Source organism: Dendrobates tinctorius, unplaced genomic scaffold (assembly GCF_039654945.1).
Source record: "Dendrobates tinctorius isolate UK_male_01 unplaced genomic scaffold, ASM3965494v1 ptg000092l, whole genome shotgun sequence".
NCBI classification, from domain to species: domain Eukaryota; kingdom Metazoa; phylum Chordata; class Amphibia; order Anura; family Dendrobatidae; genus Dendrobates; species Dendrobates tinctorius.
In genome coordinates this window covers 2,863,337-2,935,425 of record NW_027361760.1, presented here as the reverse complement: position 1 = coordinate 2,935,425, position 72,089 = coordinate 2,863,337, and the positions used below count along the sequence as shown (strand labels likewise).

The 72,089-nt window shown below is 44.5% G+C and overlaps 1 long non-coding RNA gene across 4 annotated transcripts; it reads right to left on the bottom strand.

Moving 5' to 3' along the window:
• Positions 1-19,434: 19,434 nt before the first annotated feature.
• Positions 19,435-60,807, bottom strand: LOC141098459 (uncharacterized). 4 transcript variants are annotated; one of them, XR_012234241.1, is made up of 5 exons: positions 59,866-60,807; positions 58,990-59,249; positions 27,333-27,476; positions 25,748-25,863; positions 19,435-19,814 (listed from the first exon to the last, which is right to left on the bottom strand). It is a non-coding gene; the product is annotated as an uncharacterized lncRNA (long non-coding RNA). The 4 variants fall into 4 exon arrangements; XR_012234242.1 differs by lacking the exon at positions 27,333-27,476 and having other exon boundaries at positions 58,990-59,070; positions 59,155-59,249; positions 59,866-60,792; XR_012234240.1 differs by lacking the exon at positions 27,333-27,476 and having other exon boundaries at positions 59,866-60,795.
• Between the last annotated feature and the right edge of the window lie 11,282 nt (positions 60,808-72,089).

The window sequence follows — 72,089 nt, the reverse complement described above, 5'->3', positions numbered from 1 at the left end:
CCTGGTGGTGGTAAGGCTGGTAGTTTTGCAACCCCTGCTGATGTACGCATGGCCGGTGGTGCAAATGGCCTTTTTGGGGTTATCGGCCGAGTCTTTAAAAACAACAAGACTGCTAGGTGGACATTCACTGTCTCCCTCTCACACAACACCTCCTCACCTCGACACCTGTCCTTCGGTGTTCCCCTAGGCTCAGTTCTATGACCCCTACTCTTTTCCATCTACACCTTCGGCCTGGAACAGCTGGCTGATGTAATGGCACGGTTTGCAATATCATCACTACGCCGATGACACGCAGATAATAATAATAATAATTTTTATTTATATAGCGCCAACATATTCCGCAGCACTTTACAATTAAGCGGGGACATGTACAGACAATAAATTCAGTACAAGTTAAGACAATTCAAACAGTGACATTAGGAGTGAGGTCCCTGCTCGCAAGCTTACAATCTACAAGGAAATGGGGGGACACAGTAGGTGAGAAAAGCTTGTTAATTCAGGTCTGGCAATTATAATAGGGATTTTCATATAAAGCTGCATGATCCGGTCATCAGCCCGTGTGTTTAAGTGCAATAGACAAGTATCAAGTGCAGTTATCATGTGCATGAAGGGTGTGGAGACAGATGAATAGTAGGGTGCAGATTCAGAATAATATTTGGAAGGAGGGAACAGGGCAAAGTTAGCTTGCTGAGTAGTTGATGTGGTAGGCTTGTTTGAAGAGATGGGTTTTCAAAGCGCGCTTGAATAGGTCAGGGCTAGGTATCAGTCTGATCGTCTGGGGAAGTGCATTCCAGAGAGCTGGAGAGGCACGAGAAAAGTCTTGGAGACGGAGGTGCGAGGTTCGGATTACGGGGGATGTTAGTCTTATGTCATTTGTAGAACGGAGGGCACGTGTAGGGTGATAGACAGAGATGAGAGAGGAGATATAAGGCGGTGCAGAACAGTGGAGAGCTTTGTGGGTGAGAGAGATGAGTTTATACTGGACCCTGTAGCGAATAGGTAGCCAGTGTAATGACTGGCACAAGATGGAGGCATCGGTGAAGCGGCTGGACAGAAATATGACCCTGGCTGCCGCATTCAAGATGGATTGGAGAGGAGAAAGTTTGGTAAGAGGGAGACCGATCAGAAGAGAGTTGCAGTAGTCCAGACGAGAATGAATAAGAGCGACAGTAAGAGTCTTAGCAGTTTCAAAGGTGAGAAAAGGTCGGATTCTGGAGATGTTTTTAAGATGCAGGTGACAAGAGCGACTGAGTGATCGGATGTACGGAGTAAAGGAAAGTTCAGTGTCGAATATGACCCCAAGACAGCGGGCATGCTGCTTGGGAGTTATGGTTGAACCCTCCAGGGTTATTTCGATGTTAGGTAGAGTGAGGTTAGTAGAGGGGAGAAACACAAGAAGTTCAGTTTTAGAGAGATTTAGTTTCAGATAGAGGGAGGACATGATGCTAGAGACAGCAGACAGACAATCCTTCGTATTTTGAATTAGGGTAGGGGTGACGTCAGGGGAAGAAGTGTATAATTTGGGTTCCAGTATCATCTCTATGCTGATGACACCCAATCTGCTGATTGTTTGTCCAATAGGGGCAGTGTATAAAGAGAAGAGGAGGGGGCCTAGGACTGAGCCCTGCGGGACCCCGATAGTAAGGGGACGAGAAGAGGAAGAGGAGCCGGAAAAAGATACAGTGAAGGAGCGGTCAGAGAGGTAGGAGGAGAACCAGGAGAGGGCTGTGTCCTTGAGGCCTATAGAGTGGAGCATAGTGAGGAGGAGCTGGTGATCCACAGTGTCAAATGCGGCAGAGAGATCCAGTAGAATCAGCAGGGAGCAATGACCTTTTGATTTCGCTGTTATTAAATCATTAGAGACTTTAGTGAGGGCAGTTTCAGTAGAGTGTAAAGAGCGGAAACCAGATTGTAAGGGGTCGAGAAGAGAGTTATCCGAGAGATAGCGGATTAGACGGGAGTGGACCAGGCGTTCCAGGAGTTTAGAGATGAAGGGAAGGTTAGAGACAGGTCTGTAGTTAGCAGTGCAGTTCTGGTCCAGGGATGGCTTTTTAAGTAAAGGGGTTATGATGGCATGTTTAAATGAGGAGGGAAATATACCTGAAGAAAGAGAGAGGTTAAATATTTTAGTCAGGTGAGTGGTGACCACTGGTGAGAGAGACTGCAGGAGCTGTGAAGGAATAGGGTCACTGTTGCAGGTTGTAGGCCGAGCAGAAGCGAGGAGCTTGGAAACTTCTTCTTCTGAAACAGGCTCAAAGATGTCTAGTGAGCTTGAGGTGCGGCAGGGAAGGGGATCCAGGCACTGAGGAGATAGGGCTGAGATATCCTGATGTATGTGGTTGATTTTTTCTAGGAAATAAGTGGCCAGATCCTCACCGCTGAGGTTGGTGATGGGGGCCTGTACTTTAGGTTTCAGGAGGGAGTTTAAGGTTTCAAAAGGTTGTCTTGGGTTGTTGGATAGTGAGGTGATGAGGGTGGTGAAGTAGGATTGTTTGGCCAGATGAAGGGCAGAGTTATAGGTTTTGAGCATGAACTTATAGTGGATGAAGTCTTCTGCTAAGAGAGATTTTCTCCACTGCCGCTCTGCACACCTCGAGCAGCGCTGAAGAAAGCGTGTTTGCGTTGTGTGCCAGGGCTGCCGTTGTCTGTGTCGGGTCTTTCTGCATATAGAAGGTGCTGCTTCATCTAGGGCATTCTTCAGTGTATTATTGAAGTGTGACAATGCTATGTCTGGACAGGAGAGGGTGGAGATGGGGGCTAAAGATATGTGGAGATTGTCCCTAAGATCTACCTATCTGTACCTGACATCACCTCCTTACAGACGAAACACACATCTTCCCGCTATATAATCCTTCTTTTCTGCTTGCTTTCAAAAAGTGGACATTGATAAATCACAATACATCATCTTTCAATCATCTCACGCTGAGTAGACATGAGAGCTGTGTATGCATCATTCGGTACCACTTTAGTAAGAGGGAAAGTTTGCCCAAGAGAAAATGATATTTCAGAAATTCACTACTTTTTTGCTCATTTTTTGCAGCTGTGATCTTCATCTTCTTGGTGTGGATGTGTAAATTTCAAAGTTGGCATCAGTACCATAATCCTCCATATCTTGTAAAGAGGAAATCTGGTGTTTTCAAGGGTCGTGGTTATGTACGTTTAGTGGTATTCCTTTAACAGTGTTCGTTACAGTAGGACAAATAATTATCGACTGGGACATTTGGATATTATTGGGAATATGTATGGGTGAAGTTGAAGAAGCTTGTGCCACGGGTGTGTTTATAGTAACGTACAGTGCACTCCTCTTTCAACTTAGCTTTTCATGAGCATCCATCAGTTTGTTTGTTTTTTTTCCTCCAACACGAATCTGCTTTCTCTAATTCAGCATCTCACGAACATGTTGCACTTTGCCCTTTATACAGACACGTGCGTCTTTGGCAACATATTTTGGATGGGCATTTCTTAGGCAGAGTCTCACACGCGCATCTGTTACAACGATCTTCTGATGGGCATCAAACCCATTCTGGTAATTGATGGTGGCAAAATGACAAATCATTGTAGTCTGTATCCTGGATCTCATACCTCCCATAGCCACAGCTGTTATTAATCATGTCCGTTCCCATTCCTGTCATCACCATGCCCCTTTTCCTACACAGTTACTTCTGGGAAGGTGCAGGTTTTTATTAAGAATATGGAGGACGAATCATTGCATGAAGTGATCAGGAAACCACTTTACAGTTTTGCAAGGTGTCTATGATGCCCCTAAAAAAAATGTACACACTATGATGATATGTACCCCCAGAGGGAAATGTTTGCCAGCCCATACACTTAGTGTATGGGCATTCCAAGTTTAGGAGACCAGTTCCTTTAAATTGGGCATAGTTTTAAATCAGGCATTTCTCCACATCTCATCATCCACCCCCACTAGATCAACAGGGTTAACGTGTTCCTTGCTGCTACAGCCAGTGTTGAATTCTGAACTGTTACGCCGCTCTCACCAGCTGGTGCACGCCGCCCGACTTCTTAACTTCCGGTCTCTTGTCTGGGGCTGAGGTCCCGTAGGGTGCGCGCGCGTGCCATGCGCTATTAACTCTGCGGCTGTGCGCCTGCTACCAGTTCCTATCCTGCGAGCTTGCACACAGCCCACAGCTCTGACTGCGCCCGCACTGACTCTGACGTCTCTATGGTTCTGGAGGGCCTGACCCAGAAGTCCCGGCATGCATTCCTTAATCAGGCACTACCTACAGGAAGAGGCATCCTGATATATCACTTTTGCTTCCTAGCTAGGCCTTCTTGGTGCCTGCTTGGTGGCTCTCTGTACTCAGGTACTCTGGCGTGCTTCCCAGCACACGCTCTGCTCTGAGGTAGTGAACCTGTCTTGTACCCAGATGTGCTTCCCAGTAAACGTCCTGCACCATCGTGTACCCTGCGTGCCGCCGTGTACATGCTGTATGCCCTTCTGTACCTAGCGTACCACGAATACACTCTTTACATATGCCTGCACCCTGCGTGCCCCCGTCTTCATCCTGCTAAACACAGTCTTTCATGCCTCCTTCGAGCCGCCCACCTGGTTCCAGCATTTCATAGAATCATAGAATCGTAGAGTTGGAAAGGACCTTGTGATGAAGGAGCAGCCGCCATCTTAGATATGGGGCCACATGTCTGAGCTTGGCATCCATTTTGGTCTAAGTTCAGGAATTACAGGCAGCTAACGGCTTCTATACCCCCAGGTGCTGTGTACTTAGTAAATACAAGCAGGATTTAGTGTTCCAATGCTAAATAGCCAGGGCCATTGGTGTGATAATGAGGATAGGCCCAAAACAGAGCTTCAAAGCTCAGGTACAGAGCCGTGCCAGCAGGGGGCCGGAAAAAAGCCTAGGGCTTCAATTAGAATGTACCTGCTAGCAGACGCAGGAATATAAGCCCTTTGTGTGTCCCAGACGCTTTGGCTCCATCCTAGGAGCATGGATTATTAGCCCACCCTCTGACACAGGGGGAGGAACCTAGCATGTTTAAGGGCTAGCAGCCCCTGGCAGATAGTCATCGTCTGGATCTTCTGTGTGAGAGAAGAATATCTAAGAAGGACCTGGGGACAGACCTGCCGAGGGGAGCAACGGCCCATGCTTTGGGAGTCTGTCCGGCAACTAAGATTCTTGTACCTGTGGACTGCAGAGCTCCCCAGCACCCACATGACCCTACAATCTGGTAAATTGACCTCCAGCTTAATATCTTAAGTCTTGTACCCTTATTGTTATATCTTTTCTCTGACAACAAATTTACTGTATATTTCTGTAATTAATTGCCTTAAGGGCGCACTAGATAAGCTATAAACTTAATCTTGGGCTGATGCTTTTACTCTGATCATGAATCTTAGAACCCCCAGTGGGTAACAGGACCTCCTCCCCGGCGACCATTTGCTCTAGGTGCAGTTCCCTTACTGACCTGAGAGACAAAGGGGGCGCCGGAGAGCTGTGCCTGTGTAGTTACGTCACGGTGGTGACGTGGGAGGAACGGGTCTGTGTGCGTTCTTCCACAGACCTCCTGGGCCATCTGGTCCAACCCCCTGCTCAAAGCAGGATTCGCTAAATCATCCCAGTCAGATGTCTGTCCAGCCTCTGTTTGAAGACTTCCATTGAAGGAGAACTCACCACTTCTCGTGGCAGTCTGTTCCACTCATTGATCACTCTAGATATTAGAAAAAACTTTTTGACAATTAATCTGTGTCTCCTCCCATTCTGTTTCATCCCATTATTCTCATTTGCACAAGGAAAGACTAGAAGCAAAGATGATCCTTCTACAATGTGACAGCCCTTTAGATATTTGTAGACAGCTATTAAGTCTCCTCTCAGTCTTCTCTTTTGCAAACTAAACATTCCCAAATCCTGCAACCTTTCCTCATAAGACAGGGTTTGCAGACCGGTCACCATTCTGGTCGCTCTTTTCTGAACTTGCTCCAGTTTGGTGATGTCTTTTTTAAAATGTGGTGCCCAAAACTGGACACAATATTCCAGGTGAGGTCTGACCAAAGAGGAGTAGAGGGAAATAATGAACTCACGTGATCTAGCCTGTATGCTTCTGTTAATACATCCTAGAATTGCATTTGCCTTTTTTGCTGCTGTATCACACTGAATATGAGTCAACAGTCTGTGATCTATTAGTATACCCAAGTCTTTTTCACATGTGCTGTTGCTTAGCCCTATTCCTCCCATTCTGTATATGCTTTTTTCATTTTTATTGCCCAGATGTAGTACTTTGCATTTCTCCCTGTTAAAAACCATTCTGTTAGTTGCTGCCCACTTCTCCAGTTTATTTAAATCTTTTTGAATCCTCTCTCTCTCTTCTCTAGTATTAGCTATCCCTCCTAGCTTTGTGTCATCAGCAAATTTAATCAGTTTACCCTCAATTCCTTCATCTAAATCGTTGATAAAGATGTTGAACAATACAGGGCCCAGGACAGAGCCCTGTGGTACCCCACTTGAGACATTCTTCCAACTGGATGTGCAGCCATTTACGACCACTCTTTGGGTCCGATCACTAAGTCAGTTATGAATCCACCTAACAGTTGCCTTGTCCATTCCATACTTTAGTCATTTTTTCAATAAGGATTGTATGAGATACTGTGTCAAATGCTTTGCTGAAGTCAAGATATACTATATCTACAGCATTTCCCTGATCCACCCAATCAGTGATTCTGTCGTAGAAGGAAATTAAGTTAGTCTGACATGACTTATTAGTTACAAACCCATGCTGACTCTGTTTAATCACTTCATTCTTATCCAGGTACTGACATACATGTTGTTTAATAATGTGTTCAAAGATCTTTCCTGGTATAGAAGTCAGACTCACCGGCCTATAGTTGCCTGGGTCCACCTTCTTCCCCTTTTTGAAGATAGGAACAACATTTGCTCTTCTCCAGTCTTCTGGCACTTCTTTGAAAATTCTTGGAGAACAGGAGATTATGGAGAGGGGTTGTGGTACTTTATTCCCCTGGGCCTGCCCCTGATGCTCCCTGTATAGGGGGTGGTCCTCACTAGGTCAGCTTGCCCAGGGTGGGTTGGTATCTCGGCCCAGAAGGTCCACTGCAGGAGTTGTCACATGAACAAGGGTGGGTGGTTTTGCGGGGCGTAAAATACTGTATTTTTTGGACTATAAGACACACCAGACCATAAGATATACCTCAAATTTTCAGAAGGAAAATAGAGAAAAAAATAATAATGTGTCAAATGGGGGTCCGTCTTACAGTCCGAATTCAGCTTACCAGGGAAGGGATCCGGCAGAGGTGGAGGAGTGGTCTCAGGGGTCATTCGGTGTTCCAGGCTGGTGCGGTGACCTCTAGGAAATCCCATCCCAAGCTGGTGCGGTGGTGGCTCTGTGCTGGGGCAGGGGTGCTAAGCTGGGGTGCTGGGGAAGGGGGGCTGTGCTGTGCTGGGGGCACTATGCTGTGCTGGGAAGGGGGGCTGTGCTGTGGGCACCGTACTGTACTGGGGGCACTGTGCTGGGGCGCTGTGCTGTGGGCACCGTGCTGTACTGGGGGCACTGTGCTGGGGCGCTGTGCTGGGAAGGGGGGCTGTGGGGTGCCGTGCTGTGCAGGGGGCTCTGTGCTGTACTGGGAGCACTGTGCTGGGAAGGGGGGCTGTGGGGTGCCGTGCTGTGCTGGAGGCTCTGTACTGTACTGGGGGCATTGTGCTGGGGCTCTGTGCTGTACTGGGGGCTGTGAGGCGCCATGCTGTGCTGGGAAGGGGGGCTGTGGGGTGCCGTGCTGTGCTGGGGGCTCTGTGCTGTACTGTGGGCTGTGGGGCGCCGTGCTGTGCTGGGGGCTCTGTGCTGTGCTGGGGGCTGTGCTGGGGCTTGCGGTGCTGTGCTCACGGGCGCTGTACTCTGGTGCAGGGGCAGCAGCTCCGGTGCAGGGGCGGAGGTTCCACCGGCATTTTCTCACAGCCCGGAGACCCCTGCACATCCATAGCTGCCATGTTGCGGTGGCCTCCGGGAACATGGACGGTGGGAAGATGGCCGCCAGTCCGGGTACTGTGCATGCTCAGGTACAGATCTCGTTGCCGAGATTTGAATCTCGTCTACTGAGATCTCGGGACGAGATCTGTACCTGAGCATGCGCAGTACTAGGACCGGCGGCCATTTTCTCGGCGCCTATGTTCCCGGAGGCCACCGCAACATGGCAGCTACGGATGTGCGGGGACCTCCGGGCTGCGAGAACAGAGAGCCGCTGCCCCTGCACCGGAGCACAGCCCACCGCCGCCACCACCACACCACAGAGCCACTCCGCACCCTCACCAGTGTGAGTATATTGCTACCATAAGACGCACCCCCCACTTTCCACAAATATTTTTGGGGAAAAAAGTGTGTCTTATGGTCCGAAAAATACGGTGCTTGTTATGGAAAAGGTTGAGGTGTACCTCACAGGGGAACATGTTTGCCAGCCAACACAGTTAGTGTATGAGCATTACAAGTCTAGGAAACACACTCCTTTTTAATGGGACATTTTTTATTAAGAGGCCCTCCTCCATGTTTCTTCCAAGTGGAGATTGGGGTTATTGGGGTGCATATGACTTGTCCATGATGGCTTCCATGAAAAATCGTAGCAATGCAGGACTTGAAGTCAATGCAACATCTTGAGAAAGGGGTATTAGGGTGCGTTGTAATTCTTGGCAGCCTATCCACTCACTGCAAAGGCTATAACAGTTTAGGAGACCCACTGTTTGCTTAAAGGGCCATTATTAGATTAATGCTGCCTGATGCCCCTATAAAAATAGGCTCTGTGACTTTAAGAGTCCCTCGTTAATAAATAAGCAGACATATCTTGTTTCATGTGTCACACACCACATGGCCAGCTAGGGTTGTTAAATGTTACAATGACATTTGCCAGTGCATTTGCTTTGGTTGAAAGCAATGTTTTTCAACTTTGAATAACGCTTCAAAAACGAGGTGTATGAACATAACCCCAGACCAAAATGTTCCTCCCCCACTTGGGCTAATTATTTTGCCTTATATACAAGTCATTAACCTGGAAAGGATGTACCTTAACATATTTCCCAGCAAAATCCATTTTGGAATGTTTTTTTGGTGCACCGGTAAAAATGGCATGAAACTCAGAAAATATTGATTAAAGCTGTGAACTAGGAATCAGGAATGCTTCCATGGGCGATCCCCATGATGTCCCCGTGTCATTTGAGCAGTGTTCCCATCATTTTCTGATGTTTTTAGACCTTAAAAGGACCCCTGGGGGATCGTGGTAAAAAAGCTCGGGTCTCTTATAGACTTACAATGGGCTTGTTGTTCTGTCCGAGTACCTGAGTATTCCAATTTGCTTGACCTGAACATCGAGCACCCGAGCATTTTAGTGCTCACTCATCACTAGTCTGCTCCTGTTAGTTTCTCACTCAGTTCGTCTGACCATTCTCTCATTACCTGTGACACCTGTACGATGGCTCAGTGTTGCTACGCTTAGTGTATATCATCTCTTCCGTCACCAGCTCCCCCTAAAGGAGGTTTCTCCCAAGAAGCTGTAGTGAGAGTAAATCTCTCACTATCCCGTAAATGAAAAGGTCCAGGAGAATGGGGAGAAAGATCCATTTCTTCTATTTGTTTAAAGGGATCTTTTTTGGCTCTTGTGGGGTTATCTTGTTTATTATTATTATTTAGTGGGATTGATAGAGCAGTTTTATTATAATCTTGTTTGTTTCCTCCATTGTGGGGAGATCTTGATTTTAGTGGGCTTAGTGTTGATATCGTAATCCATCAAAAGTTCTTAGCGTCTTCAATCTTTTTGAGGTCTCTGTTGATAGATTTGCTTTTTGCATTACCGTGACTCATGTTTTATTTAGGTTGAGAATTAGTTATTGTTAAACCTAAAAGGTTTGGTTCAAAGTTTATTTAAGTAGATTACACCAATTGACGTGTTCACACCCAGTAAATAACCCGATATGAATCAGAATTGAGTAGGCAGAGAACAAATCTGAATCCAAAGTTTGAAAAATTCTGGATTGCTTATACAGGTTAATTACAAATCAGGAATTTATAATGGATACCAAATTCCCACTTAATGTAATTTCTAATTTGAGCCTTATAACTCTTTGTTTTTGGCTCACTGATAACTTTAGAACTATAATCTGTGCTTTTGTGTTCTAGGACCAAATTGAACAAAGAAAAACAACACCCAATCCAACAGATTGAGTTTAAATTTCACCAATAGATATTGTCACGCCGCCTGTCATGCTGCTCTCACCTTGGGGCGGGACCCTGCGCATCTCTAACGCTTAGTTCCATGGCTGCACAACATTGCTAGTGCACATGTGCACTCTTCTCGGTTCTAGCTGCATTCTTGCCCTCTCTATGGTCCTGGAGGACCGGACCCATAAGTCCTAGCATTCATGCCATCTCTTCCTATGGGAGGTGCCTGATTATTGTTGTGCTTCCTGGCTTGGTCTGCTTGGTCCTGCCTGGCTGTGCGCTGTATTCGGGTCCTCTACAGGAACGGAGCACAAGGCACTCTTCCTTGCCATGCTTCCCAGCACATGCTCCGTGCATACACTCTGCTCTGTGTTCTATCTTGCTTCATTGCACATGCTCTGCCTCTGCTCTGTCATACTCCTTTACACACGCTCTGTTCTGTGCCCTGTTGTGCTCCTTAGCACATATTCTGCCTAACCTTGCACTCAGATGGAGCATGCGCAGAGAACACGCCTAACTCTATACTTAGGCATGCTCCTTTGCATGCACCCTGCTTTGCTTGCACCCGGGCGTGCTTGTCTGTGCACGCCATGCATGCTCTCGTGTACCCTCCTTGCATTATCCTGTATCTAGCGCACTCCCGTGTACACACCTTGTATTGTCCCTTACTCTCCGTGCTTCCATACACTCGCCCTGTATTGTCTTATATCCTGTGTAAAGCATGGACACAGGGACACACACTCTTGTACTCTGCACATTCGCTGTTGCAAGACACACTCACTCGTGTCTCCTGTGAGCCGGCCACCTGGTGCCAGCAGTCGTGGTACCTCACCCCCTTGGGCTTCCCCTGACACTCACAGTATAGGAGTTGGTGCCACGACCCAGAGGGTCCACTCCAGGAGTTGTCACAGATATATTATTCGTGGTTTAAATCAAATTAGAATATATATCCTTCGAGTATGATGTAAGATCACAATTCTGCATCCAAATAAATTAATTTACTAAGGGACTAGCGTAAATTCCAAAGGCTTATGACATATGTTAACCACTAAATGTGGTCCTGAGTCTTATGCAGAGATTAAATAATCTACTTATTCTATGATAAATTGCGCTTAATCAAGCCAATTTCTTAACAAAATGTACTAGTATAAATAATACGCAAAATGAAACTTATATTCTGACAAATTCCTTTATCAATACAACCAATGGTGGTTATGAGAACCAGTAGGTAAATCTGTTAGTGAGGTTAAAATCCTCAGTTGTTTTCCATATATCAACCAAACTGGTGAGAGCAAGAATCAACCAGATTGAAATATCTGATAAATTCAATGCACTATGTAGCACACAAATTATAGTTACCGCCTAGTTATAGGCTGGGTTCACATTGCTTTGTGGGCAATGCGCTGACAGCATCTGTTACATAATGCATCCGTTACATAGCATTAGTGCCACTAACGCACCCATTGCCCGCAATAACAGTAGCGCATCTTAACGCATGCCAAAATCGGCATGCGTTAGCGATGATACGTTACTTCATGACGCACCCTCGACCGCGGTTTGCAGCGTTTGAGGGTGCATCGGGTCTAGCACACAGCGAACGAACGCAATCGCTGTGCATAGACCTGTATGGGCTAACGCATGGTAGCAAACTGTTACCATGCATTAGCGCATACATTAGCGCTATGGTCACAAATAGATGTCATTTTTTACATCGTGTTAGGGGCATCCTTTTAACGGATGCGTTAAAAGGATGCCCCTAATGCAATGTGAACCTAGCCTTAGAGATTGTTTAGCATATTATTTGATCTGTATCTCCCTCACCTCATTGTAGATTGTAAGCTCTCACGAGCAGGGTTGTCTTATTTTGCTTTAATTATTGTATTGTTAACGTTGTCACTTATGACTTGTGTTTTGAAACTGTTAATAATAATAATAAACTGTAAAGCGCTGCGGAATATGTTTGCGCTATATAAATAAAGATTATCTATTCTACCTTGCTATATACCTAGAGATTATAGCTAGGGCCCCAATTAAATAATTTGGTCCAGAAAAATAAAGACTGTATAATACAGTATATAGTGATGACCAAAAATAGTTGGGGGGTTATGTGCTAGCAGTAGCCAAAAAGTATGTGCTATTTAATTATTTATACCAAGATTTAAGGGAAATTATTAGCCTTCTTACATTTGGCAGTCGAGGCTATTAGACCCTGTGGGTGTCAGTGATGTCAGAGGGAATGTTTCCTTGTGATGGCTGACACTAGGTACCTGAGTCTTCCAGAGTCCTTATAGCAGCACTGTCCAGAGATCTAAAGTTAAGATCTACAAAACTGTTGACGAGCTGGTATCTAGACCACTCTCTATTATCAGCTGGTGACGAGGGTCAGAATGTTGCTTGAATCCAGGGCAGGACAAAGTTGGATCCTGAAAAAAAAATTTGGACCTCGGTGCAGATGATTTCCTCCTCTTGACTCTGTGAATCCTTGGAGTACACTTCTGATGCGCATGGCATAGAAAGTGTGAACAGCTCTGCGCACTCACCCATCTGTGGTCCCCTACAGTCAGTTAGGCACAGGGCCATATTTGGCTTACGAGTGCCTAGGGCAGCATGAAAGTTGTGTCACTCCCTACTGATAAGTCAGACTAAAAGTACCCATACCCTTTAGATAGTTAGAGTTCCACATGCACACCAGACTACTAATGAGTGATTGCGTGCCCTCTGGGCACGCGCTGGGATTACGAACCATGCAATGGGGTGTAACCACACATCAGACTGACCTCTAATGGGGTGTAACCACGCACCAGACTGGTGTATGTGCAGACTAACAGCAAACATAAATACCTGGTGAACTTCTCCTACCTAGTGTATGAAAAAGCTCTGTCATTAATACTGTTCATGGATAGCACTATCGAACAGCTATACCCGAAGAAGTGCACGGGTAGAGCTATCCCATAGCTTATGCTCAGGAACATTGAGGGATAGCGCTATAAGATAGCTCTATTCCTAAAGGAAATGAACAGGTAGCGCTATTTCACATGGTTGAGCGCACTTGGCATTGTTGTAGTCAATTATAATTGAAAGAGAGGATTGCTGAACTAGAAAATCGCAATCCACTCGAAATAACAATGTCAAATTCCCTCATCATTGTGAAGGCTCTTGCGAGTGGGTTAATTGCTTTCATCTTCTCTCCAAGAGATGACAGCAGTGCTGGGAGGCACTTTTTATTTGCTTGACTTAATGCTTCTTCACTGTCCAAGAAGTACAAAATATAAATCTGGGCAAACTTGGGAGTACTACCCACAGCGGGATGCAATGGGGCAGCTATGTGGTAAATTTGTCCATGAATTCGAAAACAGTATGGACCATGCCCAGGAGGTGGCGCTGCTTGTGCTCCTAATTATGTCAAAGCAAGAGAGCTATTTATGGCTAATATAAGGCAATGCAAGTTATTGGAGTGCCGATGCTCTACTTTCATCAAGTTGACTAACTGATTATCCATACGATTGGGATGTAATTGGATGCAGTAAAAAACGAGAGAAGCCAGCGCTGCTTGTGGTCAGAATGCAATAGTGATTCAGAAATGCTTCAGGTATAGTGTGCATTTAATATGGTCTTGCTTTTATTACATTTAGGAGGCCGAAATGGCACAGCGAATTTAAAAAACAGAGTAGAACTGCCCCATATGAGATTGCCTTGACGTGGCGGGGTGGCTCAAATGATTGATCAATTTTTTGCTAAATGTCTCATTTTGAAATACAGTTAGAAATTAATATGTGCATATTCACTTTATGTATTGCGTTCTGACCACAAGCAGCGCTGGCTTCTCTCCTTTTTTACATGTAATTGGATGCACCATCTCTTGCAGCAGGAAGGGAATGTTTTGTCCTGCACCATTTCGTCTTTGAAATTTTTATAGGCAGAGCTGACATTGAAATGTCAGTTCACCAGCACAGTGCTCTTCAATACGTGTCTTATCAATTTGATTAAGAAGCCCTCTAGCGGCAAATGTGTCCCAAATGCAAGGGCCACTCGACAATGGCAAGTTACGTCTTCTATCTTGTTCTCGTCTTTGTGAAATTTGTGTATCACTTTGTGCATTGCGTGTTGCTCGTTGTCATGCAGCATTAGATGTTCTACGTGATTCAGTTACTTCATTCGATTCTCTTGCTCTGGCCGCCCTCTTTCGGGCTGCATCAGCAGTTCTTCGACAATTTCGTTATGCGATTCGCTTCTCTACATGCAGCAGCGCAAAGGATGAGTAATGAGTAACCTGCATCTTAATTAAACAGAAGACAATCAATTTGATCCATCTTTGCAATGTTGCCTCACACTGTTGCCTGAGTGTTGCCTCAGTGTTGCCTCACAGGCTAACATTCAAAAAAGGCTTAAGCCTTAACTCATCACCAGGGAGAGCTCCTCCTTATTAGATATATCACTTAACTCCTATACAGGGCCTTACAGTATTTACCTGCTAGTGGTAGTAACTATGGATACCTAACTGACTAGGTATCCATGGTTATGCCCACGCTTATAAATTGCTGTCGAGCTGTGGATGATTCATTGCGCACAGACAGTTCATCTGTGGATGACTCATTGCGCACAGACACATGGACACATCCAAATTAGGTATATGGATGTTCAAACTCACTGGTATTACCTAGTATGGTTGACAGTCTAAGAGCGCCTGCAGATGACCGTATGAGAAATGAGTTTCATCCACAAGACTCGGGCGATTGTTTTCTAGTTTTCATCGGATTTTAATCCTTGTGCCATTCATGTATCCATTTTTATGTCTGTGTGTGACCTGTTGTTATACAAATTTATCTGTAAAAATTTGATACTACACGGAATATCCAAGTGGCATCTGATTTTTTTCTCTCACTCATAGACTTCATTGTGTGAGTCTCATCCAAGACTCAGTAGAAAGTAGTACATGCTGGGATTTGTTTTTCATGGTTTGTCAAACCGAGGAAAAAAATCATTCATCTGAACCTCACGGTTGAATAACATTGATCAGTGCTATGTTTGTCTGCGATCTGATAAAAAAAATCAAACAGCACATGGCCGATTTAAACTCTCACTTGCATAAACCCTAAGGTCAGGATCACACATGCGAGGAATATGGCCGAGTCTCGCATGTTAATACCCGGCACTGCCGCCGACACTCAGGCGCAGAGCGTGCGGCTCCATGTATTGCTATGCTGCTGCATGCTCCGATCCGAGTGCCGGCGGCAATGCCAGGTATTAACATGCGAGTCTTGGCCGTATTCCTCGCATGTGTGAATGTGGCCTTAGGCTGGGATCAGATATCCGTGTGAGTGTTAAAATCCAAGAGAAACAGACAATTTTTTGCTCTGGTGTAATTGTGGTTGTTTCATAATTGCTTTTTTGTGTAGAAGGGTCCAAGCCAATAAAAAAAGCTTTATTGATAAACTTGAGTAAAAACTTGATCTTTCAATCAATGCAACTAATCCATGAGGCAAAATGGAAGCAAATGTGAAGCCTCAGATCTGCATCCATGCCTCACGGATCCCCATTGACTTGAATGACCAAGTCTGATCCGCACATAGGATCAGATTGACACCTACGGGCAGTCACAGGAATCTGATTATCAAATCTGCAATTTTAATGATGATAATACATCCATTCTACTTTGTTCTATAAAGTGCTGTCTGAGGAAAAAAATAACTGGACAGCACTCGGACATGAGAAAGACTAATAGAGCAGTCAGATGGCCGAATAACACAAATGATACTCGCATTGCAGTGCACGGTCTGGCCGGCAGCTCTGACCCGAGCCTGACAGCTGTATAGAACTACACACTTTGTTTTGGAAACTTCATGCTTTTCTAAAACTTCATTGATAAAAAAGCTTATATTGAGTTTCCACTGTGGAATAGCCCAAAGTGCATGTAACCCACACATAATTTTATCTGTGGATCTTCCTCATCATCACATTCAAGTCCATGGGTAAAATCTGCATGTAAAACGCATATTTACTGGAAGAGAAATTCACATGTTGCAGATTTCAAAATCTCACCACATTTAACCCCTTATCGACATCGCCTGTAATAGTACGCCAATGTCTGTATCCCCCACTTTGATGTCTCACTGCCAAAGCCCACAATATCTTTTCTGGAACATGTCAGCTGTTTTGAACAGCTGACATGTGCCCGCAATAGCTGCAGGTGGAATCGCGATCCGTCAATGGCTATTAACTAGTTAAAGGCCATTGTCAAACGTTGACAGCAGCATTTAAATGGCATTTCCGGCAATCTGCTGGAAATGCGCACATCAGTGACCTGCGTCACAAGATCGCAGGTCACTGGTGTGTCGGCATGACAACCAGAGGTCTCCTTGCGACCTCTATGGTTGTCAGTGTTGGACTGCTATGAGCGTCACCCAGTGGTCGGCGCTCATAGCAAGTCTGCAATTCTACTACATAGAGGCGATCTGAGCATCGCCTCTATGTAGCAGAGGCGATCGTGCTATGGCACCTTCTAGTCTCCCATAGAGGCTATTGAAGCATGCCAAAAGTAAAAAGAAAATGTTTTTAAAAATATGAAAAAAATTAAAGAAATATAAAAGTTCAAATCACCCCTCTTTAGCCCCATTCAAAATAATAAAACATTTTTTTGGTTGCCGCGACATTGAATTAAAAAGCAATAATGGGCGATCAAAAGATCATATCTGCACCAAAATGGTATCACTTACCCCTTTACCTCCAAGGGTGGTTTGCACGTTCATTACCAGGCCAATTTTTACAATTCTGACCACTGTCCCTTTATGAGGTAATAACTCTGCAACACATCCATGGATCCCGGTGATTCTGACATTGTTTTCTTGTGACATATTGTAGTTCATGTTAGTGGTAAAATTTAATTCATATAACTTGCATTTATTTGTGAAAATAAACAGAAATTTGGCAAAATTTTTGAAAATTTTGCAATTTTCCAACTTTGAAATTTTATGCCCTTAAATCACAGAGATATGGCACACAAAAAACTTAACATGTAGGAAATGTTACTTATTTACTTTACATCAGCACAATTTGGGTACCAAAATTTTTTTTCTGTTAGGACGTTATAAGGGTTAAAAGTTGACAAGCGATTTCTCATTTTTACAACACCATTTTATTTGTAGGGACCACATCACATTTGAAGTCACTGAGGGGTCTATATGATGGGTAACCCAAAAAAGTGACACCATTCTAAAAACTGCACTCCTCAAGGTGCTCAAAACCACACTCAAGAAGTTTATTAACCCTTCACATGTTTCACAGGAATTTTTTGAATGTTTGAAAAAAGTTAAATGTTCATTTTTGTTTAATTAAAATTGGACCTGAAGTAATTTTTTTGTATTTTACCAAAGGTAATAGAAGAAAATGAACTGCAAAAGTTATTGTGCAATTTGTCCGGAGTATGCTGATACCTGATATGTAGGGGGAACCACTGTTTCTGAGCATGGCAGAGCTCAGAAGGGAAGGAGCGCCGTTTGACTTTTTCAACACAAAATTGGCTGGAATTCAGATCAGGGGCTTTCCAAATGTGACATGGCGTCCGATGTGCCTAAACAGTGGAAACCCCTCACAAAAGACATTGGGGGATCTAGTTTCCAAAAAGAACTTATCTGGATTTGTGTTGAGCACTTTGAACCCCCAAGTGCTTCTCAGAAGTTTATAATGTAGAGCCATAAAAATAAAAAAAAACATTTTTTTCCACAAAAATAATATTTTTGCCCCCAATTTTTTATTTTCCCAAGGGCAACAGGAGAAATTAGCACAAATGGACCCCAAAAGTTGTTGTGCAGAGTAGGCTGATACCCCATATGTGGGGGTAAACCACTGTTTGGACGCATGGCAGAGCTTGGAAGGGAAGAAGCACTGTTTTTTCAGAATTGGAGGGTTTCCACTGTTTGGAGATGCAACATGGCGTCTGATCTCAATTCCAGCCAATTCTAACTCCAACCCTAACCCCAACACACCCCTAACCCTAATCTCAGCCCTAACCCTAGCCCTAACCCTAACGGGAAAATGGAAATACATTTTTCTTTATCTATTATTTATTTTTCCCTAATTTTAGTAAATCAACCCCCCTTTAAGCTTGGCAGCTGTCATACTCGCAAAAACTATTTTTAAAATAAAAAGCGTCTTTTAATCACCACATTTTGAGAGCTATAATTTTTCCATATTTTGACACACAGAGTCATGTGAGGTCTTATTTTTTGCGGGACGAGTTGACATTTTTATTGGTACCATTTTCGGCCACGTGACTTTTTTATCACTTTTTATTCCGATTTTTGTGACGCAGAATGAGCAAAAACCAGCATTTCATGAAATTCTTTAGGGGGTGCGTTTACACCGTTCCGTATGTGGTAAAATTTATAAAACGGTTTTATTCTTCGGGTCAGTGCGATTAAAAAATGACAAATGAGGTATCGCTGTAATGTTTTGGCACTTTTATGCAATGAAAACAATTTTATATAAAAAATAATTATTTTTTCATCCCTTTATTCTGCAAGCTATAACTTTTTTATTTTTTCACTGATAATGCTGTATGGTGGCTCGTTTTTTGCAGGACAAGATGATGTTTTCAGCGATACCATGGTTATTTATATCTGTCTTTTTGATCGCGCGTTATTGCACTTTTTGATCAGCGGTGTGATGATAAAGCATTGTTTCTTATTTTTATTTTTTAAGGAGTTCACTAGAGGGGTTAACTAGTGGGACAGTTTTATATGGCGGGTTGTTACGGACCCGGCGATACTAAATATGTGTACTTTTATTGTTCTGTTAAATTCATTTTTTGTAAATAAAATAATTAGGGAATTTTTTTGTTAAATTTATTTAGGGATTTTTTTTTAGAAATTACAGTAATTTCCCTCCCGGGACAATAAAATAAAAAGTTGTGTAAAAATAATGTGTCAGATCACTGATCTGACAGGAAGGAGACCCTCGGAGCAGTGCAGGATATCGTGCTGCTCCGGGGGTCTCAGGGAAGCACCAGGGAGCCCCCTCCCTGCCGATGCTTCCCTAATCCCTCGGTACACTGCTATCATGTTTGATCGCAGTGTGTGAGGGTTAATGTGCAGGGGGCTTATCACAGCTGACACCCGGCCACGATCAGCGGTGCCCCCCCCCAGGAGTATCACAGACATTCAAGAAAAGATGCAAGCATGACAAAACGTTAATCAAAACATATAGTACAATTAACTTAGTTCTAGTAATTTTTACAAAAGCAACTATTCTGGGTTCCTGAATGATATACTGTACTTTTTTATTAAATCCTGAAATCCTAGCAGATGTAACAAGGTATATGCATCTACAGTATAACACAATAAGTTGAATAAATGTTCATTTATTCACATAGCAGATTTATGCAGTATGGCTTTTGTAAAAAGATTCTCATTTAAACATTAACATGTCTGCATCTGATTTCTCTGCTACCAAATTTATTTCAACAGATCAGGTAAAAAAAAACAAACAAAAAAAAAACAACCCAAAAAATGACTTTTGAATCTTCATCAGTTAGGGAATCTTTATCCAAAACATACTCTATTTTTTATCAATGCAACAATATTGATAACTGTCCAGCTTCGGAATACTCGAATTTAATCCTCTGTGCTCAAATGCTGTGAAAGGACAAGAATATGAGTTGGGACACATAAAGCATGAAGATACATGACAATAATAATCCATAACAAGAAATCTTAATGTGTTTGCAAATACAAGTATACAGTTGTGGCCAAAAGTATTGACACCCCTGCAATTCTGTCAGATAATAATAACAAAGAATTTGTGTTTGCAATCAGTTTCTTCCTGAAAATGAGTATTATCTTCATTTGATTTGTCTTAAATGAAAAAACACAAAAAGAATTGTCCTAAAGCCAAATTGGATATAATTCCACACCAAACAAAAGTGGACAAAAGTATTGGCACTGTTCGAAAAATCATGTGATGCTTCTCTAATTTTTGTAATTAACAGGTGCCACAGGTAAGTTACAGGTGCTAACAGGTGTTGGCAATAACTAAATCACACTTGCAGCCAGTTGACATGGATTAAAGTTGACTCAACCTCTGTCCTGTGTCCTTGCGTGTACCACATTGGTCTTCTTTCTTTTCTCCATGCTCAAAGAACTGTCTGAGGACTTGAGGAACCAAATTGTGAGGAAGCATGAGCAATCTCAAGGCTACAAGTCCATCTCCAAAGACCTGAATGTTCCTGTGTCTACGGTGCGCAGTGTCATCAAGAAGTTTAAAGCCCATGGCACTGTGGCTAACCTCCCTAGATGTGGACGGAAAAGAAAAATTGACAAGAGATTTCAACGCAAGATTGTGCGGATGTTGGATAAAAAACCTCGACTAACATCCAAACAAGTTCAAGCTGCCCTGCGGTCCGAGGGTACAGCAGTGTCAACCCGTACTATCCGTCGGCATCTGAATGAAAAGGGACTGTATGGTAGGAGACCCAGGAAGACCCCACTTCTTACCCCGAGACATAAAAAAGCCAGGCTGGAGTTTGCCAAAACTTACCTGAAAAAGCCTAAAACGTTTTGGAAGAATGTTCTCTGGTCAGATGAGACAAAAGTAGAGCTTTTTGGGCAAAGGCATCAACACAGAGTTTACAGGAGTAAAAAAGAGGCATTCAAAGAAAAGAACACGGTCCCTACAGTCAAACATGGTGGAGGTTCCCTGATGTTTTGGGGTTGCTTTGCTGCCTCTGGCACTGGACTGCTTGACCGTGTGCATGGCATTATGAAGTCTGAAGACTACCAACAAATTTTGTAGCATAATGTAGGGCCCAGTGTGAGAAAGCTGGGTCTCCCTCAGAGGTCATGGGTCTTCCAGCAGGACAATGACCTAAAACACACTTCAAAAAGCACTAGAAAATGGTTTGAGAGAAAGCACTGGAGACTTCTAAGGTGGCCAGCAATGAGTCCCGACCTGAATCCCATAGAACACCTGTGGAGAGATCTAAAAATGGCAGTTGGCAAACTGCTCCAGGTCCCTGATATTTGAAGGGTGCCTTCTCCAAAGAAGAATGGTCTAAAATTCCAGCAGAGCATTGTAAGAAACGCATTGATGGTTACCGGAAGTGGTTGGTCGCAGTTATTTTGGCTAAAGGTTGTGCAACCAAGTATTAGGCTGAGGGTGCCAATACTTTTGTCTGGCCCATTTTTGGAGTTTTGTGTGAAATGATCAATGGTTTGCTTTTTGCTTCATTCTCTTTTGTGTTTTTTCATTTAAGACAAATTAAATGAAGATAATAATACCAAAGAATTTGTGTTTGCAATCATTTTCAGGAAGAAACTGAATATTATCTGACAGAATTGCAGGGGTGTCAATACTTTTGGCCACAACTGTATGTATCTATGTATCTATCTATGTATGTAATATATATGTGTGTGTCACTGACATCTAAGATAGATACATTGGTAGAAGAAAAGCCGGCAATTCATTTTCCATCTAAGTACAGTAATATCACACAGTGACAGATTAGAATAGAATAGATAGAATAGGTATATACACATATAGAATACATAGATATAGGTTTTGTCTATATAAGAAATGGCCTAGATTAATAGATCACTCCTTTGTTATTTTAACTGTGTGCTTAAGGTCATTGTCTTGTTGGAAAGTGAACCATCGGCCAAGTCAGAGGTCCAGGGGTTTTCTTCCAGGATATCTCTGCACTTGGCCGCATTCATGTTTCCTTCAATTACAACCAGTCACCCTGTCCCTGCAGCTAAAAAACATCCCCATAGCATGATGGTGGTGGCATCATGTTACACTGTTGGGATTGTATTGGGCAGGTGATGAGCAGTGCCTGGTTTTCTCCACACATACTGCTTATAACTTTTTGGTGATAATTCTATCTTTGTCCAACTGGTGGAGGGCTGCAGAGTTAGTTGACTTTGTGGAACTTTCGCCCATCTTCCTACTGCATCTGTGGAGCTCAGGTTCTTCTTTACCTCTCTCACCAAGGCTCTTCTCCCACGAATGCTTGGTTTGTCTGGATGGCCAGGTCTAGGAAGACTTCTGGTGGTCCCAAACTTCTTCCATTTAAGGATTATAGAGGCCACTGTGCTCTTAGGAACCTTGAGTACTGCAGAAATTCTTTTGTAACCTTGGCCAGATCTGTGCCTTGCCACAATTCTGTCTCTGAGCTCCTTGGCTAGTTCCTTTGACTTCATGATTCTCATTTGGTCTCACATGCACTGTGAGCTAGTAAAATACACTGCTCAAAAAATAAAGGGAACACTCAAATAACACATCCTAGATCTGAATGTTTTAAAGAACAAGGTATTCAATGAGAATATTTCAAAGCAGAATATGCTGACAAGAAAATCACGCAAAAATCATCAATGGAAATCACATTTATTAACCAATGGAGGCCTGGATTTGGAGTCACACACAAAATTAAAGTGGAATGTAATGTCCTTACACTATGGAGCATCATTTTGACTTGGTTTGTGTGGCCTCCACGTGCCTGTATGACCTCCCTGTGCTTGTATGAGTATGACCTCCCTACAATGCCTGGGCATTGTAGGGAGGTCATACTCATACAAGCACAGGCATGCTGCTGATGAGGCAGCGGATGGTCTCCTGAGGGATCTCCTCCCAGACCTAGACTAAAGCATCCCCAACTCCTGGACAGTCTGTGGCATTGAGCACATCTGGGACATCACGTCTCGCTCCATCCACCAATTTAATTCAGGTCTGGGGAACGGGCAGGCCAGTCCCTAGCAGTTCCTGTAAGATGAAGGCATTGAAGCTGACACACTCCAGCCACATGAGGTCCGGCATTAGGAGGAACCCAGGGCCGACCATACCAGCATATGGTCTCACAAGGGGTCTGAGGATATCATTTCGTAGCCTGACTGCCATTAGGTATCATCTGGCGAGCACATGGAGGGCTGTGCAGCCTTCCAAAAAAATGCTACCCTACACCATTACTGACCCACTGCCAAACCGGTCATGCTGAAGGATGTTGCAGACAACAAATCACTCTCCACGGCGTCTCCAGACTCTGTCATGACTGTCATATGTGATCAGTGTGAACCTGCTTTCATCTGTGAAGAGCACAGTGCGCCAGTGGCAAATTTGCCAATCCTGGTGTTCTGGGGCAAATGCCAAGCATTGTGCATAGTGTTGGGGGTTGTGCTCACAGCCCACCTGTGGACGTCGGGCCCTCAGACCATCCTCATGGAGTCAGTTTGTAACCATTTGTGTAGACACATGCACATTTGTGGCCTGCTGGAGGTCATTTTGCAGGGCTCTATCAGTGCTCTTCCTGTTCCTCCTTGCACAAAGGTGGAGGTAGCAGTCCTACTGCTGGGTTGTTGCCCTCCTATGGCCCCCTCCACGTCTCCTGGCATACTGGCCTGTCTCCTGGTAGTGCCACCAGCTTCTGGCATTACGCTGACAGACACAGCAAACCTTCTTGCCACAGCTTGAATTGATATGCCATCCTGGATGAGCTGCACTACCTGAGCCACTTGGGTTGTAGAGTCTGTCTCACACTCTTTGTAGCATGAAAGCACAACCAACATTCAAAAGTGACCAAAACATCAGCCAGAAAGCAATGTTACTGGGATGTGGTCTGTGGTCCTCACCTGTAGAACCACTCCTTTTTTGAGGGTGTCTTGATAATTGCTAATAATTTCCATCTGTTGTCTATTCCATTTGCACAACAGCATGTGAAATTGATTGTTCACTTAGGAAGCAACACTGATTAACAGTTTGATTTCACAGAAGTTTGATTTACTTGGAGTTATATTCTGTTGTTTAAGTGTTCCCTTTATTTTTTTGAGCAGTGTATATATGTGTGTATGTTTTTACGAATATTTCCTTTGATGTGTAAATGGCATAGAGAATTGCTCTATGTAAATGCTCATGTTAAAGTCGCATTGCAATTGGATAGCAATCACACTGCATTTGGATGTAATAGGATGCTAGGTGTGAAAAATCGGATTGTACTCGCATGACACTCGCATTACACTCATGCGACTCTCGGCAGGGAGACTCAGACCGATTTTTCATTCGTTCAGTGTGACTCCAGCCTAATAAATAAGAAGGGCAGCCTCAGAGTGATGATACTGCAGAAATGTTTGCATTTAAACATTTCCTATTATTTTGCACAATAAGTGACTTTCTGTTCTGCTGTTGGCAGCAGATTATTCAGGATACTCTTTAAGCATGTGACAAAAGAGCTTCTTTATTCAAGAACAAACAGGAACAATATACGATAAGCTTAATAGCGACACACATGATTTATTCCTGATCTATCTGTGTAGCATCTACAGCAGGCTGCTTCTCTCATACACAGACACAGAAAATACAACAAAAAACTCTCAGAGGCTCATACAGGGAGAACATGTGACTGTAACTTCAGCATGCAAATCTAGCAACTATTCATAGACATTCATATACGGAATATGTTAGGAATGGAGTTGTTGCACCAAACATCTGCAGTATTAGATCAGTTAGGTAGAATTATAAATTATAGCAGCAGCGGACACAGGAAGAAGAGGGCCCCTGAACAAAAATAATATACGGACTCTTTACAGTCCAATAGCTCATCATAGGGCCCACTATCGCAGTTCGAATTGTGCATTATCGTAACTATCAACCTATTCCAACTATCACCTGTTTCCTAGTCAGCCTTTGTGCGGCCGCACAGGTTGCACCAATAGTGTGTCCGCCCCTGCATTAGAGTATCTAAAATACAGGCACGCATGGCATTCTTGCCCTTCTGTACTGGCTCTGCCATTTAAAAAAAACCTTACACACTTTTTTAACATATGGCCAACTCCAACAAATTTACTATAAAGTACTCAATAAATTTTGAGGAAATCATTTCAGAACAACTCCTACCTGGGGTAAATTTTAGACAGACAGTGCAAAAAATGCTATAAATTTATTAAAGTTTTTTTTTTATAAAGAAAAAAAACTTGTTAAAAGGGAATTTGGGGGAATTTATGAAAACTTGCATTTCATAACTTGGTCTTGAGTAAGATGCACCAAATTTAGAAAAGGGAAAGTGTCACATCTGAAAACTGTTTAAATCATGTGTGGCTGCCTTACTGAAGCAGCAGAGAAAATTAACTTATATATCCACCATCGATTCACTTGCGTCCAGTCACCGATGTGGTGCAAGGAGGTTATTGTCATCGCACACTACACAGTGACCACACTGTCTGTCAAAATGTAAATGGAGTGATGACAATCTGCTCTCTTCACATACGCTGCGTACTATGTAGTGAGCAGTGACTGTACTGGCTCCCTGCACCACCCTGATGACTGGAAGTGAGCAACTGCAAGGAGATTTTATTTCACTGACCTAGTAAGCCAGCCAAACATGATTTCAAAGCTATTTACTATACCTACTGGTAAATAGCATTTTTTTAAGTGACAGGATCCCTTTACCAAATTTGATATCTTACTCACGGGGTCTTTCAATCCAACAATGGTTTACGAAATGAAAGCTTAGATAATCAGAAAAACTTTACGTAAAGGTGTTTATCAAACATTTTGTTTATCATTTAATACAAAACAAGTTTACCTGGAAAGACGGCAATTGCGATTTAATACATAGCTTCCTGTGTAGGTTAGCTCACATCGCACTGCATTATTGGAAAAATCTGACTCCAGGACTTGGAAATTCGGGTTCACAATGACCTGAAACATAGAATTTGATATTGTTGTGTATCTCTAAACCATTGTAAATTAAAAAGTATTCAACTACATAAGGGCACAACAAGTTTTCATTTTTGCCTTTTGGTTTTTCCACCAATTCTTCAAAGAGCCATAACATTTCTTATTTTTCATGCTCATATTCATATAAATGCTCACTTTTTTGCAGGATGAGTTGTAGTTTTCATTGATACCATTTATTGTACCATAAAATATATTGGAAGATGGGGAAAAAAATTCTGTCATCATGTTTTAGTTTAATTTTTACTGCACAATTAAAAACAAATCTAGCAACATGATTATCCAGGTCAGTACGATAATGGAAATACTAAATGTGCATAATACGTTTTCTATTTGAGAAGCTTAAAAAAAATTCTGGGCTTTGTGAAAAAAAAAAATGGTTTGTATCACAATTTGCACAATAGAACTTACTGCCTTTGCCTACTTAAACCACTGTCAGCAAAATCTATGATCCTTGTAATACCAAGCACTAGATTTTATTGCTACCATTTGGGGTACATACTAGGTTTTAACCTCTTTTTATTCCATATTTTATGGGTGGTGTGGTGACCAAATAATAGCTATTTTGACATTTTTTTTCTGTACAATTTTCGATTTTCATAGATTACACTTTTATGGATGTAGCAATACCAATAAGCTTATTTAAAAAAAATTACCAAAAATTAAAAAATGTGAACAAAAACATAAAAAAGTAAAAATAAAAAAAAAAGTAATAAAAAAGAGTAATTAAAAAAAAGTATTTTTTAAGTCCTTGTAGGTGACTTGAACCTGCGATCATTCTATTACTTGTGCTATATACTGCAATACTTGAGTATTGCAATATATACACACTTCAACACTGAAACTGCAACACCAAAAAGGAAACGTCGTGGAATTATTGAATCAATAGACATGTTGCGGATATGTAAATGATGCAAAAATGAAAATAAATTTGTCAAATATCTTGCTTTATTCAGTAATGAGCACCACTCGCAGAAATACATGCACTTAGACAACCATTAATAACCTCAATGATAGCAACGAAGTTGTGTGAGGAATATTCTGCCACACTGAAGGCACTTGTGTGTGCAAATTATCTAGCTCCACTGCTGGCAGCTCCCCTTGCAAGTGCTGACCAGTGATTTCCCAGATGTGCCCTATAGGAGGCAAGTCCAGAGATGCTGCAGGATGTGGTAGCACATTTAGACCATGCAGGTTGCTCATTGAAAGCACCAGGCCACATGTTGCTCGTGCTACTAAGTGTCCCATAAGATATTGTTCAACATGAAACAGTGGTTTTATCAATGACCAAATTAATTTAACATTGAACTATTAGTAAACCTGAAAGACTAAAGGGGTTTGGCTTCAGTACATTATGCCACCCCACACCATAACCCTGGGAGTAGGACCAGTGTAACTTTCCCTTGTGATGGCTTCTTAATGGCAATACTCACATTGTATGCAGACCAATCTCTGGCTATTATTGTATCCAAGACAAAAGCGGGATTCATCACCGAAAATGATAGACGTCCATTCCAGCCTTCAGTGCCATATTGCCTCATACCCATGATACCCTTGATGCACATTGGGCTACGAGTCTGAAATACAGCTACAGATGTTCTATTAACCACACCCCAATGTCGTGCAAACATTTTCTAATGGTTTGTGGAGACATTGTTTACTGTCCAGTCTCAATTGCATTACAAAATGGAACAATCATCGAACCAGTAATATGACTATGTCTCCAAAATCCCAGGAACTGTTTTTCAATACGACACTGCCAAGCCAGATGCTGGACATGCTTACATGAGCAGCCTGCATGCTCAAATGCATGATCTATAGTGATGAGTGAGCGTGCTAGTCACTGCTCATTTCTAGCTTGAGCATCTGTGTGCTCGAGATGCTCATTACTCGGCAAATATTTTTGAATGCTCATGCGCACACTCAAGTCCCCGCCCCACATGTTTGGCAGGCAATCCCCGCATGTTTATTGGCTGCTTAACAAGTCACTGTAATTCCATAGCCATGTTGGTAATGGCATTACTGTGATTGGCTTACCGCATAGCGTCATTGGGTCTATATAAGACCAAGGACGCTCTAATCAGTGCAGTGTACTAACGGAAACAGGCAGAGCAGAGAGAGGTCCGGTGCAGCTGAACTGGGGACAGAGTTTTAGCTGCATATAGGCAGGGATTAGACACCATGTATATTTCTTTCCACTACAACAACAGCCCTTATTAGGGCTAACTATATTAAATATTAATTCTGCTGTCAGCAGCACTTAGGGAGATATTGTGCTGAAGGGATAGCGTAGGACAGGATAGGGTTAATTGAATGTCCTTTCAGCTACAACTCAAACCAAAAGCTCTTCTCAGGGATAAAACTATTCTTTTTGCTCTTTATCCTGAAAATTGTTCTGAGCTGGGAAATATTATACACCATTTATACTTTGGCTGTATGTTTTTGATGCATAACTGACAAACTTAGCTGGTTGCAGTAGTATCGCTACAAAGCGCAAGCAGTGAAACAAGTACATCTGAAGTAGGCAAATTTTCTTGTGACACTAATCCTGAAAAGTTTTTTCAGCAGGGAAATAAACGCCATTTATACTGTGCCAGTTGTGTGTCAAAAGCACACACTCAGAGTTGGATGGAAAGCAATAGCATTGCTTTATTCAGGGCCAGCGTCAGCATTCGGCGCACCCGGGCAAGTCCCAGGGCCCTGAGCAAGCAGGGGGCCCACTCACTGTTGCAGACACTGGGCCCCCCTAGGACGCCACTGTCCCCAAGTGCCCCCCCGCTTTTTCAGGGTCCCAGTACTTATGATAATGTGGCACCCCAAAGTGGGATCACCATAGAGTTACTGACACAAGACACAAACAAGAATAGGGACACTGGAGCTCCCCCTTCTGGCCGGAGGTGGTAATGCAGAGACTCCCCTATATCAATTCTGACCTGAGGAAAAGGAGGGAGTTATTCCCAGGAGTTCAGATCTGGAGGGTCAGAGTGTGAGGAGCAGTATCAGGCTCCTGAAGGACTGACTGATAATTTCAGGGCCAACCGAACACCGGTCTGAGGAAAAAGGGACAGAGAAAGAGGACATTTTAAGAACCGGGTAGCGCTAATTACTACCCAGAACAAGTGCAGAGACGGATACCGGATCCGTGGCTGCATTCACTATATATAATACAGCAACCGGAAAACGTGAGGTGATACCAGCCTCACTAGGGTCAGACGCAGCAACAGGTGTAGAGTTCAGCGGTACTCCCGGAGGGGGTAAGAAAAGGAAAGGACTCGAGTTGCCCGTTGAATCAAGACCCGGAGAGGACAGATTGGGCCGGCAGCCAGTTCACACACAGCAGCAGGGCCACACAGAAACAGCGCAAAATAGGAGGTAAAAGCCCCGGCAGGGCTAGAGTAACCCAAGAGTTCCCATACAGACTCCGGTGACGGGACTGATTGGAAACGGTTAACCAGTTTACTTCAACAAATAGGGGGTTACAGTGACTCAGACTTTCATTTGGACAGTAGCCATCTAACCAAGATCGGGAGCATTACCACTGAGAGAATCCGCTGCTGAACAAGTGCCCGTGCTCTTCAAGTCCCCTCATAATACCCCCTTTTGCAATGTGCATCGCCTGAGGTCACAGCACCGGGTCAAGCCACCTGTGACATTTCCTAGAGGTGAAGCAAGGACACCACCGATCCGGTGCTGGGTATTCCATGGTCTCCCGGGTGTCACAATACTCACCTCTCCCTGTTCCACCGCTGCAGCATCTTCCGCGCCCTCTGACTGAGAGGTTTAGTAGTCCAGAGCAGAGCAGCAGCCAACATGGATAAGTGAGTATTTCTTTTTTTTATATTTGGACTCATGAGGCCAATTATATATGGAGCATCTTATGGGTCCAATTACATATTGAGCATCTTATATTGCTCCATATATAATGACACAATATTGGGCCCATTATATATGGAGCATCATATGGGGCCCCTCATTAGCGTAGCTACTGGGGGGCAGAGGGGGCCATCACCCCGGGCCCCGTCACATGAAGGGGCCCACCGAGAGTCACTGTCACTTCATTCAGTGATGAATTCAGAGAAAATCACTGCACACGTACAATACAAAAAAATAATGCTTCAGGTGAGTATTTATTTGATGCTGGTTGGCCGAAACGTCTAAATCGTTGCTTCACCTATTAATGGCCTTTATCATATAGTCGCCCTTTCAGAAAAGCATCATGGGAAAACCAGGTAAGTAGTGTCACCGCAATGAAGTATGACATAGAGCCTATTAGGTCTCCATGGTGCACCGCAGGGACACAGAAGTGTCGGCATCTTCCACTGCACTACCAATGAATCAAGCACATACTCCCTGGACACCGGCTCCTCAAGAACCTATTGCATACACTGGGCATTAACTCTAAACGGGACCTTATAGGCTCTATGTCATATTTCATTGCAGTGACACTACTTACCTGGTTTTCCCATGATGCTTTCCTGAAAGGGCGACTATATGATAAAGGCCATTAATTGGCCGAAACGTCTAAATTGTTGCTTCTCCTATAAGCATCAAATAAATACTCACCTGAAGCATTATTTTTCTTGGAGTGAAGAAAACCACTGCACACGTACATCTATGCTAGCACAAATTGGCTCAGGGCAGGTACGCTGGGTCGTAGTAACCCAATAGCATTTCACTCAGTTACTTCCTGGTCCTGCTGAAAACTTCATCGGTAAGTGGGGATGGAATTTATTTGATTGCTTAACCCCTTAACAACCGCCGATTCACCGTTTAACGGCGGTAGTTAAGGGTACTTAATTAAAGGATCTGTGGTTTAACGGCGCTGTGGAAAAAGTGTATAGCGCCCCCAGAGTCGGATTTTCTCCAGAGTCTCGTCTGCCGGGGCTAGCTGAGACCCGAGAGAACATGATTCGAGTCAGTTTTTACCGACCCTGGTTTTGCGATCACCGTTATTAACCATATAACAGCGACTGCAAAAAAAAAAAAGGCCGATGTGCCATTTAACTTCTCTCTCCTCTGATGTGATCGCACATCAGAGAAGAGAGATATAGGGTCCCCGATCCCACATCGGTACCTCCCGATGCTTCTCGGCGCTCCTGCTTCCCCCCATGGATGCTGCCTTCTTCTTCCGGGAAGAAATTGGCAGGCGCATGCGCAGTGCGCCCACTGAGATTGATGTCAAATCAACGCGTTTCGACTTTGCAGTCTTCGCAAAGATCTTGACCGTGATCTTTGCGAAGACTGCAAAGTCGAAACGCGTTGATCTGACAACAATATGTTTTTTGCCTCACAACTTTGTGCAGTCCATGTTTTAAAATAATGGATTAAAAGTTATTTTTTAGACTCGCTGGATCCTTCCCTCCAGTTACTCACATCAAAAACGGATTACATACGGATCACTGTTCATGACACATTGTTGCGATTCTCGGCTGTAAAAAACGGACCGATTTTTATACGTTATGTGTGACTCCAGCCTTATAAGTTCCCAACAATAAATAACATTTCACACGTCTACTTTAAAAAAAATTTTGTTTCCAAAATTGTGCTGATGTAAAAGTATTTTGTGTGATATATCTCTCTGATTTAAGGGCATAAAAATTAAAAGTTTGAAAATTGCAAAATTTTAAAAATTTTCACCATATTTGTTTTTTCATAAATAAACCCAAGTCATATCGAATAAATTTTACCACTAACATGAAGTACAATATGTCACGAAAAAAACAGACTCAGCGGGATCCGTTAAAGCATTCCAGAGTTATAACCTCATAAATTGACAGCGGTCAGAATTGTAAAAATTGGCCTGGTCATTAAGCTGCATATTAAGAGTCAGTGATAAGCGGTTATAAAGGAGCGCTTAGGAAGCAACCCAGGGGCAGACAAGGATGTCAGGTCTCCACCACAGCTCCAGCCAAAAATGGAGGATAGGAGCAATAAGAAAATGGAAAACGGTCTTTGAATCTCTTTCCTGCGCTCCTGACAAGAGAAGGGTTTAAACCACAACGTGTTTTGACAGAGGATCCTCCGTCGAAGCACGTTGTGGTTTAAACCCATCTCTTGTCTGAGTCTCTTTCCTGCGCTCCTAAGACCGTTTTCCATTTTCTCATTAAGCTGCATATTGGTTCCTTCACAAAGGGGTCAAATGAAGGCATGTCATGGTCACTGGGGGGTGAATATAGGAGGATGGGGGTATTGTGGGGGCTGGCATGGGTGAACAGGACACTGGGGGGTGAATGTGAGAGGATGGGGAACTGTGGGGGCTGAGGTGGGGGAGGGGTGTCAGGGCACTGGGGGCTGATTATTATACTGTTTTGTTAGATGCAAAATAGGAATTTAAAAGTTCGGCAGAGTGAATATAATCTCCTATTTTCTCTCAGAAAGGAAATGTAACATCAACTGTTCTTCACTGTCCTATTAAGGGAATAGAAGAATCCAGGATATCTATAAACAGAAAGATAGTGAGGAAACACTTAGCTAACCTATATGAATTCAAGTCTCCAGGTCCAGATGAATTACACCCCAGAGTACTGCAGGAGATAGCAGAAGAAATTTTTGAACCCCTCTCCATAATCTTTGAAAATTCTTGGAGAACAGGAGAAGTCCCAGAAGACTGGAGAAGAGCAAATGTTGCTCCTATCTTCAAAAAGGGGAAGAAGGTGGACCCAGGCAACTATAGGCCGGTGAGTCTGACTTCTATACCAGGAAAGATCTTTGAACACATTATTAAACAACATGTATGTCAGTACCTGGATAAGAATGAAGTGATTAAACAGAGTCAGCATGGGTTTGTAACTAATAAGTCATGTCAGACTAACTTAATTTCCTTCTACGACAGAATCACTGATTGGGTGGATCAGGGAAATGCTGTAGATATAGTATATCAAGACTTCAGCAAAGCATTTGACACAGTATCTCACACAATCCTTATTGAAAAAATGGCTAAGTATGGAATGGACAACATAGTAACATAATTTTGAAGGCTGAAGGAAGACCTTACTGTATGTCCATCTAGTTCAGCCTATTCTTAGTGCAGCCATTCTGCATTGTTGATCCCGGGGAAGGCAAAAAATCCACAGAGTAGAAGCCAATTTTCTCCATAGGGAAAAAAATTCCTTCCCCTAAGCTGGGTCAACCATCTACCTATAATATTACAAGGCAACAGTTAGGTGGATTTATAACTGGCTTAGTGATCAGACCCAAAGAGTGGTCGTAAATGGCTGCACATCCAGTTGGAAAAATGTCTCCAGTGGGTACCACAGGGCTCTGTCCTGGGCTCTGCATTGTTCAACATCTTTACCCTCAATTCCTTCATCTAAATCGTTGATAAACTGATTAAATTTGCTGATGACACAAAGCTAGGAGGGATAGCTAATACTAGAGAAGAGAGAGAGAGAGGATTCAAAAAGATATAAATAAACTGGAGCAGTGGGCAACAGAATGCATTTTTCCCTGTTAAAAACCAAAGTACTACATCTGGGCAATAAAAATGAAAAAAGCATATACAGAATGGGAGGAATAGGGCTAAGCAACAGCACATGTGAAAAAGACTTGGGTATACTAATAGATCACAGACTGTTGACTCATATTCAGTGTGATACAGCAGCAAAAAAGGCAAATGCAATTCTAGGATGTATTAACAGAAGCATACAGTCTAGATCACGTGAAGTCATTATTGCCCTCTACTCCTCTTTGGTCAGACCTCATCTGGAATACTGTGTCCAGTTTTGGGTGCCACATTTTAAAAAAGACATCAACAAACTGGAGCAAGTTCAGAAAAGAGTGACCAGAATGGTGACCGGTCTGCAAAACCCTGTCTTATGAGGAAAGGTTGAAGGATTTGGGAATGTTTAGCTTGCAGAAGAGAGGACTGAGAGGAGACTTAATAGCCCTTTGATATTTGTAGACAGCTGTCACACTGTAGAAGGATCATCTTTATTCTCATTTGCACAAGGAAAGACTAGAAGCAATGGGATGAAACTGAATGGGAGGAGACACAGATTAGATATTAGAAAAAACTTTTTGACAGAGAGATCAATGAGTGGAACAGGCTGCCACGAAAGGTGGTGAGTTTTCTTCCAACAGAAGTCTTCAAACAGAGGCTGGACAGACATCTGTCTGGGATGATTTAGCGAATCCTGCTTTGAGCAGGGGTTTGGACCAGATGGCCAAGGAGGTCCCTTCCAACTCTACGATTCTATGATTCTATGCCTAGGGCCCCACTTTGCCTAAATCCGGCCCTGAATAAAGTTTAAAATGGGGCCCCAAATGCTTACATATGGCACATCACACAGAAGCATTTCGATTGTATTTACATGCGCTGAGTTCAGGCTGCTAAATGAGTGTGATCAACAATATTTAAGTTGTTTAACACTTGTTTCCCGACCTTTTTCCACCATCTGAGAAAGAATGATGGGGACAGAACAATTATTAATGGATCACTAATAGTGATGAGCGAACGAGCTCGCCACTACTCGTTACTTGCTCGAGTATCACTGTACTTGGAGTACTCGGCGAGCATTTCCGGGATTGCTCGGCGGGAACTCTGTTCTCCACCCAGCAATTTTGGCAGACTTTAGAGACCCAGTCATGGAGCAGGGATTGTCTGCCATGCCATGAAATGCCGCAGCCATCTTTGTTGTGATCGTGCAGTGATTGGCTGGCCGCACAGCATATTCAGGGGTATAAGGGACCGGACGCCGTCCTGCTCGGCACATTCAGCTCCAGATTGAGATATTGTAGGGACAGCTGCTGCCTTGATAGTGTGGAGTCTCCCATCCTAAATACTCACATCCAGCTACACCAACAGTCCTAAGAAATGCCCAATTCTGACCCTAAGAAATGTCCACACTAAGAACTAATTCCGAAGTATATAGGTTTCAGTGTTAGGCAGGCAGGGGAATGTATGTCGCTGTATACACGTCAGTGCAAGGCCTGCAGGCACTGTATGTGTGTATATAGAGCATTGCATATATCATATCTGTGCGTGCTGAAAGTTTGGCCATTTTACAGCTTTTTTCTTTTTTGGCCTGGCTGTGAGTTTGGTTGACATAAAGCCTTATTTTTGCCCCCCAAAAAAGAAAAAAAAAATTTTTTGGGTGCAGTATCTTCGTGCTAGGTTTTATTTATGCGTGGTGAAACTTTGGCCAGTTTACGGCTTTTTTCTGTGTTTTCCTTGGCTGCTGTTTGCTTAAATAAAGCAGTATTTAGTGCCCCTCAAAAAACAAAACAAGGAACCCATTTTTTGGTGGGGTATATTTGTGCTAGCTGTCATCTGTGCATGGTGAAATTGTTGCCAGATTACAGCTTTTTTCTTTTTTTGGCCTGGCTGTCACAGTAATTATATCCAGCAGTCTTTGCTATACCAAAATTTTTTTAATTATATCTCTGTTATCTCAGGCTGAGGCCTGGTGTATCTGTGGTGAAAAATTATTTGTTTTCCAGGCATACTTATCACATCCACTTGCCTTGGCCATTTTGAATGGCCTACTGGAAAATTAGAAGTCCACTTCCACCGGGAAGTGGACGTGATGCTGATGGTGCATGTAGAGGATGAGGCCATGGTCAAGCAGAAAGTGTGCCACCGCAAAGACCCACATCTTCGCGCTCGATCTTCCTGTCCCAGTTTCTAGGGTACCACACCACACCACTATTGAATCCAGAGCAGTGTGAAATGGTTGTTGGTTGTTTAGCGGATAATGCTTCCAGTCACTAAGCCACCACCACCATGTCTTCCACACGGTCAAGTCTGAGTAGCCGTGAGTCTGGACCGGATATTATTCACCCTGATCCTCCTTCCTCCCACCATGCCGAGTGCCCTGAGACAACTGATCCCACACTTGGAGTACTGAACATCTCTTCAGAGTGTCCATTTGTAGTTTTGGGCCTCTCGCCGGCTCCATTTGAAGCGGGGAAAGATAATATTCCATGTAGTGATGCAGAAATCTTTGAGCAGCCACAGTCACCTGAGGTGGATGATGATAAGACACAATTGCCGTAAAGTCAGGATGATGAGCAGGGTGCGAATTTGGAAGATGAGGTGGTGGATGACATAGTGACTGCATATCCTCCTGCCAGGTTGGGTCAGAGCGAGGAAAGAAGCACACATGGGGAAGGAGGCATAGCACCCCAACAGGCAGGAAGAAGCAGTGTGGTGGCCGCAGACAGAAGGTGTGCATCCGTTCTCCGTAACACCAACAGGCCGGAAGTTGACATTCCTGTTGTTAAATCTTCCCGAGTCTGTTTTTTTTTCTTAAAGAACTCTGCAGATAACTCCAAACAGGCCATTTGCAGCACTTGCCATGCCTGCATCAGCAGGGGTACCAAAACTTGACCTGACCACCACCAGCATAATTAGGCACATGGCAGCAAAGCACTCGACTTTGTTCCTGGAGCCTGGGTTTTGGCACACACTGTCTGCAGGTGACAACACTGCTTCTTCAACTGTTTTGCGTACAAGACAATTACCAGTTCACTGTGCAATGAAGATGCCTCGGGCCCTGCACCTGTTGTTGCCCACAGTCAACCAGCACCATCATCAAGCCTGTCCACATCCTTGTCCCAGCCAGTGTCGGACTGGAGCACCTTGGGCCCACCAGAGAAAATCATTCTTGGGGCCCACTATGTAGCTACATAGAAATAAATACAAGACCACCCATATGGGCATGGAGAAGTGTGAATATTCATTTCGCTTAAGTTCCTGTCCCCGCTGCTAATCTCCCGCTGCTGCTAGCTGGCACAGGGCGGGCCCCCTTGACTCAGGGGCTCCATACCCACTGACTTGGGGGCCCCTCAAGCAGCGGGGGCCCTTGGAGCAATGGGGGCCCTAGGCACTTGCTAGCCAGTATGTCAGCAGGTGTCAGTGCCTGGGCCCACCGGAGAATCCTCCGGTTCTCCGGTGGGCCAGTCCGAGCCTGGTCCCAGCCCAGCCTTCAGTTGTCTATACCCCAGTCATTGGAACGCAAGTGGAAATACTCAGCCAATGCACCACAGGCCAAAGTACTTAATTTGCACATTTCTCTTCTGCTTGCGCTCGAAATGATGTGTCTATTTGGCGTTATCCTCCTCTTTATTCTATTCTCATCATCATCATCCACAACCAGTAGAACACCAGGGTCAATGTATTCCATGCTGCAAAAGTCACTCTTTTTTATATCCCTGTCTCTGACCTGTTGCTAGGGACAAACATATCTCGTTGGACACATTCTTGGTTCATATCTATGAACCTGTGTTCGCCCCTCACTTTTGTTATCTTCTTTAATAGGTGGATTCCAATTTTTTATTTGTTTGATTTCAGCATGATTTCTCATTAGGTCTCCTCATTATTCACCACTACATCAACAGGTTTAACGTGTTCTGTGCTGCTACAGGCAGTCCAATTTTTGGCAAGGGTGTCTATGATGCCCATAGTATATTTTTTTAAAATGTACCCCCATGGGTAAAGGTTTCTCATCCCATGCACTGAATGTATGGGCATTACAAGTCTAGGAGACACGCTCCTTTATAATGGGAAATTTTTTTGGGGAGGCCCTCCTCCTTGCTTCGTACAAGGGGAGATTGGGGTGCGAGAAAATTTGGCTCAAGGCGTTCCTTATACATTCAATGCATAAGAAATATGTATGGCAGGACCAACTGAATACTGTGAAGTGAGTTTTCATGTTGTCTATCAATTGATCCACCATGAGTTTTACTCTATGACAGAGATCCGAGACCGCTGAACAAGTACACAAGATGTGTTTCATGTCCCCTGCTAGACCAAAGCCTTGCAAACATATAGTTGATATATTTGGATATATACTATGAAGTTTAGTTGGAACAAGGTTGGTTCTGTGGAGAACCTTCAATGAGGTCTCCACAAGGGACGATTGTTGGCTTCTCTTGGACAATGTATAACAACAAGATCTCACATAGTCCAGTGGCAAATCAAATCCCATCCTCCCACTGTATCATAAATTTCAATTTTTCCTCATCATGAGGTGGGTTAACAATTGAGTATATTAACCCCTTCCCGACCTGTGACTCAGCGTATGCGTCATGAAAGTCGGTGCCAATCCGACCTATGACGCATACCCTGTGTCATGAATTCAAAGTCCCCCTGCGGGTCGGGTGACCGGGGTCAATGAAAGGTCACCTGACCCGCAGATACAGGGGGCTTTGTAATTCACCACAGGGGGCGTGGCTTCGCCCCCACGTGGCTACGATCGCTCTGATTGGCTGTTTCACTTTTAACAGCCAATCAGAGCGATAGTAATATTTCATCAATGAAAATTGATGAAATATTACAATCCAGCCATGGCCGATGCTGTAGTAGCATCGGACATGGCTGGAGACACCGATTTGACCCCCCCCACCGGCGATCGCCCCCCTGCCACTGAATGACAGCGGCGATCTGCCGCCGCTGTCATTATCTGCCCCCCCTCCCATTCCCTTCGCTCCCCGCCAGCTTCCGATCCCCCCCTCACCCACTCTCACCGCCCCCGGCACCTTCCAAGTCCCCCCGTCGCTCCCGGTGTCCGGCGGGTCCGGTTCATGGGCGCCGCCATCTTAGAAAATGGCGGGCGCATGCGCAGTGCACCCGCCCGAATCTGCCGGCTGCAGATTCCATTATTTCATTTTGATCACTCTCAGAGTGATCAAAATGAAATAATCGGGGGGTTCATTTACTTTTTATCACCCCCATAGGTAGGCAGAACTAATAAAATAAAGAAAATATTTTTAATTTTATTTTTCCATCAGGGTTAGGGTTGGAAAGAGGGTTAGGGTTGGAAAGAGGGTTAGGGTTAGGGTTGGAAAGAGGGTTAGGGTTGAAAAGAGGGTTAGGGTTGAAAAGAGGGTTAGGGTTGAAAAGAGGGTTAGGGTTGAAAAGAAGGATAGGGTTGAAAAGAGGGTTAGGGTTAGAATTAGGGTTAGGCTTGTGGTTAGTGTTATGGTTAGCGTTGGGGTTAGGGGTGTGTTGGGGTTAGGGTTAGGGTTGGGATTAGGGTTAGGGATGTGTTGGGGTTAGGGTTGTGGTTAGGGGTGTGTTGGGGTTAGGGTTGGAGTTAGAATTGAGGGGTTTCCACTGTTTAGCCACATCAGGGGGTCTCCAAACGCGACATGGTGCAACCTTTGATTCCAGCCAATTTTGCGTTCAAAAAGTCAAATGGTGCTCACTCCCTTCCAAGCCCCGACGTGTGCCCAAACAGTGGTTTACCCCCACATATGGGGTATCAGCGTACTCAGACCCCAAAAGTTGTTGTGCAATTTTGCCTGAGTACGCTGATACCCCATATGTGTGGGGGAACCATTGTTTGGGCAGACGTCAGGGCTCGGAATGGAAGTAGTGACGTTTTGAAATGCAGACTTTGATGGAATAGTCTGCAGTCGTCATTACGTTTGCAGAGCCCCTGATGTGCCTAAACAGTGGAAACCCCCCACAAGTGACCCCATTTTGGAAACTAGACCTTCCATAGGAACTTATGTAGATGTATGGTGAGCACTTTCAACCCCCAAGTGCTTCACAGAAGTTTATAATGCAGAGACATGAAAATGAAAAAAACATTTTTTTTCCACAAAAATAATTTTCTAGCCCCCAATTTTTTATTTTCCCAAGGGTAACAGGAGAAATTAGACCCCAAAAGTTGTTAGGAGAAATTAGACCCCAAAAGTTGTTGTGCAATTTTGCCTAATTTCTCCTGTTACCCTTGGGAAAATAAAAAATTGGGGGCTAGAAAATTATTTTTGTGGAAAAAAAATGTTTTTTTCATTTTCATTTTTTTTCCACAAAAATAATTTTCTAGCCCCCAATTTTTTATTTTCCCAAGGGTAACAGGAGAAATTAGGAGAAATTAGGCAAAATTGCACAACAACTTTTGGGGTCTAACAACTTTTGGGGTCTAATTTCTCCTGTTACCCTTGGGAAAATAAAAAATTGGGGGCTAGAAAATTATTTTTGTGGAAAAAAAATGTTTTTTTCATTTTCATGTCTCTGCATTATAAACTTCTCTGAAGCACTTGGGGGTTGAAAGTGCTCACCATACATCTACATAAGTTCCTATGGAAGGTCTAGTTTCCAAAATGGGGTCACTTGTGGGGGGTTTCCACTGTTTAGGCACATCAGGGGCTCTGCAAACGTAATGACGACTGCAGACTATTCCATCAAAGTCTGCATTTCAAAACGTCACTACTTCCATTCCGAGCCCTGACGTCTGCCCAAACAATGGTTCCCCCACACATATGGGGTATCAGCGTACTCAGGACAAACTGGACAACAACTTTTGGGGTCCAATTTATCCTGTTACCCTTGTGAAAAAAAAAATTGCGGGCTAAAAATCATTTTTTTTGAGGGAAAAAAATGATTTTTTATTTTCACGGCTCTGCGTTATAAACTTCTGTGAAGCACTTGGGGGTTCAAGGTGCTCACCACACATCTAGATAAGTTCCCTGGGGGTCTAGTTTCCAAAATGGGGTCACATGTGGGAGGTTGCTACTGTTTAGGCACACAGGGGCTCAGCAAATGTAACATGACGCCCGCAGACAATTCCATCAAAGTCAGCATTTCAAAATGTCACTACTTCCCTGCTGAGACCCAACGTGTGCCCAAACAGTGGTTTCCCCCCACATATGGGGTACCAGCGTACTCAGGACAAACAGGAGAAATTGGACCCCAAAAGTTGTTGTCCAGTTACCCTTGTGAAAATAAAAAATAGCGTGCTAAAAAATCATTTTTGAGGAAAAAAAAAATGATTTTTTATTTTCACTGCTCTATGTTATAAACTTTTGTGAGGCACTTGGGGGTTCAAAGTGCTCACTACACATCTAGATAAGTTCCTTAAGGGGTCTAGTTACCAAAATGGTGTCACTTGTGGGGGAGCTCCAATGTTTAGGCACACAGGGGCTCTCCAAACGCGACATGGTGTCCGATAACGATTGGAGCTAATTTTCCATTCAAAAAGTCAAATGGCGCTCCTTCCCTTCCGGGCCCTGCCCTGCACCCAAACAGTGGTTTATGACCACATATGAGGTATTGGTGTGCTCAGGAGAAATTGCCCAACAAATTTTAGGATCCATTTTATCCTGTTGCCCATGTGAAAATGAAAAAACTGAGGCTAAAAGATCATTTTTGTGAAAAAAAAGTACTTTTTTTTTTTACAGATCAATTTGAGAAGCACCTTGGGGTTCAAAGTGATCACTATGCATCTAGATTAGACCCCCCAAGGAACTTGTTTCCAAAATGGGGTCACTTGTGGGGGAGCTCCAGTGTTTAGGCACACAGCGACTCTCCAAACGCGACATGGCAACCGCTAAATATTCCAGCATATTTTCCATTCAAAAAGTCAAATGGTGCTCCTTCCCTTCTGAGCCCTGCCGTACGGCCAAACAGTGGTTTATGACCACATATGAGGTATCGGTGTACTCAGGGGAAATTGCCCAACAAATTTTAGGATCCATTTTATCCTGTTGCCCATGTGAAAATGAAAAAATTGATGCTGAAATTTGTGTTGGAAAAATTAAAATGTCCATTTTTTCCTTCCACATTGCCTTAGCTGTTGTGAAACACCTGAAGGGTTAATAATCTTCTTGAATGTGGTTTTGAGTAGCTTGAGGGGTGCAGTTTTTAGAATGGTGTCACTTTTGGGTATTTTCTGCCATATAGACCCCTCAAAGTGACTTCAAATGTGAGGTGGTCCCTAAAAAAAAATGGTTTTGTAAATTTTGTTGTAAAAATGAGAAATCGCTGGTCAACTTTTAACCCTTATAACTTCCTAACAAAAAAATATTTTGCTTCCAAAATTGTGCTGATGTAAAGTAGACATGTGGGAAATGTTATTTAGTAACTATTTTGTGTCACATAACTCTCTAGTTTAACAGAATACAAATTCAAAATTTGAAAATTGCGAAATTTTCAAAATTTTTGCCAAAATTCTGATTTTTTCACAAATAAACGCAAAAATTATCAACCTAAATTTACCACTAACATAAAGCCCAATATGTCACGAAAAAACATTCTCAGAATCGCTAAGATGCGTTGAAGCGTTCCAGAGTTATTACCTCATAAAGGGACACTGGTCAGAATTGCAAAAAATGGCCAGGTCATTAAGGTCAAAATAGGCTGGGTCATGAAGGGGTTAAAGATATTGTTCCTCTTCCCATTGGATCACTGATGCATTTTGGCTCCAAACTAGACACACGTAGGAGTTTTTTTTTTGGGAGAAGACTACTGGCAAAGTGGAAGACATGGTTTATACGCATGATCTCTCTAACCGGAGGCTCCTCTTTCATAAAAAAAATTGCAGGCTATCGTATAAAATAATCAATGATCATAATTAATATCCTATGCGTAGCGCCCCAGGTTGATTAAGCAGCAAATATTCAGACAATACCACCCGATTTGTCTGATACAGCAATAAAACTGAGAATTATAAATATATATTTGCGCTAGAAGTATCAATATCCTAAAGAATTAGTATAAACTTGAAATGCTGAGAAACGCACTTATAGCCTAGGTGTAAAGAAAAGGGAGAGAATACACCACAATGTTCACACCTAGACAAAGATATCTGATAAAACACACAATGGAGTGCCTTAGGGCCCCGTCACACACAGCGACGCACCAGTGATCCCGACAACGATATTACCTTGTCAGGATCGCTGGTGTGTCACTACATAATCGCTGGTGAGCTGCCAAACAGGCAACTTACCCACGTGTCGCTGGTGCTGATCGCTGGTAAACAAGCGACGCACGTCGCTTAGTTACCCACTGTGTACCTTGGTTACCAGCTCCCTGCACCAGCGCGCTGGTAACTAAGGTACACATCGGGTTTCTAAACGCTGAGTGCTGCTTAGAAACCCAATGTTTACCTTAGTTACCAGTGGCAGCTCACTGATTGCTGGTCTCCCGCCTGTCACACGCAGCGATGCGTGCTGGCCAGTGGGAGACCAGCGATCAAAAAAAATGTCCTGGCCATTCCAGGACGATCAGCGATATCTGGCAGGGGGGCCAGTCACTAAGAAGTGTCACACAGAGCGATCTCGCTGGTGAGATCGCTGTTGCGTCACAAAACTTGTGACTCAGCAGCGATCTCGCTAGCGAGATCGCTATGCGTGACGGGGGCTTTAGTGTTACCTTAGTAAATAAATGATGGTATTGTTCCTCCAAGAATTCCTGTGTGCAGCAAAGTCCTGGTTTAAACAAAGGAACTATTCCACATCCAAGGGAGGCTAGCGATTCTCAATTGTTCCCAGGTATAAGTGCAATACAGTGTCAGGTATCGGACGCTGTCCCGGCCGGTGACAAATGTCCTGCTTACAGGGTGCTTACCGCCAATGCAGTGTGGTGAAGGAGCCATGTAGTAGCTGCTGCACCTTGCTGGCTTAAGCTACTACACGGTGCCTTCACCGTACTGCATTGGCGGTAAGCATCCTGTAAGCAGGACGTTTGTCACCGGCCATTGCTGCACACAGGAATTCTTGGAAGAGCAATACCATCATTTATTCACCAAGGTAACACTAAGGCACTCCATTGTGCGTTTTATCAGATATCGCTATCTAGGTGTGAACATTGTGGTGTACTCTCTCCCTTTTCTTTACACCTAGGCTATAAGTGCGTTTCTCAGCATTTCAAGTTACCTATACTAATTCTTTAGGATATTACTTCTAGCGCAAATATATATATTTATTATCCTATAAATTATTACATGTAGAGCACAAGTGTATTAATGTAGTAATGCCCCATAGGATCCTGGCCACTATATTTTTTTCTCTCATTGAAAGCCATAACTTTGGCTGCATCACATGGTAAGTGTTCAATACCAAAAAGTGACAGCTTAATGCTTGTAGATGCTGAGGAGAGACTTGCAAGTTCCTTCTTTCTGGGATTCTACACAGGAAAATTAAGAAATGCTCTTATCTCAAAAGTAATTATTTGCAAGGCTGTCTGATCATCTATTGTGTCTCCAATATCTATCTCTATTGTGTCTCCACAGCTGAAAGGAACAGTAAGGGCAAAGTTAGCATGGTCACAGTTATGTTTTAGCACATATTGACATTCTGAAATACAAGACAAAATTGCAAGAATTACATAGCTGCTACTATGTAATTCTGATACTATTTGTTTCATTAAGTGCCTGTAGATACTGGGAAAGTTGATGGTAATGATTCTCCAGAGTACTCAATGTGTTAAGCTTCAGTTTTTCTTGAAAGGCTGAATAAAAATATGATTGCTGTTGATAGCCAGATTCTCCTGAAAATAATTCTGCATAGAGGGTCCCATCCTACCATAAAAAACCTACAAAATGTAGGTCATCCTTCAATATAGTGCATCCGGCTCTCAACAAATTGTCGGGGTTCCATAACCATTTGCAATTCAAAAAAGCCTTCAACAGCTTGAAGTTTCAGGATACACTTTCAAGATGTTTTTAATTTGTTGTTAAAAGTCTCCTGTCCACAATCACGTCATTCGGACTGCATTGTTGTTTCTTCTCCTAAGCTTTAATGAAAGCAGACATCATTTTCTGGCCCATTAGTTTATAGTATTGTAAGGATTTTAAGGAATCTGTATCACTCTGTTTTTGCCTAATTTTTGATATTTGTTTCAGCAACAATTCTGAAGTGTTAGCAACTTTTGTTGGAACAGATGCAGATTCTTGGCTTCTTTTTCCTTTCAAGAAGTTCTCCTTAACTCTGTGATTTTCTATGTGATTTCTTATTTGAACATTGATTTCTTCCCCTACACAATTCATTTCTCACTTTTCTGACATTAGAAAATAATCTTTTTGAAGCATGCCTTCTTTTACGTCGACCATCTTGCAATGTACGATCTTTGCCTTCAGTTTCACAGTTCAATGATTTCAGGGAAGGAAAAGAAAAGCATTCGTCTTCTGATGGCACAGTATTTTCTTTATCTGATACAATAACACTGGAAAAACTAGAATGATCTTCCAGGGTTTCTGGGGAGAAAACCAACACTAAATATGTAGGTGTATCTGATATTTTGGTTAGGGAACTGCCATTCACTTTGATATGTTGGGAATCTTGCCCTGAAGCCCGATTAATCCTCACTTGGGTAGAATGACTGACATTTTCTGCGTATTGGTGGAGACTTCTGGATGTCATCAGCTTCCATTTTTGGAGAAGAATCTTGGGTCTGTAAGATCTGACAGCTTGTAGGTTCAAGTCAACCTGTTTTCCATTTACTTCTTTCTGATTGACAATGGGCTAAATCTTCCAGTGTACAGAAAATTCACAATTTTGTCTCAACAGCTTTTGACAGAAGCTGCATAAACTTTTTAACTGTTTTATGTGTTTTTCTGAAATGCAATATAGCTTGGTCTATAATTTATTGGATATGCGATTGTTTTTACATTGAGGGAATTCATCAGAGAGCATACCTAAAACAACTGTAATATTTTCTTCTGACTGAGAGAACTTGCAAATCCTTGTAGATTTTTTAAACAAGTACTGACAGTTTTATTTTCTTCATATTCAGTCTTTTCTTCACTGTCGAGTTCTTCGATTTGGGCAAGATTTTACCTTTATTTACATTAGTAACCAATGCTTTTGATGGAATGGGGCTACTGGTGACAGCTTTCGTGCTCGAGTGAACAATCTTAACAACTTTGAACCCACAATGGGTCCAGGAAAATCCAGCAAAGACGTACTTGAGTGCATATTACTTGGCAGCAGGGCAGGCCTTGCTGTCAATGCTGAAAGAAAGTGTACAGGAGTACAACATGAATAATGTGAATTGTTTTTTCCTGGGCCTATACAGTATGAGGGTTCAAAGGCACATTGGGGTGCATAACACTATGCATTGACAGGTCTGACCTTTTGCCAAAAGAAAGAGTACGGGAGTACAAAATGCATAATGTGAGGTGGATTTTCCTGGGCCCATCCAGTACTGTATAAACTTGTGTATATGCGGACCCCAGAATAAGCCGACCCGAGTATAAGCCGACCCCCTTAATTTTGCCTCGAAATACTGGGATAACTTATTGACTCGTGTATAAGCCTAGGGTGGAAAATGCAGCAGCTACTGGTAAATTTCAAAAATAATTAATTTTACTTTTATTGGTATCTATTTTTGAGACATCAGTAGGTTAAATGTTTTTGAACATCCATATTGAATTATGAGCCCCATATATTGATCCATACAGTTCATGATGGCACCATAAGATGCTCCATAGAATAATATGCCCCATATGCTGCTCCATAAAGGTTATGGCCCCATAAGATGCTCCATAGATTATGCCCCATAAGATGCTCCATAGATTATGCCATTTTTTATTTGCAGCAGCAGCATATGGGGGCACACTCACCTCTCGTCGCTGGGGGCCAGGTGCTGGTGTCACCGCTGGCTCAGGGCTCCGGCGCCTAAGATATTCACCTGTCCCCATTCCATCGCTGCTCGCCGCTGTCTGCCGGGTCCTCTGTCAGTGACTGGTCTACCATAGACTTACATTGGGCTCGTTGTTCTGTCCGAGTATTTGAATTAGCTCAACCCGAACAACGAGCACCCGAGCATTTTAGTGCTCGCTCATCACTAATCACTAACAGATCACCATACAGTATCATGTTATCAGCAGCACATCTACAGTTTACACTTCATAGTCCTCCATATAATATAATTTGCCCCATAGTCTTCCATATAGTATGAGGAGTGTATTGTACTATATGGAGGACTAATATACTATATGGAGGACTGAGCAGTGTATTTTAATATATGGAGGGCTATAAGGAGTGTATTATATTATATGGAGGACTATGGGGAGTTTATTATACTATATGGAGGACTATGGGAAGTGTATTAGTCCTCCATATAGTATAATACACTCCTCATAGTGCTCCATATAATACACCACTAGTCATTCATGTAGTAAAATTCACTTCCCATAGTATAATGCACCCCATAGTTCTTCATATAGTATAATGTATTCCCCATTGTCCTTGATACAGTATAATGCAGCCCACATATAGTATAATGCAGCCACCCCATAGAGCATAATGCAGCCACCCCACAGAATATGTAACCCCCATAGAATATAATGAAGCCCCCTCATATAGTATTATGTAGCCTCTCTATAGAATATATGGCAGTCCCCTCAGAGTATAATGCAGCCCCCCATATAGTATAATGTAGCCCCTCCATAGGATACAATGTAGCCCTCCTCATATAGTATAATGCTACCCCAATAGAATATAATGTAGCCCCCTCTTAAGGTATAATGAAGCCCCCATACAATATAATCTAGCCCTCCATAGAATACAATGTAGCCTCCTCATATAGTATAATGTAGCCCCCTCATAGAGTATGATGCAATCACCCCCCATAAAATATAATGTAGCCCCCCATATTATATAACACAGCCTCCCCCATAGAATATAATGTAAAATGTACCCCCCCATGGTATTTAACACAGCCACATAGTATACAGCACAGCCCCACATGGTATATAGCACAGCCCCACATTGTATATAGCACATCCCCACATGGTATATAGCACATCCCCACATGGTATATAGCACATCCCCACATGGTATATAGCACAGCACCACATGGTATATAACATAGCACCACATGGTACATAGCACCCCCCAAGCATGGCACCACAGTCCAGTACTCACTGCTACATTAAAAAAAAAAAACTATCCTCATCTCTTCTCGTGCCCGCGCTGCTCCAGGCTCAGCCTGCTTTGCCTGGCACACAGTGAGTGCACGATGACGTCATCGTGCACCCGCTGTGTCAGAGGCAAAGCGGGGATGATGGGAGAGGGAGCATCAGCTGACACTCTCCCTCCACCACCGCATTGAACTATACCGGCGTCATTGAACTGTACCAGCGTCTAAGTAATGATAGAGAGTCTGCGCTGGTGGCAGATGGGCCCCCCTGCCTCACGGGCACCATAGTGGCTGCGTGATGTGCTGCTAGCTGGGGGCCCCTGGGGGAGTGTGGGCCCTAGTCAGAGTTAGGGGCAGGCAGACCAGGCAGCTATTACATGTAATAGTTGCTGTCTGGGGGGCTGAAGATGGGGAGGTCGGGGGCTCTTTATACTTACCAGCTGGCTCTTTTATGAGTATTAGTGTAAGAAGCCCCCATATAGCAACCATGAGCGGCATCACATTTAAAGCACCACACCAGCATTTATTTTAAGTTCATCACTGGAGTGGCGCTTAACAACTTAATGACCACCAATACGTCTTTTTACTGACCTGAGATATAAGAGAATAGCATACCCATACAGGTGACAATCCAGCAGTCGGCTGGACACTATAGCTGACAACTTGCTGCATCAGCCACGATCAGTGTTTTCACCGTCCAAATCTGTTTAACTCCTTAGATGCTGCTGTCAATAGTGACTGCATCATATAAATGGTTAACAGAGTGTGGAGGCTACCTCTTCATCCCCGTTGGTGCCCTCAGATCATTATTGTGTGGTCCTGATGTGTGCCATGGCAATTCATGACCAAATACGGGCCTTAGGCTGTGTGCACACGCTGCGGATTTTGCTGCGGTTCCGCAGCGGTTTCGGCCACTGCGGACCCGCAGCAGTTTTTGCTGCGGTGTACAGTACCATGATTCCCTATGGGAATCAAAAACCGCAGTGCAGACGGTGCGGAATTTTCCGCGCGGATTATCTGCGGTTTTCAATCCGCAGAAAGAATTGACATGTCAATTCTTTCTGCGGATTCTCCTGCGGTTTGCCATCTCCTCCATTGAGGAGATGAAAAACCGCAGGGCAAAACCGCAGAGCAATCCGCAGGTAAAACCGCAGGTCTTTTGACCTGCGGTTTCACCTGCGGATTTTACAAAATCCGCGCGGATGAATTCGCACATAATCCGCAGCGTGTGCACACAGCCTTAGAGTCTGATGGCTGTTGTAACCTGTTCAGAAGTTAGCGACATTTAGGTGGTAAAAATACACATTTTCATTTCTGTCACGCCACTTTGCATTAATTCCTGAAAATCACATGAAGGGTTAATAAACTACCTGACTGCAGTTTTCAATATGTCAGGGGGTGCGGTTTTTAAAATATTATAACTTTTGTGGGTGTCCCAATGTATGGGACCCTCAAAGGCACTTCACAAAATTGAATTTCCTTGAAAAAATGAAAAATTAGACATGGATAGGTCTCTAAAAAAAACTACTACATTTTTAAACCGCCTAAAATGCTAACAAAATGAAAGAACATTTTACAAATGGTGGTGATGTAAAGCAGGCATGTGGAAAATGTTATTTATTAATGCTTTGCTGTGGTATGACTATCTGGATTGGGCCGGGGTCACACTTGAGACGCGAGAATTGTGCGAGTTTCTTGCGTCTCAATACCTGGCACTCGGGACCAAAGTGTGTGGCTGCATGTATTTTTATGCAGCTGAGCACTCCGGTACGAGTGCCGGCGGCAGTGCTGGCTATTGAGACACGAGACTGGTGCGAGTTTCTCGCAAGTGTGACCCCGGCTTTAAAGGTATAATCATTCAAAGTTTGAAAATTTTTCTCAAATTTCTGATTTTTTTGTGTTTATTTCTAAAAAGTATCAACCTAAATTTACCATTGTCATAAAGTATAACGTGTCACAAAAAAATCTCAAAATCACTGGGATTTGTTGAAGCATTAGAGTTATAACCACATAAAGTGACACGGAGCCAAATTTTTTAAATCTGACCAATCACTAAGGGGTTAAAATACAAGCTCCCTGTCTGTTATTCACCTTCCCGCTATTTCATCTGTTTTCGCCATTGCAATGCTTGGGTCTTTCTCCTGCAGTTTGGGACCTGTCTGTGCCTCAGTGCAACATTGAGTGCTTGTGACATACCTTCTATAAGAGACAGAATGTGGCGAGAAAGAGGCTCTTATAGACTTTGATTAGTGACCTCCACGCCACTCAATGAATGTAAGTCTAACTTCTGGCCAGTCAGAAGCTGCGCTCACAAGTTGGAGCCGCGGGACTGTAGCGGTGCAAAAAAACGGTGAATACGTCGGAGGATGAGTATATGATCAGGGCAGGGAACTTGCGCTTAAACCACCACTCCAGCGGTGAAAAATAACCTTGCTAGAGTGGTGCTTTAATAATTTAATAATAAGCAGACTGGCAAATCATGACAGGGAGTGCCTGCTGTCATGAGCCCCCAATATCAATGGTGTTATCAGGCAGTCATGCGACCATGTTTGCTATATGCTTGTGTCCACTAGAAATGTTTTGGCTTCTCTCAATTCTTTTCTAGTGAGAGAAGCCAAAGAGTCTTCACTTGGCCCCCTGCTGACATCAGCGAAGCTGGGGCCATTGTTACTGTACATGTGGGGACTAGGAAGACATTATTAAATGTCAAGTGGGCACTTAAGAAGCATTATTATTTATAGGGGCACCACTAGCAAAGCTCTCAGGTGGTAGAGGGTGCTGAACCAGCTGTCAGTCAGTGCCAGGGCGCGGTTACAGCTGCTGCTCTCTATACACAGAGCAATGACTGAATCCGTGCCAGCGCTGCCCCTATGACTGGAAGAGCGAGGCTATTGGGAGGAATAAAGTCAATTTCCTCCTGGCAATGGGACTCTCAGTGCTGGTGCCGCATGGTGTCAGGATGATGTCCCCACTGCTCCTCCAAAACACAGTATCATAGTTAATAGCGTTCTATGTATAGGCGAATGCTAATGGACATCATACTGTATGTACTGGAGCTATGGGCCCATCATACTGTGTATAAGGGAGCAGTTGGCCTACTGTAAGGGGGTGACAGAGTCCGTCAGGTGTCTGTCCCCCTGCGGATTCTGTACACCTGTTTTATGTGCAGCATCCTGTCATTTTTTAATGTCTTTGTAACGTACAAATACATCACATTACAAGACAGCACATGTGGTGTGTTAGCTTAGGGAAAGGTTGGGATATACAGTGGGTATGGAAAGTAGTCAGACCCCTTTAAAACTTTCACTTTTTGCTTCATTTTTAAATTTACCAAAATGGCTGCAAAGTTAATTTTTTTTCTCATTAATGTACACTCTGTTTTCAGTCAAGATGAGGTACAATCAGAAATGTAGAAATTTTTACACATTTATTAAAAAAAAACTGAACTATCACATGGTCGTAGGTAGAGTTGAGCGAAACGGGTCGAAAAAATTCAAAAGTCGCCGACTTTTGGCAAAGTCGGGTTTCATGAAACGAAACCCGACCCTAGGTCGGCCACGAGGTCGGCGACTTACGCGCCAAAGTCGCGTTTCAAAAGTTTGTTTTGCGCTCTTTTGCAGCCAATCAGGATCCACGGACACTGTGGGCAACGTGATGACATAGGCACGGGTCACCACCATCTTTCAGAAGGGCATGCAAGTGATTGGCTTGCTTTGGTGGGCGTCACAGGGGGTATAAAAGGGCGTGCACGCCGACCGCCATCTTACTTCTGCCGATCTTATTATAGGGAGAGGTTGCTGCTGATTCTGTAGGGAGAGCGTTAGGCAGGGAAGAAGACAAAAAAACTGCTTCTGCTGCTAGCGATTTGGCCTGCACAACACACCAGTCACTGTGTGTGCAGTGCAAGGGGAGGCTATATAGTGGTGTATCAGTGGTGTTGGTTGTTGGGCTGCCTTCTAAGGCTTCCTGACAGGCTGGCATTGCTGTTTACCCACTGCTCCGCAAACTGGATTGCTTTTAAAAAAGCAATCTCCCTTATCCTCTAGTCACTTTTGTCACAGCTGTGCCATCGAGCCTGTCACATAGCGCTCAGATATTCATTGGGCCTCACACAATCCAAAAGTGTCCAGTGTCCAAAAGTGTGTGCAGAAATTCAAAATCTCCCCTGTCCTATAGACACCTTGTACCTTGTTTTACATTACTATATAGTTTGTTGGATTTTGTCTACATTTCTACCAAAAATGAGGAAGGCTGGTGGAAGAGGCCATGGAATTGGGCGGGGGTTGGCAGCTGGTAATGATGGTGTTGGTGGTGGATCTGATGGTAGTGGCAAGAGCAAAATAGGACCTAATGCAGGAGGTGCTGACCCTGCGTCATCGTCTGGCTACATAAGGCCTCGAACGCTTAGTTTTCTAGGAGTTGGCAAACCGCTTTTAAAGCCAGAGCATCAGGAAAAAGTTTTGTCTTACATTGCTGACTCAGCCTCCAGCTCTATCGCCTCCTCTTCTTCAGTTGTAAAAAGTAAAAGCACTGAGTCGTCATTGGAGGCTCATGTTCATGAACCACACCTTTCCTTGTGTCCTTCACCCCAACCAAGATTGAAGGATGACGCAGTCCATACTACTGATTACTCCATGGAGCTGTTTTCACATACCATGCCTGAATTATCAAGTGAAATGGTGAATTACCCAGGCCAAGATGAATCTGACATGGAGTGCACTGATGCACAGCCGCTGATGGATGATTCTGCTAGTACATTCACTCATAGCACTACATTGTCCTCGCAGTGTACAGAGCCAGATTCTGACCCTGATGAGACTCAGGTGCCCCTTCCCGCACACTATACCACCATACACGGTGACACAGAGGAAGGTGCACATGACATAGAAGAGGAGGTGATGGATGACCCAGTTGTTGACCCAGATTGGCATCCATTGGGGGAAGAGGGTGCTGCTTCCAATAGCTCAGATGAGGAGCATCCACAGCAGACATCGACATCGCAACAGCTGTTATCTGGCAGGCCCGGAGCACTCCAAAGACAGGTTCCAAACATCAAAAGAGTTGCTGGACAGCTTGTCCAGAGGGTCAAAAGATCACAGCGTGCTAGGCCGCAAAATGTCTGCGCACTTCTTACAGATAACCTTGGCCTGATCATGAGGATTTTGTTCAAAAAAGTGCCACACTGCACTCTTCCTACTTTGGCAAAGACCTTTAGCCGAGGGAAAAATCTGAAAAATTTGAATATCAGTTGCATGCTTAGACATGTGTCCACGCTTGCAAGTGCATGCTGGTTAAAACACCAAACCTCAAGTGCCACATGTGCAACTGATCACAACGAAGGTAGTCAGCAACGCTACATTGTTTCCCCCACTGTAAGCCCACCGGTTAGCACAGCAGCAAATGTTGAGGTGTCGTTGCAAGACCACAGCAGTCAGGGAATCCCACTGTTATATCAACGAAAGACTGATTCTAGGCCATCAGAAAGAACACCAACTCCATCACCATCATCAACCCTCTCTCAGTCCGCCCTGTCCACCGCTACTTCCACCATATGCAGCTCTCAAGTCCAGCTCACCCTCCCAGACACTATGAGTAGGTCAAGAAAGTACTCAGTCTCTCATCCGCGTACACTGGGTTTGAACGCCCACATTGCCAAACTAATCTCGTTTGAGATGATGCCCTTTCGATTGGTGGAAAGCACAGCTTTCCGCGAACTCATGGCCTATGCAGTACCACGCTATGACCTACCCAGTCGCCACTTCTTCTCTCGCAAAGCCATCCCAGCCCTCCACCATCATGTGAAAGACCGCATTGTCCATGCACTCAAGCAGTCAGTGAGCGGAAAGGTGCACCTCACAACTGATGCATGGTCCAGTCGGCATGGCCAGGGCCGTTACGTGTCCATCACTGCGCACTGGGTTAATGTGGTGGATGCAGGGTCCACAGGGGACAGCGGTGGTGGGACAGTGCTGCCTAGCCCACGGTATAGGAAACAGTTGGCTGTAGGCGTTCCACCCGCCTCCTCCTCCTCCTCCAGAAGCGAAAGCTCATCCACAGAGCGCAGTCGTACGAGCACTCCATCTGCAGCTGCCACTGTTGCACACGATGTGTCCCCCTATCGAGCAGCTAGTGGAAAGCGTCAGCAGGCTGTGTTGCAGATGATGTGTTTGGGCGACAGACACACCGCCGAGGTGCTGGCCGAGTACTTGAAGCGACAAACTGAGTCATGGCTGGGCAGTGTACATCTTGAGGCAGGCAAGGTAGTTAGTGATAACGGCCGTAATTTTGTGGCAGCCATAGCCCTTTCAAAACTCAGCCACATACCTTGCTTGGCTCACACCTTGAACCTGGTGGTGCAGTGCTTCCTCAAAAATTATCCGGAGTTAACAGCCCTGCTCCAGAAGGTGCGAAGACTGTGCGCGCACATCTGCCGGTCGCCTGTACACTCCGTTCGTATGCAGAAGCTGCAGCGATTGCTCCACCTTCCCAATCACCGCCTCATTATCGACATTGCAACAAGGTGGAACTCCACCCTGCACATGGTGGAGCGGCTGTGCGAGCAGAGGCAGGCCATAATGCATTTGTGGGAGGATACACGGCCAGGCACTTTGAAGGACTTTACAAAGGTCTTTCAGCTTCGACCACTGCACACCTGTCAACTCCATGTCTGCTCTCAGTGTTTTGAGGAATGCACACGGCTGGTAAGCGCAGACGACGCCATCCTAAGCATGAGCATCCCACTTATGCGTCTGCTCATGCAAACTTTGATGCACCTTAAGGAGCAGGCGTCTGCAGCCAATGTTGATGAGGAGGAAGAGGAGGAGGGAATCCTTGAAGACAATGGCTGAATGTCTGCTCAGGGACCTCTCCTGGACGAGGTGGAGGAAGAAGAGGAGGAGGAGAAGGATGATGGGGATGATTACTTAGGGGAGGAGGATGCATCTCGTGGGGCAAGTGAAAATGTTGGCGTGGCAAGGTCTGGTACAGGGTTTGTGCGTGACTGGAGGGATGTGGATTTGCCAGAAAGTGCTCCTCCACCCAGCACTCGCAGTGCATCATTGACACCGGGAACATTGGCCCACATGTCAGATTATGCCTTGCGGATCCTAAAAAGGGACCCCCGCATTGCCAAAATGATGAACGATGACGACTACTGGTTGGCCAGCATCCTGGATCCACGCTATAAAGGCAAATTACAAAACATCATGCCACAGGAGAACCTTGACCTAATATTGGCTAATAAACAAGCAACTCTGGTAAATCGGTTGCTTGAGGCATTCCCAGCACACAGCAGCGGTGATGGTTCTCACACGAGCCGTACGGGCCGGGGGCAGCTTGGCAGAGGTGTTCGTGGTGCACACAGCAGAAGTGGCGTTGGAGACAGGGGTTTCATGACAATGTTGTGGACTGATTTTTCAAATACCGCTCACACAACTGGTAATACTGCATCGATGGAAAGTGACAGGAGACAGCAGTTGTCAACTATGGTTACAAACTACTTTTCCTCCCATATCGATGTTCTCCCACACAGGTCATTCCCCTTTGACTATTGGGCCGCTAAACTGGACACCTGGCCTGAATTGGCCCAATATGCCTTACAGGAGCTCGCTTGCCCAGCTGCAAGTGTGCTATCGGAAAGAGTCTTCAGTGCAGCTGGATCAATCCTGACAGAAAAAAGGACCCATCTGTCAACCCAAAATGTGGAGGATCTACCTTCATTAAAATGAACCACGCATGGGTTTCCAAGGATTTTGTCCCACCTTCCCCTGATGACACATAGATGAAGTACCAGGAAGAGGTGGACCAAAGCAAGCCATTTTTCTGTCACCCTATTTTGCCTTTTGCATCAGCTGAATGTCCAACATCAACATATGCCACTTTCTAAAACTCCCTAACTGTGCTGCCTCCCCCCCCATGGTCGGGGTCACCACCTACCACACGACACCGTGCGAGTGCCGTTGCCCTGGACAGGTGGGTAGGCCGACTCTTGGGCGCGGGCACTGGCACAGGGTCCCTCATAGTGCAATCAAGTGTCTCTGACGGTGGTGGTGCACACCCGCCGTCAGACACACCGCTGTACTATGAGGGGCCTAGTGCCAGTACCGACGCCCACGAGTGGGCCCCCCTTGCTTGGGCAGGGCCCCAGCATTTGCAATCTTTACCTCTCCCTGCTCCTCCGCTGTGTAATCTGGGCCGTCAAATCCATACTGTGCCTTACACCGTCTGAGCCTGCCTTCTGAGACATGTATGGATAGCGTACACATTCAAAATATATGTCTCAGAAGGCAGGCTCAGACGGTGTTAGGCCCAGTATGGATTGCACGTGATTGCACAAAGGTTAGAAAGGGTACCGTATCCCTGGATAACATGTATGGATAGCGTACACATTCAAAATATATGTCTCAGGAGGCAGGCTCAGACGGTGTCAGGCCCAGTATGGATTGCACGTGATTGCACAAAGGTTAGAAAGGGTACCGTATCCCTGGATAACATGTATGGATAGCGTACACATTCAAAATATATGTTATCCAGGGATACGGTACCCTTTCTAACCTTTGTGCAATCACGTGCAATCCATACTGGGCCTAACACCGTCTGAGCCTGCCTCCTGAGACATATTTTGAATGTGTACGCTATCCATACATGTTATCTGGGGATACGGTACCCTTTCTCAACTTTGTGCAATCACGTGTAATCCATACTGGGCGTGAGAACGGCTGGCGAGCTGTTAAGCAAGCTACAGCACCTGTCCAGACAAGTACAGGGATTCCCTAGCAAGGAGACTTATTTGATTGTTTTCAATGTTGGGACAGCAATTTTTGGGGAGCACTATACTCTGGAGAATGATAGATGGGGCCCACCATACACTGGAACATTCCAAAGGTGGACATCAGACACTGGAGCAGCATTTACAGGGCCCATTATACACTAGAGCATTAGAAATGGGGCCCATTATGTTTGGAGCATTATTTGGGCCCATAAGACAGTGGAGCTTCATCCATGGGGACCAACATATACTGTAGCATTATGTGGAGCTCATCATATACTGTTTCAAACATTATATGGGACCAATGATTCTGTATGGAGAAATAGATGGGCCTCGTCATGAGATGTAAAAAGTGAGGTATTTTTCATTGTACTATACCGCTATTTCTCTGCCGTATCGGAGCATGATGAGTTGTGGTATGTGTTAAAGGGGCGCTCTTTCGCCCAGGGCACATGAAAACCTGCAGCCAGCCCTCCCCCCCCACAACTTTAGCCAAATAACCCCCATTTTTCAGTGCGTAACTTGTATTATGAAGTTAATTAAGGTTGACAAGCTTAAGAAAGAAGAATTGATGCTTTTGGCATTCAAATGGGCACTGTAGGTGTGTTTCCTGTCCTCCTCTCACTGCCGACTTTTATTCCCCATTGACTTACATTGGGTTTCGTGTTTCGGGATGACCCCGACTTTTCCCTATAATCGGACGATCTTGCTCGACCCGACTTTTGGAAAAGTCGGGTTTCACGAAACGAAACGCGACCCTAAAAAAACAAAAGTCGCTCAACTCTAGTCGTAGGTATTCAGACCCTTTGCTCAGTTTTGGGTAGAAGCTAGTACAGCCAGGGGTGAACCTAGCCTCTCTGCTGCCTGATGTGAACAGCAAAATGACGCCCCCCCACACACACACACAAAGTAAATTCTCATATCTAGCATGTAAAACTGAGTACAGTAGTGAACATTTTGATTTAGATAAATAGAAAAAAAAAGTGTCCAAACACAAGGATGTCAGCGGCATCACACGCACATAGAAGAACAACACAGAAGTATCCATAACAAGGGTCATTAATGGCAAAGGTAGGCCTGGCACAGGGCCGGAATGGGACAAAAAAGCAGCCCTGCCACACAAATCCCACCAGCCCACAAACTATAGCACTCATCACCCCAATCAGTGAATTTTTGCTATACTTTGTCGTCCCCGCATCACTCTCTTTAAGGAGTTATTTGGAGAGCCACATGTGAATGGCACCACAGTGCATATGACTGAAGAGCACCATGTAAATGGAGCTGTGGTCAAAGATATGTCAGATCCACAACAAACAGAAAGTCATCCCCTATCCCCACATAATGCTCCATACAGTATTATGTGCCCCATATATTACTTCGTACAGTATAATGGGCCCCATATAATGTTCCATACAGCATAATGTGCCCCATATATTACTTCGTACAGTATAATAGGCCCAATATAATGCTCCATACAGTATAATGGGCCCCATATATTACTTCGCACAGTATAATGGGCCCCATATAATGCTCCATACAGTATAATGGGCCCATATATTACTTCGTACAGTATAATGGGCCCCATATAATGCTCCATACACTATAATGGGCCCCACATATTACTTTATACTGTATGGAGCATTATATGGGGCCCATTATACTGTACAAAGTAATATATGGGGCCCATCATATACTGTATGGAGCATTATATGGGGCCCATTATACGGTACGAAGTAATATATGGGGCCCATTATACTGTATGGAGCATTATATGGGGCCCATTATACTGTATGAAGTAATATATGGGGCCGATTATACTGTATGGAGCATTATATGGGGCCCATTATACTGTACAATCGGCCCCATATATTACTTCATACAGTATAATGGGCCCCATATAATGCTCCATACACTATAATGGGCCCCATATATTACTTCGTACAGTATAATGGGCCCCATATAATGCTCCATACAGTATAATGGGCCCCATATATTACTTCATACAGTATAATGGGCCCCATATAATGCTCCATACACTATAATGGGCCCCATATAATGCTCCATACAGTATAATGGGCCCCATATAATGTTCCATACAGTATAATGGGCCCCATATATTACTTCGTACGGTATAATGGACCCCATATAATGCTCCATACAGTATAATGGGCCCCATATATTACTTCATACAGCATAATGGGCACCATATATTACTTCATACAGTATAATGGGCCCCATATAATTCTTCTCCCCAAACCCCGCTGCTCTGGTCTCCTCCGTGTATTCTGATCCTCCGCACTGCTTGGCACAGGGACATCATTAACCTTACGTATATAATTGTCCACTTGGACTGATAGTAATAGTGATTTGTTTGTACTCTGTTGTCTGGGGCTGGCCCACTTTATGGGGGTGCGCAGGGCATATGATTATACACCAGAAAAAGTATGAGAGGTTCAAAATGACCAGTGCCACCTAGTTTCCTACCCCTCTTATTCTACTGGTACTGTGGACACACTGACTGATAACGAGGAAAAGAAAGAACAGAGAGAGAAAAAAACAGAGAGAAAGAAAGAACAAAGAGAGAGAGCGAGAAAGAAAGAAAGAAGGAAAGAAACAGAGAGAAAGAAAGAACAAAGAGAGAGAAAAAAAAAGAAAGATTAGAGCGATAAAGAAACAGAGAGAGAAAGATTCTATAAAGATACTATAGCAGCCCGGCTCCCACTGTAGTGCCCACCTGAGCCTCCCGATGCAGGACATATCATGATCTGCTTACATGGCCTGCAACCCCGAGTCCAAGGCGATCCTGCTGTCCGCGCTGTTGGAGGAGGACACGGTGATGAATCTGAAACATTCCCTGAAGTGCCTCCATGGTTTCGTCACAATCTCCTCCCGAAATTACCTAATTTCCGCTCAGCTTCTAGCACATCACTTCCGGTAGAACGTCACGTGCGAATTTTAAAGTACTCCACTGGGGTCCGCCGTGTACTCCTGTGTCTGCGGGAAAAGTAAGTTCCCAGGCGGGGCAATGGGACAGAACCCACCATACACCTTGTATAAGTATGGCTCTGCACACATCATAAACACACGGTTCTGCTTTTTATGCCTCGCACACACACAGCTCCGCTCTGTACACCTCGCACACACACGGCTCCCCTCAGTACACACATGACTCCACTCCGTAAACCTCGTACACATGCGGCTCTCCTCCGTACACCTTGTACACACATGGCCACGCTCTGCAAACCTTGTACACAAATGGCTCCACTCCGTAAACCTTGCTCCATACACCTTGTACACCTCACACATGTGCGACTCTGCTCCTTACACCTCACACACATCTCTGCACCTCATACACGTGCGGCTCCGCTCCGTACACCTCGTACACATGCACGGCTCCGCTCCGTACACCTCGTACACATGCACGGCTCCGCTCCGTACACCTCGTACACATGCACGGCTCCGCTCCGTACACCTCGTACACACGCACAGCTCTGCTCCGTACACCTCATACACACGCAGCTCTGCTTCTTACACAGGGCCAGGCTAAGACCAAAAAGCAGCCCTGACACAAAAAAAATTTCACCAGCTTACATACAATGAATGTACTCACCCAAAATCGTAGAACACTGGCAGGTTGTGCCAACTTTTGCTTTAGCTCACACACGAATCACACAGCTCACACAAGTAGCTCACACGTATCACACACACACAGAGCTTACATGTATCACACGCACACACAGCTCACACGTATCACACACCACAGCTCACACACAGCTCACACGTATCACACACACAGCTCACACAGCTCACACGTATCGCACACACACACACACAGCTCACACGTATCACACACACCACTCGCATATATTGCACACACACAGCTCACATGTATCGCACGCACACACACAGCTCACACGTATCGCACACAGCTCACACGTATCGCACACAGCTCACACGTATCACACACACAGCTCACACCTCACACGTATCGCACACACACACAGCTCACACGTATCACACACACAGCTCACACTTATCACACACAGCTCGCACGTATCACACACCCAGCTCACACGTATCACACACCCAGCTCACACGTATCACACACCCAGCTCACACGTATCACACACAGCTCACACGTATCACACACAGCTCACACGTATTGCACACACACACACAGCTCACACGTATCACACACAGCTCACACGTATTGCACACACACACACAGCTCACACGTATCGCACACAGCTCACACGTATCATACACGTATCTCACACACAGCTCACACCTCACACGTATCGCACACACACACAGCTCACACGTATCACACACACACAGCTCACACGTATCACACACACACAGCTCACACGTATCACACACACACAGCTCACACGTATCACACACACACAGCTCACAAGTATCACACACACAGCTCACACATATCATACACACACAGTTCACACACAAGTAGCTCACTAACGATGACAGACAGCAGTCCTGCATAAAGGAATGATACGCACAGGACCTGTGATGAGGTCACAGGAGGGGAGGAGTCATGAGTCACATGATCAGGGGGCCCTGACACCTTCCCTCCTGTGACAGCATCAATTACAGCCTCTTGCACGACCACAGCACTAGCGTGCAGAGGCTAAATTGTAGGTGCTTCGGGTAGAGGAGAGCATAATGCCGCCCCCTGCTGCCTGCCGCATGAGCAGCTGGTGCAAGTCGCCTCATTATAGGTGTGACCCTGAGTACAGCCATGAATCTTCTTTGGAATGATGCAACAAATTTTTCACTCCTAGATTTGGGGATCCTCTGCCATTCTTCGTTGCAGTTCCTCTCCAGTTCCGTTTGGCTGTCCTTCAACATTCACCATCCAACCTTTTTCAGGTCTCTCCAGAGATGCGCAATTGGGTTTAATTCAGGGCTCTGGGTGGGACAGTCAAGCATGGTCACAAAGTTGTTCTGAAGCCACTCTTTTGTTATTTTAGCTGTGTGCTTAGGGTAATTGTATTGTTGGAAAGTGAACCTTTGGCCAAGTCTGAGGTTCAGAGCGCTCTGTACTTGACAGCATTCCTTTTTCCTTCAGAGATATCCTGGATGAAAACCTCTTCCAATTACAAATAGTCGTCCTGTCCCTGCAGCTGAATAACACCCCCATAGCATGATGCTGCCACCACCATGTTTCACTGTTGGGATTATATTGGGCAGGTGATGAGCAGTGCCTGGTTTTCTACACACATACCGCTTATAATTTATTTGCGATAATTGTATCTTTGAGAAATAAGATTCTCTGGTCTGAGAGACATAGTCTGGGAGTCCTTCATGTGTTTTCTTAGCAAACTCTATGCAGGCTTTCATATGTCTGGCACTGATGAGAGGCTTCCGTTGGGCCACTCTGCCATAAAGGCCAGACTGGTGGAGGGCTGCAGTGATAGTTGACTTTATGGAACTTTCTCCCATCTCCCTACTGCATCTGTGAAGCTCAGCCACAGTGATCTTGGGGTTCTTCTTTACCTGTCTCACCAAGGCTCATCTCCCATGATTTCCTAGACCTGGTGTCCAGCCAAACTGAGCTGACTTCTGGTAGTCTCAAACTTCTTCCATTTAAGGATTATGGAGGCCACTGTGCTCTTAGGAACCTTGAGTACTGCAGAAATTCTTTTGTAACCTTGGCCAGTTCTGTGCCTTGCCACAATTCTATCTGAGTTCCTTTGACCTCATGATTCTCATTTGGTCTGACATGCACTGTGAGCTATGACGTCTCTGGAGCACCCCCAGGACTGTGGGATTACTCGGTACTTGGCCAGTGTCTTAAAGGGATGTGTCACGGAGGCAGTGACCGAGTCCGTGGCCCTGGGTGTCCATGTAAAAGAGGTGGAATGAAGCTGAATAAAGTTTATAGGTAGATAATTCGTGACGCCACCTGTGGTATCTGGTCAGAAGGGGGACCAGCGCTGCAGTGCAGATCCTCTGGGACAGATGGTATGATGCAGCAGAGTTAGTAAAGCTCTCCACAGGCAGAGTTGTAGTCCCAGGGCAGTAGTAGTATGATGTTAAGGTAGAGGATGCAGTATTTAGACACAGATGTAGCAGCGCTGAAAGGGTTGCAGGAAGGATTCAAAGAACACGACAGAGTGCAGTTTCCTTTACCTTTTACTATGCTTTGTAGGTACAGTCCAGGATTCAGATCACAGATGGTACAGGAGTTGGTCAGCTTGGAAGCAACTTGGGAATCTCTCTATGCAGATGGGTTGTGTAGTCTCCTTTCACTCGCATGGCAGGCAGCTGTAGCTCTCTCTCTCTGGCTCACACACGCTGCTGTGTCTTCGAGTCTCAGTTGGGAACAGAGCATTTACAGCCTCTTGTTCCTCCGGTTTCTGCTGCGGGACCTTTAGTATCCACACAGCCTCAGACGCCAGAGACCGGTCAATGCGCTTCAGCTTAGCGGTGAGCTTGACTCCAACTCAATCCCCAGCTCGTCTCCCCACGTCTACACTCTTCCCTCTCTCTGCACCAACTAACTTACTTCTTTTTTCTGACCACAGAGAGCAGCTCCTCAGCAGTTTGGTTCAGAGCTCCCCCTGCTGGCCTGGAGTAGGAACCGTGCTTTGTGCTGGAATTACCTGATAGAAAGACCCTTTCATTGCCTCCAAGCATGACATCACACTCCCTAGGAGGGAGGTAATTCCACTGTGGCGACCATACTCCTGGGGGCGCCACATCTCTTATATAGACAGGTGTGTGCCTTTACAAATCAAGTCATATCAGTTTAATTAAACACACGTGGACTCCAATGACGGAGTAGAACCATCTCAGAGGATCACAAGGAAATGGACAGCATGTGACTTAAATATGAGTGTCTGAGCAAAGGGTCTGAATACATATGACCATGTGATATTTCAGTGTTTCTTTTTTAATAAATTTGCAAAAATGTCTACACCCCATCTTGACTGAAAAAAAACAGTAATGTAGAGTGTACATTAATGAGTAAAAAAATAATTTTTTTGAATTTACTAAATGCCTGCAAGGAAAAAGAGTGAAAAATTTAAAGAGGACTGAATACTTTCTGTATCCACTGTAGAGGGTTAAACAGGTGGGATGAGTTAGAGCAGGATGGTGCAAAGTCTCATGGATATAGGAAAAGGATTTCCTGCCTAGAGGGGCAGGCTTGCCCAGGGCGAGACATGCACAACAGCGAGAACAGAGCGTTCCTGTTGGTGGGGGGGTAAAAGCTGCTCCAGTCTGATGGGCCCTGAGTTTCTCCTGAGGACGATCCTGATGAGCCGATGCCTGTCCTCAATGCCCAAGACCAGGATGAAAGCTGGTGGCTTGTAACCGTACAAACAAGGCAATGTTTCATGTATGTTCCCTGCTGCCTCTATATGTGTCACGGGTGTGACTGTTCAGTAAAGTTTAATCGTTAGGAAACACCACAACACACAGTTGTGTTCTGAGACTAGCAACCAAAGTGAACGTGAAACGTAAGTAACCGACCATGCTGTATGACTGAGGCTTCGCTTATCTTTCCATGTACAAGGTGCCGGGGTGCTCACTGACCGGGGCTGGCTGACCCCACAAAACTGAATAGACAAAACCAAATCAAATGTGAACAATAGCAAAGAACACTTAGCTTGAGAAGGCAGGGACTGAACTGGAAACTAAGACATCAGGAGGCAGGAAAAATCACCAGCAGGGATAGAGTGAGTTGGCTGTCTTAAATCCAGTCAGAGACTCCAGATGTCCAATCGTCATCCTCATTATCAGGTGGCAGGTCTCGGTTACTTAGATCAGCTTCATTACCTCCTGCAACTACCAGAGGGAGCCCGGAAAGAGAACTCACGACTCCTCTGTTAATACAACCAGCTCCACCACCCTCACCAGCAACCAGAGGTAGACCAGAAAGTGAATTCACAACACTCGCTCATGACTACCACCCCAGGTCGCCATGTTACATTTGGCATAGTCGGCAGGATCGAATCCAGAAGCCCTGCAGTTACAGAGCTGGTGAAAAAGATTCTTGGGATTTGTGGACTGGTGACTGAATTGTGGTCCAAGATGGCGCCTGTCATGGTTTGAACAGGGTTCTTGCCCTGCACTCACAGGGTTAAGTGTTCGTGGCCTCTTTCTGGATCTGGGAGGGGTATTTATACTCACTCTTTACCAGGGTTCTCTGTCAGCTATACTGTTGTTCTGGTGTGTCTGACCCCTGGTGTGCGTGTATTCTGCATTGCTTGTTTGCTTCCTGTGTATGACCTGGCCTGTTCCCTCACTCTGTACTCTGTCTCTCGCTTTAGTACTATTGTCTTCTCCGGTTCTGACCTCCTGGCTTGGCTATCGTTACTCCATTACAGTTTGTCCCTATTGTACCGTCTATTGCCCGTTATGGTTTTCTGACCTATTGCTCCGTCCTGACTATCCATTCTGTCTAACCCTTTGGTACTGTATTGCTATCTTGTGCTTTGACCCTGGCTTCATCTGGTTTCTGTCTCTGTCTATGCCCCTTGGTAACATTGTCCTGTAGTTACCTTTCTCAATACAAATTAGAACAAGAAAAGATCGAGGGGGCACCAATGATATAAACGGGGATCCAACCTGACCTATAAACAGGACATGTAAACAAATGAAAGAGTATAGGTCATTTAGGGGATCACCCGACACAAGATTTGGCAAAAACATATAAATCTTTGTTTGTTGTCTGTGTCCAAATAAAGTTTAAAAACATTAAAAATCGTCACTCATGTGACATCCACAAACAAGGCTCGTAATAGAGCCACACCTCCCTGGCTATGCACTCCTAATAGACCATAATATGTTGTCTATATTGATGTAGTATATAAATAGCACACCACATGCGATCACAATATAAATATATAGAGGACAGTGCACTCCAATTGGGTAATATATCTATAGAACAATTGTATAAATACACAGGCATAAGAACAACACCCTGGAACTTGAAATAAATGCAGTTGTAGCATATTTGGAAAAAAGCATATGGTAATGCAAAGGATATCCAATGTTGTGAATATCAGATAAAGCGACAAAAGGTGTCACATAAACCGTGACCGCAATAATGCTCCTATAGCCGCTTCAACTACAACATGCTAGGCATGCATAATGCCGTACATGGGAATTAATGACCCTCTGTACAGAACCAAATTACAGCCCCCAGTAAACCTGTATAGTAAACAAGGCCATACAATACAATTGATCCACTATGTCTCCAATTGGAATAACACTGACACAAGATGTAATGAATACCTAGGTCATCCATAAATAAAACTCATGACCGCTCGGGCGTCATCCATAACAAGAGTGCACCCAAGGAGGGCTAAGACCCGACGCGTTGCGCCACACTCGGTGGCTTCGTCAGGGGTACTGCAAGCCCATCACCTGTGTCCTTAAATACATTTAAGTAATTATTGATAAAACACAGCTGAATATAAGCTTACCAAGGAAGCGGTGGTGGACAGACACCATGTGTGTTCAATTGCGGCACAGGCGGCTCGGAATGTAAAGATGACATCATCTGATGCGCCGGCGTGAGCGTCGGAATACAGAGACAAAATCCTCTAGTACGCCGGCGCCAATGTCCGCAACCCGGAAGTATTGTGTGTGCACAATGGAACAGGTCACAATGATACAGCAGTACTGCGCCTGCGCGAGGCTGTGATAGAATCGGCAGGACGCAGCAATCATTATACCACTCAGAGCCATGTTATGGTTGCATTTGACTACTAGATAAAACTTAAAACAATAATAATAACACCATATTTAAGATAAGTTTTATCTAGTAGTCAAATGCAACCATAACATGGCTCTGAGTGGTATAATGATTGCTGCGTCCTGCCGATTCTATCACAGCCTCGCGCAGGCGCAGTACTGCTGTATCATTGTGACCTGTTCCATTGTGCACACACAATACTTCCGGGTTGCGGACATTGGCGCCGACGTACTAGAGGATTTTGTCTCTGTATTCCGACGCTCACGCCGGCGCATCAGATGATGTCATCTTTACATTCCGAGCTGCCTGTGCCGCAATTGAACACACATGGTGTCTGTCCACCGCCGCTTCCTTGGTAAGCTTATATTCAGCTGTGTTTTATCAATAATTACTTAAATGTATTTAAGGACACAGGTGATGGGCTTGCAGTACCCCTGACGAAGCCACCGAGTGTGGCGCAACGCGTCGGGTCTTAGCCCTCCTTGGGTGCACTCTTGTTATGGATGACGCCCGAGCGGTCATGAGTTTTATTTATGGATGACCTAGGTATTCATTACATCTTGTGTCTGTGTTATTCCAATTGGAGACATAGTGGATCAATTGTATTGTATGGCCTTGTTTACTATACAGGTTTACTGGGGGCTGTAATTTGGTTCTGTACAGAGGGTCATTAATTCCCATGTACGGCATTATGCATGCCTAGCATGTTGTAGTTGAAGCGGCTATAGGAGCATTATTGCGGTCACGGTTTATGTGACACCTTTTGTCGCTTTATCTGATATTCACAACATTGGATATCCTTTGCATTACCATATGCTTTTTTCCAAATATGCTACAACTGCATTTATTTCAAGTTCCAGGGTGTTGTTCTTATGCCTGTGTATTTATACAATTGTTCTATAGATATATAACCCAATTGGAGTGCACTTTCCTCTATATATTTATATTGTGATCGCATGTGGTGTGCTATTTATATACTACATCAATATAGACAACATATTATGGTCTATGAGGAGTGCATAGCCAGGGAGGTGTGGCTCTATTACGAGCCTTGTTTGTGGATGTCACATGAGTGACGATTTTTAATGTTTTTAAACTTTGTTTGTTGTCTGTGTCCAAATAAAGATTTATATGTTTTTGCCAAATCTTGTGTCGGGTGATCCCCTAAATGACCTATACTTTTTCAATTGTTTACATGTAGTTACCTTTCTAGGAGTTTCCCTGCAGCTCCTAGATCTGTGGAGCTTAGGCCACGCCCCCAGCAGTCATGTGCTTCAGGTCCTGATACTCTGAAGCACGCATCGTCACCGCTGCTGCCCTGCTCCACAGGTATCTTTGAGCACTGTCTTTGTACTCAGGACACCCGCACTGGCTCAGTGAGCAAGTGCAGTGCTGGGCTCCTGACAGCGCCACTGTCAAGAAGGAGACGGTCAGTAGCGCGAAAATTGAGAGTGGTGCCGCCCTTCATGGGCATCCTGGAAATAAACTGGTGCCAAAAGGGGGAAGGCGAGACCTGAGTCGAGGCCACATCCCATTGTGTCTGATGCCCACCTAAAATGGGTGCGGGCGAAGAAGATTCAGCCTTCAACGCAGAGCATGAGGAAACAGGTGGAGTGGCCGGAAATGACTCCGCCCATGAATGAGAGGAGCCCAAGAGAACAAGCCAGTTTGTCGAGAGAGGAGACTCCATTGCCTGACAACATGCAGAGGTGAAGCATGGCCTTCTGTGGTGGCATCGGACGCCAGAACTGGAAGCGATCTGTGGCCCGGGCAGAGACGGGTCTGCTCTTCTAGGACTGGTGGATGAGCTACTTGAAGGAGTGGCGCCCTTTTCGACAATCGGAAAAACAGGCTGTCTAGGATGAGGAAAACACAAGATCAGCTGAACAGGAACCAGAAAAGGCCCAAAAACCTTGGAAGCTGTCTTGCGAGGGGTCGTCGTGACTATCTTTTCACGCGGCCGCAGGAGCTGGAAACTACAATCACTGGGCGCAGCATCGGTGAGCGGGGAACCCAATCCTGTCCAAGCTTCCACCTCGACTCCCACCCCATCACCTCCCCCATCCCCGCCATTTTCTCCAACTCCTGCTGCCTCTCCTGGCGTATACTCAGTAGATCGTACCCTGGACTCCTCTGAGGATGTCCAGTGGATCCAAGGGGTGATCAGTGAGAAGAACCGGCGAGAGCGCCGAATTTTGCAAGAATTGCAGCACCCTGGCGGGGGAGCCATGTCCAGCCGGATAACCCGTGGCCTCATAAGGTACTTTAATTTTTCAAGAAGGTATAGGCTCATCCAGAAAGTTGGGACTGATGAAAAAATTTATGTGAATGCTAGATCCATCGACTTCCCCTCCATGACTGGGACCACGTCACCTTAATTAAAGAACAGGGACCCTGGGGGCCATACGCAGTGGCCATGAAAGTGTCTTTCCTCTGGACTGGAGACCAATCATGGGAGGGGGCGATACTGATACTATGTGCGGTTACCTGTGACTGTTGCGGCTTCTGCAGTAGATCAGGGTTTAGAAGCTTCATTGATGGATACGGCAGCTGCAAGTGGGTCAAGCAAACCGGAAGCTCCGGAGCCATTAGACTATCTGTTGTGGAGTGTAAGAAGTAGAAGAAACAGCGGACAGTACACCTCCTACTAGTCTTTTGGCCACAACTATATAGTTGTGCAGGGCACAAATGTGGCTGACTACTCTAATCAGCAGCCATGCATAGACTGATATTCCCTTTTTTTCAGAACAGGGCCATGTTGTTGTGCCAGTAGCACAGATTAAGGCCAAGGCGAGACAGTTCTGCATCTCTGGAAGGGCAGTTAACCCTGAACTGCACCAGGACTGGGTGTCAGTGGTGACCGGCGCAGTCACAATTGAAGAACTTTTTGTCTGTTTCCCCCTCCTCCAAGTTTTCTTTGCGCATGGTTGCACATCCCCTGCTGGATTACAGGACTAAAACCCTGAAAGGGTTAATCCCTATGGACTGTGTGCAGTTGCTTTAAGGACTGTGTTGTTTTAACCCTACATCTTACCTGCATTTGTCCTGAATTTTACACCTGTTTTAACCTTGAACTGTTCCTTGATACAACCATCCACGTGTGTTTAAGGGCCCTTGATCTGCTAAAAGGAGGGAGGGGGAAAGATTGGTGCAGGAGGACCCAAGGAGCGAGCTGGGTCAGGGCTACGCAGACTGTTGTCAAGTTGGCCACTGGGCCAGCGTATTTATTTTGTATCCATCTCCTGCATACGGATACCAGGAGCGGGAAAAGGACTGGCACATGGGCCAGAACTGATGCTGTTCGGTAACTTATGCAGACGGTCCCAGAAGTCATAGGATCAGAGTCAGTCAGACTCACTTTAAAAGGAACTTGAACTCTTTGGTTTCAGGGCTCCAGGCAAGTGGAGCCGGGTCATGTTTGGCTCACTGATAGGGTCGAACAACGACTGTACTGTGTCTGTTTTTTAAAAGAAATTTTTAAATGTTTTAAGCTTGCAGGTGCCGTCATGGTTGGGGACAAACATATTTTAGGATGCAGGAGTTTAAGGGGGTGACAGAGTCCATCAGGTGTCTGTCCCCCTGCAGATTCTGTACACCTGTCTTACATGCGGAATCCTATAATTTATTAATGTCATTGTAACATGCTGTATTATAATGTGAGGTACTTGTACATGCGGTGTGTTAGCTTAGGGAACGATTGGGATATAGAGGGTTAAACAGTTGGGAAGAGTTAGAGGAGGATGGTGCAAAGCCTCAGGGATATATAAACAGGACTTCCTGCCTAGGGAGCAGAGCCCGGGCAGGCTTGCCCGGGGCGAGACATGCAAAACAGAGAGAAGAGAGGGTTCCCCGGTCATGGGGGATAAAAGCTACTCCAGTCTGACAAGCAGTGAGGATGGGCGCCGGCTCGTTGGAATAGTCCCCAGAGAAACTCGGGGTCCGAGACCAGGATGGGAGATGGTGGTGTGTAACATACAGAGGCAGCAGGGAAAGTACAGAAAACATTGCCTTGTTTGTGCTATGTCACGTGTGTGACTGTTCTGGTCCAACGATTAAACTTTACTGAACTGTGGCTTTGTGGTGTTTCCTGAGATCAGTCCCAAGCATCCGAAGTGAACGTGAAACGGAAGTAACCGACAGTGCCACAGGACCGAGGCTTCGCTTATCTTTCCATGTACAAGGTGCCTGGGGGCTCACTGACTGTTGCTTAATGGACTCGCCCATGACTACCACCCCAGGTCGCCTTGTTACACTACCATCTTGTGTACAGCTGTGGGGGCATTATACTGTGCACAAGGGTGTGCTTAGCCCTTTATACTGTGTACAGAGGAACTGTGGGGCCCACCATACTATATGCTGGGCCCACAGCTCCATAATATAATGTGTATTAGGGAACTGTGGGGGCTTTATACTGTGCATAAAGGAGTGGTTGGGCCCATTATACTGTGTATATGGGAACTGTGGGGGATATCATACTGTATATATTGGAGCGGTGTTCCCACCATACTATGTAAAGGAGAGCTTTGAAGGCATTATACTGTGCATAGGGAAGCTGTTGCCCCCCGGATCTCCCCTACAGTGTAATGGGCCATTATACTTTCTATAGTGGAGCTCTGTCAGCATAAGACTGTGTATAGGTGAGCTGTGGGCTCATCATGGTGTATATAGGGGAGTAGTGGGGACATCATACAGGGTAGAGGGAAGCAGCGGAATTATCATATTGTGTATATGGGAGCTGTCTGGACATCATATTGTGTATAGGGGAGCGCTGGGGGCATTATAATGTGTATAGAGAAGATGTATATGGGGAGAACTCAGGGGACATTATTAAATGTTAATTGGGCACTTAAGCATTGCTGTTATAGGGGCACTCAGAGTATTGTGACCATCAAAACTGTATAAGGGGTATTATAAGCTTTTAGTGACAAAATGTGGAGGGCACTAGCACAGTATTATTCCCCCTAGAAAATATTTGTGCTCCCTGTATTGGCTCAGTATTGGAGTATCAGCAGAATGAGTAGTTTGTGCAGGTTGGGGATAGATATGGACGGTGGTGGAAATGTGAGAAGTCATATGTGTCTTTGTTGTAATTTCTGCAGTCGAGTCCTGGCTGGAGAAGTTGTCATGTTGGTCTGGGCCAGATGGAATAGATGGGAAAAGTGAATGATTCCATCAGAAAGAGCGTCAGCTGTAAGTCACCATCTAAAACTGTACTGTGATCTCCACTCCTGTAGACCATATAACAATATATGGGCCTCATATAATAATATCAGTGGTTTGTTTTTATGTAGATTTATTTTCAACTAGCTGAAGTGCCCGGCGTTGCCTGGGCATAGTAACCAACTGTGGTTATTTATAACAATTTATAATGATTATATTGCACATAAAAACATTTCACATCATATATTCAACACTACAGATTTGCAACACAAATTAACTAAACGATTACCCAAGTATTGATAGTATTTTATTTTCAACTCATTCAAGAGCCTTTTGATAAACATGTGTATCTGTGTATCTAACCCTATCCTGTGTGATACTGACTGCTGAGCCATGTACCTAATCCTATCATGTGTGTTACTGACTGCTCAGCCGTGTATCTAATCCTATCCTGTGTGATATTGTCTGCTGAGCCGTGTATCTATTCCTATCCTGTGTGATACTGACTGCTGAGCTGTGCATCTAATCCTATCCTGTGTTATACTGGGCTCCCCCTGCAGTCTGTGTCAGAGGGTGGTCTGTGTTGGCACGGTAATAATTTATGTTATCGTCCTTCTGTAAAGCTGGAAATAACACCATAGAAATGATAAGAATAATAGGCAAAATTGTTTGGTAAATTGGAACGCACGGGGTTAAAATTTTGCTTCACAACTTAGCCTATGACGCTCTCGGGGTCCAGACATGTGACTGTGCAAAATTTTGTGGCTTAATAAACACAGTCTTATAATTAATGGATAAAGCAAACGTCAATAATTTGCATATATATACACACCACCTCTGGAAAATTACTAGGAGGTGAGATGAAAAAAATTGCCAAAAAGTATATATAAGATTATTCTATAGATTAAAGATTTATTTAATCTTATATATACTTTTTGGCAATTTTT